The following is a 72,089-nucleotide window of genomic DNA, read 5'->3' on the forward strand; positions in this document are numbered from 1 at the left end:
AAGAGAAAGATGGACTAAAGGATTCCACCCAAGGCCTGATACCGCCAAAGTTGTGACGTTTTGCTACGGGAAAGGCGAAACCTGCCAATGCAGGGAAATTCATTTCCGGCCCTTTAACAGCAACCTTAACGTAGCAGCGCCCGCATACCTGTGAAGAAAAGTTAACCTGCAAAACCTGTGAAGAAAAGTCAACCTGCAAAATAAGACATTAACTGAGGGTGGGTAGGGTGGGAGAAGCTCTGGAGCCAAGTGTGGATTCCTAGGTAAGATCCTCCCTCTATTGTGTGGGCAGGTAATCCCTCCCCTACCTGGCCTGGTCTCCTTGGCAACGCTTCCCCCAGGTGGGATTGGACAACTGACTGAGGTAGGTGGAGACCTCCTGGTATCCCACCTGAGGGAAGGCAAAGCCAAGCCTATGCTGATGGAGCCACCCTAACCCTAACCCTAACCCCGTTTTATGCGGGGGGCGGTCATTACAGTCACATGCTTGTCCAAACATGGGTCTACAGTCTCTACTAAGAACTTTCAAGCAACTGTATTTTCCTCCCTTTCCAGAGCTTAGCACTCAGCCTTCTGTATCTCAGTTAAGCCATGTCTTGCAGCTCCTATGAGAGATTTCCACTTTTACCTTTTCCTGCAACTTTGCTCTCTCTCCCTTTGAAGCCGAGAAGAGTCACTCCAACGCTCTATTCAACTTAGCAGTGTTCACAGTGGACTCTGAAACACAGTCATCTTGCTTCATATAAAATGGAGTCTCTCCTTCACTAGGTACCTCCCATGAAACTGTTCGTCAATCACATGAGAACTACTAGAGAACTCTCTAGAATTCAATTAACAACCAATCAAATTTAAACACACAGTAATGCATGCAAGCATTTTCAGTTTCAGTGAATACTTAACAGTCCCTGTAAAATATTGTTGCATGCCGTTCCAATCTCCGGGAGGTGTGAGGTTCCAGGGGTTCTAGCAGCTTACCCAGGTTCGGTTTCCTTGAATGAGGAATTTGGAAGCCCAGGCTGTGTACTCCCCGGCCCTCCTCCACTCTGACGAGCTACCAATACCGTCTTTCCCCAAAAGTAAGACATCCCCCCAAAATAAGACCTTCCAGTTTTGCCTCTCGCTGTAATATAAGGCATCCCCCCAAAATAAGACCTCCCCGATAATAAGGCCTCCCCCAAACATAAGGCCTCCCCGGAATATAAGGCCCCCAAAGCTACCCTAAGGTGTCTGACTCCTCTGAACCATAGCGGCGGGCGCCACCGCACAGCTCACTGATTGGCCGCAGCGCAGCCGGAGCTGTTCAGGCAGTGCGAGGTCTCTTTAAATCAGAGAGCCCGCGCCACCGCCAGGACAAGCTGCCGCCTGCTGCTCGCTCTGCCCTGACGGAGTCTGGCTGACTCACAATTAGACAATAAATGTGTACCGTATTCTTCTTCGTGGAAAAATAAGACATCCCCTGAAAATAAGACCTAGCGCATCTTTGGGAGCAAAAATGTCTTATTTTTGGGGAAACGGGGTAAAAGACACCACACTAGCAGACATCTGGTGTATTTACACACACACATGAGCCTAAAATCGAGGGGCTCGCAGTCTTAACATCCCAAGAGGGTCTTGTTTCTCCATAGCCACAGCCTTGGATTACAACAGAAATCAGGCGTGGCTCTGTCTCTCTGCTGCCCAGCCTGCAGCCTCCCAGCTTCTTGCTTCTCACTCACACACAGCTCTGCCTTTCTCATTCTAACCCCCAGCGAGTTGAGGGATGGAGGTTTAGTTCTGCAGCCTCTTGGGCCCAAATGAGGCCTTGCAGTCTGTCGCTCCATAGAAAGCAGGTGCAGCCAGCAGATTTAAGGACTAAGCCGCTTTGCGATGGCCACAAGCCCTTTAGGGCAGGGTGTAAATTCTTAGTAAACACACAAGCAATACCGGCAAACAGGATTAAAGACCTGATGGCCATCTTCAAATACCTAAAGGGCTGTCACGTGAAAGATGGAACAAGCTTGTTTTCTTCTGCTCCAGAGGCTAGGATCTAAACCAATGGCTTCAAGTTACAAGGAATGAGATTTCAACAAATTATCAGGAAGAACTTTATGACAGTAAATCGGGTCCTCCCTTAAAGAGGGCACGTATTGCGGTGAGACCTGGAAGTCGACACCCTGTGTTGTGGGTGGGTACGATTGGTCAGCCACAACACCCGATTGGTAGGTCCCTCAAAGCTGGGTGCAATCTGGCCAATGGGACGCAGTCCAAATGGTTCAAGGGACCTATTTATACCCATGCACGTGACCCAGAGCTTCCTCTTTCGTCGCATGCATTCAGAACACCTGCCCACCTCTCCCTACTTTTAGGGCTTTGTGCTTGACCTTGCTATGCTGTAGTCTGTCATCTGTCGTTGGGACAGGGGCACGTCAGGAATTTTCCCCACTTGGCTGATTGGCTGTTGCCATTTGGGTTTCGCCTGCCGCGTAGCAAATCGTCACAACTTGTAAGGTTGCGGATAGGCTCTGGTTCAGGTGATAGGGGCGGGAGAACGCTCTCGCCATCCCTATGTGAAGGGTATTCCGTTAAAGGACTCCAGGGACTCGATGGTTTGGTCAACCCCTGGGAGGGAGTTGTACCCGTGCCTGAGTCCAGGGGGACATTTGGGTGGCGGAGATAGCCTGTTCCCAGCTTTCCGCTTATCCAGGTGTTCACCCTTGGCTGACCTATGCTGGAACCCTGGTCAGCGCTACCTACATGGCAGGGAGCTAGTTGAACCAGAACCTATACAACCAGTCACTTTCTGTAATCAATAAAGTTGTGGCCTAAATTCTGCCAAAAACCAAAATTTGAGTCAAGTGTGAATTTATTTAGGGGGGGAGGTTTCTGGGTCTGAACACACAAGAGCTGTTTGGCAGTGGAACAGACTCCCTCAGGAGGTGGTGGACTCTTTTCCTTGGATGCTTTTAAGCAGAGGTTGGGTGGCCATCTGCCACGGATGTTGTACCTGAAATTTCTGCATTGCAGGGGGTTGGACTAGATGACCCTCAGGGTCCCTTCCAATTTTACAATTCCATGATCTCTTAACTCACAGATATTTCTTGACCAGCAGGAATCATGCTGCTTAATTCCACACAGGATTCTGGGGAAAGAGAGCAACATCAGGACCAGGATTAAAAGCATGGTCCCTCTCTCAAGTCAACACACTATAACTACCCATACATAAATCATGTACAAGGCTAATGATTCATACTTATTGGAGCCCTGATATCGCTCTCCTAGATACTATGTGAGGACAGCTGAGAGGCCCAATCTGTGCAGTGCAGGCCACAGCCTTTGCAGAGGCATGTATGTACCAGTAGCCCAGGGTGCTATGTGGTGGTCCAGTCCTTCAAAGGGACCTTGTGTGAAATGGTAAGTTCCTAGCAATTCTGGGAAGAAGCCACTTTGAGTTCTAGAGTATCTGTGCAGAAACTCAAGCCTTGATTTTAAGAGGGAAGGATTTGTGCATGGATAGATCCTTACTTTGTTTTCATGTCAGTAACATTAAAGCTATGAATGTACACCACCATGTATCACTGAAACCAGCAATTTATGCTAAGCAAATATGCACTCAAGCTTGTTGAAGCACAAAATGTATTTCTTCTGCCCTCAAATGCTGTGATTACTGGGAGAACATGCAAGCAAACAGCCTGATTTAACAAACCGTAGGGCTTGAGGTTTAGCTGATTTGGTTAACCAAAGCATGTCAATTACACTGTAGAAACCAGCATCTAAAAGGCAGCAGAAGCAGACATTTCTTCCCTATTTTGTGACTCACACACCCTTTGCCATGTGGAAGCATGCGTATTTACTTACTTACTTACTTACTTACTTACTTACTTACTTACTTTCTTGCTTAGTTACTTACTTACTTACTCCCTTTGGAGTATCGGGCAAAGCCAGTGAACCACATGGGAATCTACTGGTGTGGCTAATTCTCCTCAAAGGCTGAAACATTTTACTTTGTAAAGCAAAGAGTGTGTCCATAGTTACTGTCATTGTTCAAGTTTGTGACAAAGAACGTGTGTACAGACAGACAGACAGACAGACACAGGCAGACACACACACACACACACACACACACACACACACACACTTGTGTTACTGACCAAATCCATTCTCCCTACTAATCTCCTGAGTACCAGGAGAGGATTAAGGATCCTGCCACAATACAAATATTGCAAGCAAGACAACATCACAGCATACACTCCAACATTTCTCTGATGAAAACAGAAATGTCCTATTCCATAACAACAACAACGCTATTATTTATACCATGCCTACCCGACTGGGTTGCCACAGCCACTTTGGGTGGCTTCCAACATATATAAAACATAATAAAACATTAAAAAAAATTTTAAAAAAACTTCCCCATGTAGGGCTGCCTTCAGATATCTTCTAAAGGTTGTATAGTTACTTACTGTATGTCCTTGGCTCAGGGGTCACATAACTCCATACCCTCCAACATTTCTCCGATGAAAATAGGGATGTCCTAAGGCAAGCATCCCCAAACTCAGCCCTCCAGGTGTTTTGGGACTACAACTCCCATCATCCCTGGCCACTGGTCCTGTTAGCTAGGGATGATGGGAGTTGTAGTGCCAAAACATCTGGAGGGCTGAGTTTGGGGATGCCTGTCCTAAGGAAAAGCAGGACATTCCAGGATCAAATCAAAAACTGAGACAGCTTCTGTAAATCTGGGACTGTCCCAGGAAAATAGGGACACTTGGAGGGTCTGTCACAGCATAGATCTGCCTTGACGTTATTTTGCAGCATCAGGTCCAGCAAGTAGGACTCTCATGCAACCTAGAAAGTGAATCAATCACAAGCAGAAGTGAACAAGGTGACTTGTCGTCAACACCCTCTCCACCCTTAGAACAGTTCTGGTTGCATCACCTTGAAAAGAATATTGTAGAGTTGGAAAGGGTTAGGGTTGGGGTTTTGTGTTCTGTGTAAAGTTTCTGACACTTTGCTCCTGTAGGTTGCAGTGATGACCACCAATTTGGGGAAGGTTCTCAGACAGGGTGGAAGGAGAAAGAACTTGCCCATGTGAAGACCACCTGGTGGAAACCCTTACACATATGGTTCTCGATTTTAAACTATATCCTGTTCTCTGTCAGCAATTTCTAGATCAACTCTGTATCCCCAATTGGAAACCAGAGTTGCAGATCATACATTTTCTATTACTGGGGAATGATCAGGAGCTCATCAAGTTAGTGGCTAAATATTTCTATTTGGTTTTTTGTCATCGAAATATGCTGCAGACATCTCATCTCCCTGGAGACCAAGAGATGTGACGATAGACTGCTCTGCCTCCTTTCTTTTAGCAAATCTTTTGTGCCACTGGGGAAGTGGTAATTCTGTATTGATTTGTTTTGGATGTTGTACAGTGATGCCAATAAAAGGTTTGATGATACTGGATAGTTTTAAAGGAGGATTTATGGAATTTAAGGTGATCAGTGGCTACTCGCCAGGATGGCTGTGCTCTGACTCTGCAGTCTGAAGCAGTAATGCTGGAAACTGCAAAAGGGAGAGGGCTCTTGTGCCAGGTCTTGCCTGAGGGTTTCCTGAGAGCCAGTGTGGTGTAGTGGTTAAGAGCGGTGGACTCGTAATCTGGTGAACCGGGTTTGATTCCCCGCTCCTCCACATGCAGCTGCTGGGTGACCTTGGGCCAGTCACACTTCTTTGAAGTCTCTCAGCCCCACTCACCTCACAGAGGGTTTGTTGTGGGGGAGGAAGGGAAAAGGAGATTGTTAGCGGCTTTGAGATTCCTTAGGGTAGTGATAAAGCGGGATATCAAATCCAAACTCTTCTTCTTCTTCGTTCCAGTCATCTGGGTGGCCACTGCAAAAACAGGATGCTGTGCTAGATGGGCTATTGGCCTGATTCTGCAGGCTTTTCTTATGTTCTAATGCAAACCATGTGCAACTTGCTAATACTTCAATGTTTGGGTTTTGTGACATCCTACTTGTAGCTGAACGGTTTCATGTCGAGGTCCCCAGGCCACCCCAAATAACTCAGACAACACACAGAAGTTTTGTTTAAGGTTTTTGGCATAATTTTGGCCACAACTTTATTAAAATACAAAAAAATGTGAGTGGTTGCTTAGGCATTGGTTGCAACTATCTGCCCCCCAGTGGGGGACAGACTGACATTTCACAAGCCTACAAAAGTCAGGAAAGGAGAATACATTTGGGGGTAGTGACGGAGCAGGGAACCTGCCCTCAGCCATCCCCAAATGCCACCAGGGTCTCTTGCGTAGCCCTAGCCCCTGGACAGGGTTCGGACAAAAGCAATAGTGAGCCCCTGTATTCCTTTAACGGAATCCCTTGCAGCAGCAGCATTAGAGGGGCAGGCACAGCCAATCCATGCCCCTCAACCAACCAAACCATAAACCAATGCCTAACCGCAACCTTACAAGTTGTGACGATTTGCTACACAGTAGGCAAAAACCAAATGCCTCAGCCAATCAGCCAGATGGACAAAATTCCTACCGGGCCCCTGCCCCAAGAGCAGACGACCCCATGACAGGCATAGCAAGGTCAAAGCAAACAACCCTAAATATAGGGAGGGGGGACGGGCAATCCGATGCACAGAGCGAAAAGAGGAAGCTCTACACCTCGTGCAAGGAGTTTTAACATTTCTGGCTGTCAATCATCAAATGGCAACATTAACATCTTCCCAACAACAAGGGAAGCCCAATCACAACAGTGGCCATTGATCAATTAGCCCGCCCCACAACTTTGGAGTGTCTTGTCAGCCCCACCACAACATGAAGGAGAACATGCTTTGTTGTTTTCTTTTTAAGCAGCCTAATTGTAAGCGTATTCTAATTAAATGAAAATTTCAGTTTCGAGCAATGGTAAAAAAAATGCATATTTGAAAGTAACTCTCGTGTTTGCTTCCAGCAGCATTAAGAAAATGAAAGATAGGATGCAGGAGCAGCTTAGATTTTGCCAGATTTATTAAGCTCTTGAGTTCCAAGTTTCTTTGCTAAATATAGAAGCTCTGGTTTTTCGTGCGGATTTTCCATTTGGCAAAACAAAGGCTTCCATCTCCGTTTGGCAAACGAAAACGCCGGTTCAGCAATTTAACACAGGCCTAGCTTATACATGCAGCAGAATGAATGGGGAACTAGGCTCGCATTGAAATGAATGGATTATTCCACTTCAGGCTGTAAAACAGGCCATTCCCTATGTTACTGACGTGAGCTGCTCAAGCGTGATTTAGTAGAAAGGCAGGATATAAGTTTAATAAATAGATAGTCATGTACACAAAAGGGATCACTAACCTGCTGAAAGAGCATCCAAGGGGTGTTGTTTAGTCGTTTAGTCGTGTCCGACTCTTCGTGACCCCATGGACCAGAGCACGCCAGGCACTCCTGTCTTCCACTGCCTCCTGCAGTTTGGTCAAACTCATGTTCGTAGCTTCGAGAACACTGTCCAACCATCTCGTCCTTTGTCATCCCCTTCTCTTCTCATGAGGTGGCCAAAGTATTGGAGCCTCAGCTTCAGGATCTGTCCTTCCAGTGAGCACTCAGGGCTGAGTTCCTTCAGAATGGATAGGTTTGATCTTCTTGCAGTCCATGGGACTCTCAAGAGTCTCCTCCAGCACTCCAAGGGGCGTTACAATCCTTGAAAAGGCATTTGCGATCCCCAAGTGCCAACAGCAAGTGTCCTATGCTTCAGTGTTGCTCAGGGACCCTGGCTTACCCCAGCGAATGCCTGAGATGATGCACTGATCCCTGAAACCTTTGCATTGCTGCATCTGTTGCAAGTGGCTTGGGCAAGAACAGTATGGACAGAAATCAGCTTCCCTACAAAAAAACAAATCTGATTTCACATCCATCTGAGTTGTCCCAGAAGCACACCATGGTTAATGGTTTCAAAAGCAGTTGACAGATCAGGGAGAACCAGCAGGGTCACACTCACCATGCATAACAGTTTATAACAAAATTGTTATAAAGCTGTGACAAAGTAATGCACAATACCAATAGTCAGGGCTTTTTTTTCCAGCCCAAACTCAGTTCCGGCACCTCTCAGGTGAGCACCGTTGCCATTACAGTGGTACCTTGGGTTAAGTACTTAATTCGTTCTGGAGGTCCGTACTTAACATGAAACTGTTCTCAACCTGAAACACCACTTTAGCTCATGGGGCCTCCTGCTGCCACCGCTGCGCCGGAGCACGATTTCTGTTCTCATCCTGAAGCAAAGTTCTTAACCTGAAGCACTATTTCTGTTTTGGGTTTTTTCCATATAATTTTTATTAACAAACCAATCATATCACATTAATTCCAAATTACAAAGCCAGATTTTTAATTTTTTCCACTACTCCTGGGTTTTTCCACTATTTCTGGGTTAGCGGAGTCTAACCTGAAGTGTATGTAACCTGAAGGTAACCCGAGGTACCACTGTATAAGATAACAGCAAGGGTGTTCATGGTGAATTCAGGCACCTCTTTTTCTAGAACAGGGGCCAGCAAACTTTTTCAGCAGGGGCCTGGTCCACTGTTCCTCAGACCTTGTGGGGGAGCCGGACTAATTGGGGGGAAATGAACGGATTTCTATGCCCCACAAATAACCAAGAGAGGCATTTTAAATCCAGAGATGCATTGTAAAAACACACTGATTCCCGGACCATCCACGGGTCGGATTTAGAAGGCGACTGGGCCGTATCTGGCCCCCGGGCCTTAGTTTGCCTACCCATGTTCTAGAAAAATAGCACTGCCAGTAGTTAAAATCAAAACAGATTAAAAGTACCCTAAGCAGGGGCCAGGAGCAGGCATGTGGAGGGCCAGAGGAGCATAGCCCCAGGCACATGTTTTTTAGGGGGCACAAGCCAGGCACCCCCATCCAGGGATCCTGCTCTGCCACCGTGCCCCCGGCCCCCTTGCTGAATGGCCGCTCAGCCAGCGTTGGGGTGGGATGTGCCTGCCATGGGCTGCATTGGCTGGCTGGGCTCCCCTGTAGTGGGCAGGTGGGCAGGCAGTGCAGCGCGGCCCCGTGAACCCTCACAAACACCTTGTGAATGCTGCACCTGGGGCAGCGAGGGTTGGGCTGACATGCCAACAAAGGATGAACCGCCACTGGCAGGGGTGGATTTAGGGCTGTGAGAGCGAAGCGCACACACTGGGCGCTGAGCTGAGGGAGTGCCATCTTTAAGCCTGGTAAGCAAGGCCCAGGATTTGCGGAAGGAGACGTAAGGCTCTGGCAAGGTCCTAGAGATCTCCCACCTCCTTCCCAAAGCCAGGTGCCTCCTTACCTGGGAAGGCAGCATGAGGACAGGGGGGCATCAAATTTTGGGCTCCTGCAGGACTCCATGGTACAGTGGAAATGGTGTGGCAGCGGGAGGCCCCATTAGCTAAAGTGGTACCTCAGGTTAAGAACAGTTTCAGGTTAAGAACGGACCTCCAGAACGAATTAAGTTCTTAACCCGAGGTACCACTGTACCCAAGTCTGCCACTGCCCTAATAAGTGTTGGAAATGTAAAAAACGAACTCTTTGAAAGTGCCCAATAGTAAAGCAACATTGGGAAAAGATTAAAAGGAGAGTGAAAGCCATTTTCAAGTGTGCAATCCCGTTAAAGCCTCTTTTTCCTTTTTTAAATAGTATAAACCATTACGTCAGTCGATCACATAGCTCACATACGATAATAGTGTCCAGAGTTTCGTATACAAAAAAATTGAGATTATTATTTTTTTAACCTCACACCACAGCAGTCACTGCCTTGCAGCCTCCTTATAGTAGCGCACAGTAAACTTCTGGGAAACCCTTGAGATCTTCAGTTTGTTGCTTTTGAGATAAAATAGGTTGTAAAATACACAGCAGTGAGTGAAGGAAAGTCTCTGTGCCTGGAGTGGATTGCTTGAACATATACAGGGAATTTTGCCCTTCTGGCCAGGAGCAGCTGGCAGAAATGCTTGAGGAAAGCAACTCCTATGACTAATCCTGGGAGAAGATCAGGTAACTGAGCAAATGGAAAGAATTGAAGTGTCTTTCATAGTTATATCATCGGTTTCTCCTGCATTTGGGTTTGAGGCCAAATCACCTGAGGGGGAAAAGCAGGGAATATGAAGCGTTTAACTTCTATACAAATTGACTTGTGCAGAAATTGGATATGGTATTCCTGTTGCTGTTACTCTTCACATTCCCCCCCCCCCCAAATAAAAACACAGTTTGGAACATCAAGTCTTTGGAAGGCATTCTGCAATCCTTGGGGAACTCTGATGTAAACAATGATAATGAGCAAATGACCAAAATATGCATTTATAGCTCAAAATTGCGAAAGAGTTGCCCAGTTATTTCATGTGTTTTTACTTTATACCAAACATTTTGTAATTGGTTTGGAAAGTGCCTATGTAGCTTTCCTCCCAATGCCAATAGAATAAATCTGGGAGGGGAAATTTTATCAGGATCACAGTAGAGGGAAGAGTTGAATCCCCTCCCCCCCAATCCTACACAGTCCTGATTTTGCTGAAGCTGCAAGCAGCAGCTGAGAAATGTATGTTCCTTATTAAACCATGTGTGCTAGTGACATAAAGCATATTTAACATCCTATTGAGTTTAGCCCTTTGAACATTCACATGGTATATATACAGTATTCCCTGGTCAAGCACTTTCTTCTCTGTTTTTTAGTAGCCTCTATAAACAGATAGTTAACGCCTTCTCCACAAGTTCTGAAAGGTGAATCAGTGCTTTTGAAATACGAATATGAGGTATTGAATTGCCAGCTAAAAGCGAAATGATTTTGCTTGCAATGAAAGCAAAAATAATGCTAATACTACAATCATTTGTTTTAGAGGGCTCAAAGCATATTTTCGTTGGGCCAATAAAGGTATTGCCCTACCAGGGTCTTTTGAAACAGTGTGCATCTTATGTGTGCTAACAGATGGTTTTAATTGAAAATTATAAAAATGGGGTCAGAACTAGCAGTGCATTCTGGAGAGCTTTATTGGTCCAAGCAGGAAAAGTGAGTGAGTTGCTGCAATTCTGTTGGAAATAAAAATAATATTTTAAAATGCTTTTAAAAGGACAAAAACACGGGAACTCCTGAGAAATAGTTTGGCCTCGAAATTACCATAATTCTTCAGAAATGAGTAGTCAAATAATGTCAATTCCAATGAAAATGTGATGCCGCGGCAACAACAACAACCTCCCCCCATCCTCCCAGGAACCTCTCCACTGGGGACAGAGAGCTTTCTGGTGAAGGGATAGCAAAAGGCAGCTGCTGTCTCCGCCTTCAAGCAGCCAAATTCTAGTAGCTTGCTTGACTTGCTCCTGGACAGCAGACACATATTTTCAACTTCACATCATGTGCTTCTCTGCAGATGCCCAATCCAGCAGCTAAAGATTTCCGACCGCCACCACTCTCTCTGTCCTCCCCCTCACCAGCAAGCACTCTTCTCAGTTGATGCCTTTCATCAAGCCCAACTATTGAAGGTCTCCTGTTACTAGTGCCATCATTGCCATCTTCTGCGCCCAGGAAGGGTTGACACCTGCCTCCCCCACTGTAAGGCAGGTAAGCCCCCCCCCCACGAACCTAGCAAGTGATTCTAGCCACCTTTCATTCTACCAAGGCCCTGGCCCAACAGCATCAGTCATGGGGCAGGCAGTCTGCCATGCAGGTAGACCACAATCCATGCCACTAGGGCGGTGGCACCACTGCAACACCCACAAGTGACTGCTAGGACTCCAATGGGAGGGCACAAAGCATTCCACCACAACATCGAGACCATTGGCCTGGAGAGGAGTAGAAGCCTTGGAACCATGAACCAATCGTGCATCCAGTCCCTGGAAAAGGTATCCCACCAGCATCCTCCTCACGCCAAAGTAGGGATGGGTGGTGCTGTGATAGGAATTCTGAGGTCTTAGATATATATGAAATGTTCATAAATGTGCCAACCAAGCACTTACATAGATCAGCACAGGAAGACCGACCTGAAATCATTTTTGATTCCCAGGCTGACCGGGTGTTTTCTCTGCAAGGAGGGAGGGGGCTCAGGGAGCCTTCCCATTGTCTCAGGAATTGAGTAATCAGCATTTTAATGGGTGACAGACTATCAGGAAAGGCAATCAGATAACCTGGCGGACAGGAAAAACAACAACACCTTTTCTGTAATGTAGGTATGATATTTGTGGGGGGTGGTCTTGGGTTACCCCCCTTCTGTGATGTATGTATGATGTATGGAGGGGTGGTCTTGAGCTCCAGGGCAGGGAATTTAAAATGTCTATATAAGGCCTTGCGCACCATTGTTCTGGGTTCCTCCTCCTTTCCTGCGTGTGAGGGGAGCACCCTGTTGCAACAGATCAATAAAAATCAGGCTTACTAGCTGCTTTGCTTCTCAGTATTCTCTGGTTGGCCTCTGTTATTTTCTCCTACCAATAAGGAACTTACGGTACGTAAGGACTCTATATGGGCTTTTGGATACCCCATAAGGGGAAAAGGGCAGATTTTTGTTTACAACAATGCCTCCGTTGACAAAAGTAACCACACCTACTTCTAGGACCCATGGTGATGGTCTTGTGCTCTGGAATGGCAGGGGCAGGGGTCACGGGAAGGAGCATTACTAGCTTCTCTGGTAGCAGCACAGCTTGCTCCCTGTGAACCTCAGCCACAGGAACTTCATCAGCCCAGGCCAGATTCCCACCGTCATCTTCTGCAGTGACTTGGCAGAGTAGAGGTAGAGGCAGGGAGGAAGGAAAGATGGTCAGAGAAGCACCCCTGTCCTGCACCACTAGGAAGAGCCACCTGTTACGTTATCTAATCCCATGCCACACACTGCCTCTTGGGGCACAATTGAAAGAAATATCTATTTGTCTGGTCCCCATGGAATGAAGTGCATGCTGGAATGGGCAAGCTCCCATTGGTTAGATTTGCCCCTGCCCTCATCCACCATTAAACAAACATTCCCCATGGAAATACTTAGGCTAGAATAAATCACAGACTCTTAGTGAAGATTTTACTCACAGTTTCCAGACACTACCACAAGCAAGTCTCCATCTACTGCCGATAAAATTAAGATGGAAAAAATGTTCCAAATGACTTTTAAAAGAAAAGCACTTTGTTTCCTTACGAAAAGGATCTTGAAAGATTGTTCTAAAAAGAATGAAGGGAGACTGAGAAAGGGAGAGCAGAGCCAGACGACAGCCTGCTAATCCACTTACGACCTGAGCTATGGGCTCAGACTACCTCTTTCATCCACAAGTGTGAGTCAGTAACTGTATATTACAGCAGGCCAGTTGTGCCAGAGTAGGCTGCCACCCACCACACCTTCCCAGTCCCCTGTCATGCCCCTAACCCAAAACTGAACTACGTTACCAATAGATTCTGAAGGAAGGTGAAGTTTGTTTGTTTTAACGGTGAGAGCCTAGCAGGGTGCTAGACAAAAAACCTGATCACTCATTCCGTAGATTCAGAATTTTCAACTTTTGCCGAGTATGCCTTGTGGGGGGAACTGTTTCAAGAATTCTCTAGAAAAGTGAGTTAATATCTTGCCACGCTTAACACACTAGATTTGTGTGCGGTTCAGATGCAGGTGTTTGGAAGTTTCCCAATCCTCAGTGTATTTATTTCCCAGGAAGACAAATTGAAGAGCTTTGGCTTCTTTGTCAAGGCAATGGCAGGATTTCCCTTGAGATATTATCTGATATTCTCAGAAGTTGTTCCCTGCAGAGAATTTTACTGCAGGTCCCACTCCCACCCTTGGCCACTGTTTGAAGAAGTTGCATGCAACTAAATTCCAAAGTATTAACTGCTTGGTTTGGAACAGAAATGTTTTATTTAGGTTAGTTCTTTCCCCAAATGACTCCTTTACGTTCATTCAGAGAGATTTGCAGACTGTCAGTTGTTCCATGTGTAGCACTACTGCAAAGCAAATTAACACAATGGTTAGATGTGAGGCTCTCCATGGGAAGTAGAACTGGGGATAAATATATCATTTCCAAGAAACACGTTGTGCTGGCCTCATTCGAATTGCCTAATATCCCTTCTGGGCCTAGACATTTTGCTGTCTCTTTTTCTGCTTGTTCGCCCTGGTTTGATTCCTTTTCAAATGATCTTCAGTAGTCAGTTTTGTTCTCTCGGTGTCTCCTTTTGAGCAGGTCAAGCCATATTGAATAGGGCCCAGCAATGTTAACACTGCAGGCTAGATCCTAACATGAAATACTGAGTTGAAAGGCAAAACCAAACGGATTAAACAGTACTGTACAAAAATAAGTTAAAGTTAGACATATGTCTGAGACAGATGTAAAATACTGGCTAGTTAGCATATTAGTTAAACACAGACTGCTGAAGCTGTCAAATGGGAGTTATAGTATGGTATCTCTGGCAAATCTTCAATACGTCAGCGGGTTTGAAGGGAATGGAGGAATAATGTGCTGTAGAAATACATAATATTTCCACATTTCTGTCTCACACGCACACTCTGTCAAACTCTAAGCAAAGCCAAGGGCAACATGAACACCCAATTAGACCCTGTTTCTTGGGTCAATGGTTTTTCAAAGTCCTGTTCTTCCTTTCCTATTTTCCAGAACTTTTGGGGCCTATATGCAGTACCCACCATCTTCCTTCTTCACTGGCAACAGTGGGGTGTTTCACTGTGATTGGCATTGTTTCAAAATTCCATGTTGAATCAATCGCTTCAAATGCACCCACACTCCTTCAGCTGCCTGTCGTGGGATGGGGTATTGGTTTTTATCTTCCGCCCATAGTCCAGGGTCAACATCATGAAGCAGGCTAACAGGGAGGATTCCCTCCTCTTCTTTTACCATCATCAAGCATCAATGGTCTCTCAGGGGTATTTCTAAAGAAAACTCTCCTGCTGGTCCAGTTGTCATCATTACTTCCCCCATTGGTTGGAAGGAAATCTGGGCTTGTAATTTTGTTAACAAGTCTCGGCCCAATAAGGAATGGGACACTCTGGTATATACAAAAATTTGTCTAGGCAGCAGGTAACAGACTGCAAAAACGGGGCCTTTTGTGATTTACCTGTGGCTCCAATTATATTAACCACTTGGTTTGTGGGTTTTGTTACAGGCACAGGTAAGACTGAGTGGGCAGCTCCCTTGTTCACCTTCTCCTACCTGTAATAAGGTAGCTGGGTTAAGGGCTGTGGTAACCTGAAACTTCAGGCGTGAATGTAATAACAGCATCTGGCACTTCCTCTTGGAGTTACACAGCTGGTGTCCTGTCCAAACGTGAATTTATCTGCCTTTGTGAGTAGGGTGGCCACTGCCACAATCGCTCTCATACAGGGGGGGGGGCAACCTCTGTTCTGTTGGGGTTAGCTTCTCTGACAAGTATGCGACGGGTTGCTGCCAATTTTTCAGTTTCTGGCATAAGACTCCCTTGGCTACCCCCCCCTGGTCTTCATCTGTGAACAGGGTAAAAGGCTTCTTGGGGTTTGGATGCCAAGCACTGGGGCTTGTTGTAATGTCACTTTGAGATCCTGAAAAGCCTGCTGCTGTTTCCTGCCCCATATAAAAGGATCCTTCTCTATTCCCCTAGTTGACTCATGCAGGGGCCAAGCAATGCTTCTGTAGTTAGTAGTGAGTCCAGGGGATATTGTTCATCATCATAAGTGGGATTATAGGTTTAAAAAAAAAAATCCCTCCAAATAATTTTACAATCTTTGCTGGATTCTCCTCAAAAGAGGGGTTCTGATTTCTTCAATTACAAACATCTGCACTTGAAAAGGGTATATGCTGTCTGTGGTGCTTTCGTTTGTCCAGCTGGGACAGGGGCTGGTGGATCATAAACCCTCTGAAGGGGCATTTCTCCAGTTGCCTGATCCTTCCTGGTTTTCTCATACTGTCTGTGAGACATAACTCTCTTCGCCGCCTGTCCCCACTTACGTTGCCATCTCTTCCTCTTTTCAGGGGTGCAGCATTCTGCTGCCTCAACTAACAAGGGGCTTACATCCAACTTCTCCCTCAAATGGCTTTGCAAACTCCTTTAGTCTCTTTTTCTGTCTTTCTGTCCACATTTTCTTTCCTTGATTCATATCATCTAGTGTCTTCCTAAACTCTTCCTCTTCTTCTGTCTCACTATCCTCCTTCGCAGGTCCTCCTCCCCCTACACCAGCACCTCCCTGTGCTTCTTGATCTTGGCCTGGGGGGGGTGGGTTGGAGGGGCTGTTGGTGGAGTGTAAGGTGGTGGCTTAATCACTCCCCTCTTCTCATCTTCTGGGTCTTCTAACACCAGAGGCTTCACTGTACAAATCCTGTTCTGTGTGTTGCTGTCACAGCAAGACTTTAGCCATGGTAGATTCTTTTTTTACATTGGTCTTCCATGTAGAAATATAGGGGATCTGGTCTGGGTGGACATTTAATATATTTTGCCACAGGGGGTTGATTTGCCACAGGGGGTTGATTAATTGCAAATCAAAGCCACGCAGTTCCCTGGGTTGGCAAGTCCACCTCACATAAAGTTCTGAGTCTCTGTTTTTCAATTTGAATCCCCAAATCATCACTCTTCGTGGCTGTTTTCCAGTTATTTAAAAAGCATTCCAGAGGAATACATTGGCTTGCTCCAGACCCTATTTTTTCAGATACTACCGCTCCTAACTGGGTTTTCAAAATTCTCTCACACTCCACATGCTACATTTTGTCAGAAAATGCACAACCCTACAATCGCTCGGCCAAGGGGACACTAAGCCTTAGCCCTCATTCAACAATTCATCCACTGGAGTATCTGACACACAACATGTTAACAAAACACTCAATTCCCTCTTCCCCATTCCCTTTCCCAAACCTTACCAATTCCTTTCCTGGTGGCATTCTTACTGCACGGGCACTGTACTGCCAACTACCAGGTGAGGCTGATCAGGCCTCTGGCCCTTTCCCTCGGGCCCCTAGCCCTTTCCCTCGGGCCCCTAGCCCTTTCCTTCGGGCTTACCTTTTCCGCTGCGGACCTGTCCCCTCGGCGCCGTTCTGTCCTCTTATTCTCCCTCAACCAGATGTCTCCACTCCAGGACGGTGTGGCAATTTCCCCCTACAAACTGGCAGGGTGTGCACTGGAAATGCGAACGCCGATCGGAGCTGTTCACCTTGGTTGAGCCTGGCCCTCCGGTCCGTATTTGGAGAGGGGGCTTATCCCGGACGAGCCCCCAGAGAGATGAAGCCTTATTTACCTAGGGATCCATTAGCCACGCCATCCCCTGGACCTCGGAGGGAACAAAAGTACCAGGAAAGCAAAATCTTCTTTGGAGAAAAAGAGTTTATTGAGATCTGAGCACAGAGTCAAGGTCTGTACTCAGAGACAGCCTGCTGGATAGTTCCTAAAATATACTGGCTGTAAAGCAAGACACTTCAGCGGACTTTCTTATAGCCCCAGACTTCCCCAATCGGCTAGTAAATATTGCTTGCTAAACACAATTTTATTGCTTGCTAAACATTCCTGTCTTTCTGCTAAGCCAAGCACTCCCTCCCACCTCCTTGTACACGTGTCTTCTTTTGCTAGCTTAAGCATTCCCTTTCTCTTCTTATTCTTGCATTACTTAAAAGCAGAAGTAAAGCAGGAAACATCTTGCTAGTGGTTTTTCGGTTAACAGCAGTTTCTGGCTGGGCAGGAAGCGACCTTCTGACCTGTAGCTAGCATCAGCAGTTTCAAGTAGCTGGTTTAGGCTTTTGCAAGCAACTGCAATTTTTGGGCTGTTTTTTAACCACCCTAGCAGAGTGCAGGAATATACTATGTGTAGATAATATTTGAGAGCAACAGAATACAAAGCACAGAAAATATTGAAAGAAACCTTTCCCATCTCCCTTTAAGTCTTTAAGTTATTTTTATACAGGTATATGGGAGATTGGAGATATGAAAGATCCTTCTTCATTGCCTGTAGATGGTAAAACTACTTCTCAAGAAACCCCCCTGGATTTGGAAAATCTAAGTAATTACAGGCCAATCTCCCCTTATTGGGCAAGGTTCTTGAGCAGGTGATTGTGGACTAGATCTAGGTGCTGCTAGAGGAAACTGATTTTCTAAATCAATTTCCACTGGGGTTTAGGCCTGGTTCGGGCACAGAAATTGCTTTGGTTGCCCTGTATGATGGCGAAATATGTCAGAATCGCTTTAGGTGGTATGAAGATGTCTCCAAGATGCTTTATTTACATCATGGGTGTCCAAGTATATGAGTAACTTCCCATTTTTCTTTTCTGTAATTACAAGACTGCTCACTCAGTCCAAGGGACTGAAACCCTAGATATCATTCCTGCACTTTCCAACTGACTCAAGGTGCACTTTATTGAGTATTGCAAAAGGAACCTTTTGACACTCATTTCTAACAGGAACTACTGCTGGTAAGGTCCATCAGGCTCAGCAAGACAAACAAAATGTCAGAGTATATAGCAAATAGCTGCTCCTATACTCTCACAAGCTACCCCGTCCAATATAGGAAGGGTTGAAAAGCTTGTTGTGAGTCGAGGACCCAACACCTGCTTAGGGATAAATAAGACACAAGGACACATGTATTTTAGGTAATGGGTTAATAAGGTCACAACTTTATTGGTTACAGCATGTGAGTGGTATTGGCTTAGGCATTGGATCTAACAATCTATACATGACTCCACCCCGCTCAGCGGGGAGGGAGTCATTCGAGGGTTAACAACCAGTGGAAGGAGCTTGTTGATGCAAATACAACTGGAAGCGCCCCCTGACGTCACCGGGGGTCGTGCCATGGCCCTAGCCACCAGCAGGGCATTGGACAGGATCCACAACTGCCGGATCCCTTTAACGAAATACCCAACAAGGGGAGGGGTCAGTGATGGCCTCAACTTGCCCTCCGACACACCACACATATTCCAATGCCTAACCGCCAATACCCGAAAAGTTGTGATGGTTTTGCTACGAGATAGGCAAAAAACCAAGAGGCTGGTGCCAATTTGCCAAATGGAAGAAAATTCCTACTAGGCCCCCTGGGCAACCAAGGCAACCGACCAAAGTCCATAGCAAGGTCAAAAGCAAAGATATGACCTAAAGGGAAGGTGGGCGTGTGATCTGACAAATCCAGGAAGCAGAATGGGGCTTGGTGCTGCCACAGCCGCTTAAATGCAGCTAAACCCCACCCCCAAGCCAGCCCTACTGGCTGGCTAAAGGGCACAGTGCGGCAGCTGGGATAACTGACGCAGGGGGCCGAATACGCCCCCCTGCCAAAGCGGGAACCGGCTCCCACTCACAACCCCTCCGCTCTGGTAGGTCTTATAAAAAACAGTAGCCTGGCTGTTTTCTGTTGTTACCGGAAAAAATCCGAGGGCTCCCTTGGACAAAAACAAAGACACCAACCAGGATAACTTGGAGCAAAACAGCAGCCTGTAGGCTTGGCCTTTATTGAACTGTTGCAACAGGGTGTTCCCCTCACTTGCAGAAGAGAGGAAAGACCCAAAAAGATGGTGTGCAAGGCCTTATAAAAACTTTTGAAATTCCCATCCTCTAGGTCAAGCCCACCCCCAGAAACATCATGCATACATTACAGAAAGGAGGGGTTGAGGGAGGAGTTGTGGTGGTAACCTGAGTGTCTTGTCACCTGGCTGGTTCCTCCTTTCCCCCTCCCCATGAGTCACTTCCAGGAGACAAAGGGGAGTTTGCAGTTTCCTGTCCCCCCCCCCCCAGGGAAGATCTGATCATTGTCCTTTGTTTCAGTCCATGCTGAATCCACTCCCATATGCAAGTTCTTTGTGATCTTGATTGTCTTCTGTCTGGGATCATCAGGGTTGGCATAGCAACTGGGCAGGGCTCCTGTGGATGTGCTGGGATGGTGAAGGGATTATGGCTGACCAGAACCAAGCCACCCCCCTTTGATAGTCCTTGTCATATGGAGTAAAATAAAAATGGAACAGTGCAAATCCGATGTATGGTTGATTTTTTTCTATGAATTTATAACAGAAATGTGGCGTATGTAGTGTGAGTGTGTGTGTGTGTGTGTGTGTGTGTGTGTGTGAAGTTTGTACAAACAGAATGATTGGGGTGGGGGGGCTCCTGCTACACTGTAGAACACAGATTTAAGAACAATGGTTCCCAATGACAGTATCTGAGGTCCAGCATAAGCCACAAGGGTTACAGCATTCTTAGTTAATTCTTTCCCACCAGATAATTATCAAAGGGTTTAACAGGCAAAATATTCCCCTCTGCTCCTGTATTCAGACAGAATTTCACTGGAAGTCTCTGGAAGGTTAAACCAGCACACTGTCCAAGCCCTTGGCTTTCAGGCTGCTAAGCGGTACTATGAGCTAATTCCCAGTAAGCTCCTGTTGAAATCAAGCTCTTGATCTTGAGTTGACATTCTTGTTTTTGCTAGAATCTAATGGCTTTAATTGCCTTACCCTGGTATAATGGTTTTTCAAGGCACATTTATGCCAAGTCTTCATGAATGTTAGTTTTACACTGCATCACAGTGGGGGCACATATCCTCTCTGGTTTGATCATATCTATATTTAGGTTGTGACTTCTCAGATCCCAGAGTCCATGCAGGAAACCCCTAATTACTGGATGTGGCTCCTTGCCAGATATTAAAGAAGATGTCATGGTGTTCAGTTGAACTCTTGCTACTTCTGTTATGTTGCACTTTTCAATTGTTCCAGAGAAAAATCAGGGTCCCTTGGGAGCTTTTCCTCCTTCGCACTGAAATAATCTTATCCTCTGTGTATCATTGACTGCAGGGCCAAATCAACCATTACTAGCTCTGAGTCTGAGTTCAGTAGCAAACTGTTCAGTAACATCTGCATGAGGCTGCATACGATTTCAAAAGAAATATTGCTCAAGCACTAGATTATTGCAAGGAGCGTAGCCTATACTAAATCCTGCAAGGACCTCTGTGATATCTTTCCAGCCATCAACAACAGGAAAAACAAAGGTATTGTCCCCAACACAGCTCAACAAAATGTTTACCTGCCATTCTTAGGTGCCTTATCAACTCCAGTATCAGTGAGATATAGCTGAAAAGCTTACTCCCAACATTTCCAATTTTCAACTAAATTTCATTGTAAAAGTAGCAGAGGCAAAGGCTGTAATATCTACTAAAAATGTTGGGGGGGGGGTACATCAATAATCAAATAATAGATCTTATTCTAACTGCCCCTGCTAAAACCTTGCAGTTTTTGCTCTCACCTGATCATCTTGATCTGCTAAAAGAAAGGACACAGTAGCAATGGTTGAACCACCCAGCATGGACAATCATGGAAGGTTAATCACCTCATTCCTCAGATCTTTATAAAGAGTGCAGGCCAGAAGCACACGAGCCACTGACTCAATACTGCCATTTCCACAGGGACATAACCGTTTTTCTAGTGAATTTCTTTGAAATTGACCCTCAAGTACAGCCAAAGGCAGTATATTCAATCTTGTGAAAGTGAAAGTGTGTCTGTATTTTGGAATTGTTAAATTCTGCAAATAGGGTGCCAAAGTGTCAAAATGACTAGGTGGCCTGGCTTCCAGTCACGTGTTATATCTTTTCCCTCAGCTGATATTTTTGTCCATGTTATGTACTGAGTTGAATAGGATCCAAACTGCAGCAGTCTGATTGGTCCTAGAACAATAGGATCCAAATTGCAGCAGTCTGATTGGTCCTAGAACAATAGGATTCAGAATGCAGCAGTATGATTGGTTGGCAGGAACCACCCAATCATGCTCCAGATATAAGTGAATCCACAATCTGATTGGCTTGCAGTAGAATTCCAGAATTAACCAATCATGTGCAGCCCATTGTGTAAATAATGTATATAAAGCAGATACTTTGAGGGGACTTTCATTCATTCCTCCTCACCACTATGAGCTGAATAAAGAGCATGAAATCACTTTGCGACTCTGAGTATATTTCAGTCCAATATAGTAATTCTTTCAGAGATCCCTTCATAGAGCATATTTATGAGATTTTCTCATTCTTTCTTTCCATATTTCCCCACTACTACATGGGTTCAGAAAAACAATTTTTTTGTCCTTAATCATGTCACTCTTTTTCTACAGCTGCAACATACATGGAAGTCTTTACAAAGTGTAGTTGGAAGGCTCATTGGTCAATATAACTCCAAAATATTTTTTATCTACACAGATATGCTATTTTTTATTATTGATGCTGTTTGGCAAGATTAGACGTTTACCGCCAGCTTGGGGAGAAGGGCAATTATGGTCTGGCCTCAGCCTCAGTTCATTTTGGATTCCCCACTCACCCCACGCCATGCTTTAGGTGTGGTCTGCCCAAAGGTAAGTGCATAAAATCTTGCTATGGAAGCCTTCGGCCGCTGTATTCAGGACAAAGGAGGAATTTGCCTTCAGAAAAATTTGGCTTCTCTGGGGTTTTGCCTACCTCATAGCAATTGTCACAACTTGATGGTGGATAAGACATTGGGTTGGATCCTCAATGTAGATGGACAGGAGGTCAGGAGCACCCACCACCACAAGGAATCAGAGTATCCTATTAAAAGGATCCAGGGGAGAACGCCCAGATGGTGATCTCAGTGGGATGCCCCAATTTGATGTACGTCAAAGGGTGATCCTTAACCTTGGTTAACCCTGCCAAATAATCAGCCAGCAGACGGGCTGGTTGATTCAAGATACATACCCAACGTTTGTACCAAAACCTACTGACATCTGTAATCAATAAAGTTGTGGCCTGTGGTTGTCCTGTGTTTATTACTAATTCACCATGCCTTGGCCCTACCGCCCATAGCTTCACTGTGCCTGGAGCCGCAATCTTCTTCAAAATGCAACTTATTCAAATCTTGTAAATTCCAGGACTATCTCTTAAAATGAGATCTGGCTTGCAGCGAGTATGAACGGTAGTTTTACCATAAAACTGTAAACATGGTTGCACTGTCCAGCTGATTCTCCCAAGCCTATTATATAATCCCTTACATCACTCCCATGTCTCCAGGTTTCATTTTTCACTGCAGTTTCTTGTATGCAATTTGGACAGTGTCCTTAGAATCCCTGTAATGCAGCTGGAGGTTCAGCTGGTGGGGCCTGACTAAAACAGTTGCTCAGCAGTGAAAACAATTTCTCTGTAGATTGGGGTGCATGTAGCCCTGAGGATTTTTAAACCCATCTATTCAAATACCACCACCTACAGGATCAGACTCATGTATGAAATGAGTTCAAAAGCTAGATGAACCTTGGAATATCGTAACAATTCAGCTGAATCCAGAATCAAACTGGGCTCATTCTGCACGATTTGGATCTGGTCCAAAGCAAGTCATCACACCTCCGGATCAGTCCTGAGCAGGTTCCATGAATCTGAATCTATTCAGAGTGCTTTGGACTGATCCAAAGCTCAAAACACTCTCTAAGGAAGCCAGGAAGGCTGTCTCCAGAAATAGCCCTCTGGGGCCCCCTCCCCAGTTGACCAGCAGTGCTATTAGAAGTGTGAGCAGACTCCCAGCAGGGCTGGGAGGAAAGAAAGACAGAGAGTGTGACTGAAAGTTGCAGGAAGGGGGGAAAGGAAAGAAGGAAGGAAGGAGGCAGAAGGAAAAGCAGTGAGTGGAGAGAGGGGGGCATTAAGGCACACAGACTGACAGACTGATGGAGGAGGTAGAGGGAGAGGGGATGCAGAGCAGAACAGACTTGACCCTGCTGGTTATGGAGGAAGTCACTAGCAGAGTGTGAAAGGTGACGAAAAGCAAACTTTTGAGCTTCTGGTCCATGGTCTCTCCTGGCTTCAGAGGCGCTGATACTTCTTCTCGCCGAAGGTGCAAGGGAGCTTCTGAAGACAGCATCCTGTAATTTGGCAGGATCCACTCCATTAAACAGCACCTTGTAGATGACATGATACTGATGATGTGTCAGTCATCATCTCTGCTACCATGTAGGCTCAATAATGAGCCCTTCTCTGGGTTCGTGACACTTGTGCTGTGCCTAGAAAGCATGCGTCTGAATATTTTCCTGCTTGGCCCACGCTTTCTAGGTATGGGTTCGAGTGGTTTTCCCTTGCCCAGCTCTTTTCCAAGGGAAAACCTGAATTGCAGTTCCCTTCAACTGAATGCTAAAGAGTGGTTTTCCCCAGGGGAAAACAGTGGGACAAGGGGAAGTGTGGATAAACTGGTGTGTTGCTAGAATTCATATCTTCTACAGTAACTTTCTCTCCCTGCTTCCATCACTGTCCCTCTATTTCCTGGAAAACCAGTTGGCTGAGCCGGATCTGCATCATGTGAGAGGCGCTTGGGAGAAATCATGTCACCTAAGTAGCCCACAAGCCATCTAGGACATCAGCTCCCATAGGAGCATCAGGAATCCTTCTGATTCTATTAGCCTTCTGTGGAGAACTCGCTGAAGTCATCGACACACACAAAGAAGTAGCTTTTGCTCTAGCATGGCAGATTACTATTGTTAACTGTAGTTACATAAAAACCTGCATTCAGCTAATAATTGTCCGTGTGTTTTAAGCCAAACCTCCCTCTGTTGCAGTTGCCTGTATATTAATCAAATTCCAAGCATGATGAGATAATCAACTTCACTTCCAATGTATTGGTGCAATCCAGCTGCTTTTCTTCAACTCATACACTTGAGATCTGGAGCTGGCACTCCTGCAGAAATCATTATATATGGTGTACCCTTTGCTGGCAAATGATCCTACCCATTCATTCGAGGTCTAAAATTTGCACCCCAGACCATGAGGACATTCCATCCTAACAGCCTATGGAGTAGAATGAGGACATCTCCCTCAATAAAAATGATCCTCCTCTCCTCTTCATGGCACTCTGTTAGAATTAAAACGTTTCCACTCTTCCATGCCAGATGACATAATCTGAAGGGACTGAGATTCTATAGCCCAAAAAAGTAGACTAACATGTTTGTAGTTTGTTTGTTTCTTAATGAATTCTTTTTTTCTGGCAACGTAAATCAGTGGGACTCCGGAAGATGTCGCTTGTGCATGCACTGCATGGAAAAGGTAAAAGGTAAAGGACCCCTGGACAGTTAAGTCCAGTCAAAGATGACTATGGGGTGCAGCACTCACCTCCGCTTTCAGGCTGAGGGAGCTGGCGTTTGTCTTTAGACAGCTTTCTGGGTCAAGAACTGGAGGAGGGAGAAGAGGTACTGAGATGTATTTATTCCATTTAAATAACTCATCTTAGGGCCACATTTGTAGGCCTGTTATTAATGGGGTTGACTGAACTGCTTTCTCAGCATTCCAATGAGAACAAGGTTCTGGATTTCCTTTGAGAGGAATGGCAGAATATAAATTTAATAAACAAATAAGATGACAAGTTTGCAATCAATTAATGGATTGACTTGAAACTTGGCAGTGTAGGAAAAGAAGCTTTGTGGGTGGTATATGCCACACATGGGTTAGAAAATATTGTCAAAATTGCTTCTTTGGAATGAGTTTAACATTTGATGAGAGACTTGGGCATGTTGACAGGTGCAGGGAGAAAAAGATTATGGGAAAGTTATCCATTTCGTACCATGCATTTTGGGAAATGGGTAGTAGTTAAAGGGGGAAAGCTAGTATTTACTTTTGCCCATCAGTTGTGTAACTCGTCAGAAGCTTTTATTTAAAAGGGATTTATTTATTTTTCTGGTGAACGTTAGTCAATGGACATGCTTATTCTGCTGTTGCTAAGCAATGGTTTCCAGGCAACGATCTGATAGACCAGGCCTCAGCCTCATAATTTAGGTAGACCCAGAGATTAGAAGTTAGGCCTGAAAGGAGACAGAAAGGAAAAAAACCCACAGCAGATGAATAAAAATAGTTTTTTATTCAGTAGGTGGATTTGTGACAGGAAGCTTCTGAAGGCACAGAAGAGCCTTCAGAAGCAAGCATCAGGGGAAGGGGAATTTTGGGGGTGGCTGTGTGTGCTTTAACCTGTTGAATTTCCTCTTTTTCATTGTGGCCATTAAAGGCTAGGCTTGCCAACTGACTTGAAAGGCTTGCTCCTATGCATTTAACAATTATGCAACCTGCAGAAATCAGCTGGGGTGATTATAGTGAAGGACATTCTTTATGAACCTCTTATCTGATAAGATCCTCGGAGCAACAGAGATGCTTGAAAAGAGTCAAAATGACAGCAGGAAAAATCCCTTTTACCTTTTCCTTGCAGTGCATGCACAAGCGACATTCCAACGAGAGGCCCATTTGCACTGTAACATTTAAGCAACAAACCCTATCCTTCTGGCTGGTGTAGAAAAACCTCCCCCCTTTGGGATAATAATAGAACAATATTGTAATATGCCCCTTCACTAGGGCATGGGAACCCCTTGCTAATGCCGCCCGATCAACCCATAAAAGTTGGCAATCCTATGAAATACACATCAGCCTGCTTGGGGGGGGGGGAATTGCAACCTTTATTTTTAACCTTATTTGACTTGCTTAGCCACTTAATAGGCATTCTGAGTTGAATGTGAATGTGTGTGCTTCTAAATCATATGATTTCTTCTTTTTCAAGTATTTTTCCCCCTTTATTTCTGCATTGAATTTCAAACCCTACAGTTGGCAGGCGGTGGTGATACCAGTTTGGCATTGACTCTTGTCAGAGCCTTTCAGTGCTGGTTCCCTGGTTGTAGAATGCCCTCCCTTCTGAGGTATGTTTGTCTCCCCTATTATTTAACTATAAAGAAGGAATTTTAAAACATTTACCAAGTTTACCACGGCTGAAAGATACTGTTCCTGGCAACCTTGAAATCATTGGCTGAGAGAATGTGATTTTTCAAACTTAATAAACAAATTAGGGCCACATTTGTGGGCCTGTTGTATAATGTTTTTAATTATATTTTTATTGATGTGTTGGCCGCCCTGATATCTTTTGGGCAGAATGGTGGCTACAAAAGAAAGAAAGAAAGAAAGAAAGAAAGAAAGAAAGAAAGAAAGAAAGAAAGAAAGAAAGAAAGAAATTTCAGTTTCCAAGGCATAGCCTTCTCAAAACGTAATAAAATTCAATCAACTAACAAAAAATATTCCTGCTTAGCATGCTGTATTGAGGGTTTTCCATGTTCACTTTAGCATAAGTCATGTCCTTGGACTCAGCTACATTTGTAAAGATAAAACGCTTTATATGCGTTATAACACTGTGACACCAGATGACGTTGTGGGGTCTCGTTTTTCGCCAACAGGATTTCCCTATATGAAGTTTACAACGCATTTAACGGATGTAAAACATAGATAAATGTAAAACATAGATAAAAATATCAGGGCACAGTTCAGAGTGCAAATGTCTCTTGAAATAAACAGATGACAAATTTCATTCCCCAAACTCCAAACTGAAAAAATGAATTTTCATCCAATTTAGATATATGCACAGCCAAGAAGAGAGAAGAATGAAACATGTAGTGGTGGAAACGCCATCTCTTGTATAACATCCAGTTCAGCCTTTGACCAGCTTCTAAATAAAGCCAAATGACTAGTACTAGCAATGTTGTTGATACCCAGCGTTGGACATCAAAAAGACATGAGGGTGGAGATGGAATACATCTGGAGCTTGTGCATGATTCCTGGACGGACATATGTGAGTAATATATTTCCACATCTGTTCCTCAGCAAATAAAATGCTAGAGAGCATGGAAACGCTGTCAGCCCTTTAAAAATTCATGGGTCTATTTTCTGTCTGGAAGAGGATGCAGTTCACACAATTGCAGGCTTAGTATTTCTATGCCAGTTCGTTTATATTTGCTAGTGTTTCATAGATGCATTTTTAATAGTTACTGACACTCTGTGCATCTATTTAATAATGCATTTACAACTACCGGTTGATTACATTCTGTAGCCTAGGGTAGGCAATGGAATTAAAATGGTTTTAAAATGCAGTAAAACTGCTGTTATAACTTTGAATGAACCTTTTTATGAGTCTCATAACTATGTATTCCTGGGTCTGTTGTATCTCACCATCTTCCTCCCCCCCCCCCATTTATCACTCAACATTTATAATCCTATTCTATGTATCTCACAATCTTCCTGGTTACCAAAAGAAATAAAATCAATCCAGATTGTTGAGAATGAGTATGTCTTCCTTTGGGCTTCTTAGTGCCTTAAGGTGGCATGTTAATTTCTCCCATTATTGCAGAGTTCCAAAGCTTGCAGACCCTCCAAGTGTCCCTACTTCCCAAGAGACAGTCCCGGATTTACAAAGGCCATCCTGGTTTCTGATTTGATCCCAGAATGTCCCACCTTTCCTTGTGTTGTTGTTGTTTAGTCATGTCCGACTCTTCGTAACCCCATGGACCAGAGCACGCCAGGCACTCCTGTCTTCCACTGCCTCCTGCAGTTGAGTCAAACTCATGCTGGTAGCTTCAAGAACAGTATCCAACCATCTCGTCCTCTGTCATAGAATCATAGAGTTGGAAGTGAGCACAAGGGCCATCGAGTCCAACCCCCTGCCAAGCAGGAAACACCATCAGAGCACACCTGACATATGGTTGTCAAGCCTCTGCTTAAAGACCTCCAAAGCAGGAGACTCCACCACACTCCTTGGCAGCAAATTCCACTGTCGAACAGCTCTTACTGTCAGGACGTATGTTTAGGTGGAATTTCCACCTAATGTTTAGGTGGAATCTTCTTTCTTGTAGTTTGGATCCATTGCTCCGTGTCGTCTCCTTCTCCTTGTGCCATCCATCTTTCCCAACACCAGGGTCTTTTCCAGGGAGTCTTCTCTTCTCATGAGGTGGCCAAAGTACTGGAGCCTCAGCTTCACGATCTGTCCTTCCAGTGAGCACTCAGGGCTGATTTCCTTAAGAATGGATAGGTTTGATCTTCTTGCAGTCCATGGGACTCTCAAGAGTCTCCTTCAGCACCATAGTTCAAAAGCATCAATTCTTTGGCGATCAGCCTTCTTTATGGTCTTTTCCTTAGGATGCCCCTATTTTCATCAAAGAAATGTCGGAGGGTATGAGGTTGGCAGACCTGTTCTGAATATTCCGTCTTGAAGCATTTTTCCTCAAAAGGCATTTGGGAGCAGGGCTTAACTGGTGCCACTAACAGCAATTAAGGTTTCCACACGTCTGGAATTTCCTGGACATATCTGTAATCCTGCAGTCGGAAGTAGAGTCCGGGAAAAGCAGAAAGAAAGAAAAAGCTCCACAGCCACAATCCCTCTCAGAATTCCCCATCCTGAGGGTCTGTTTATAAGAGCAGCTGAAGTTGTAAAGATTTTCATTTTCTTTGAAAAAACAAAAATAGCTTACTGGCATTGAAAAACAACATGTTGGAGAGAAGCCTATATAGATCTTCTCTCCCAAATTAAGCTAATAGTTCCATACAATTTTACCAATAGGAATAGATTTTTTAAAATGTTTTATTCCCTATTTTCCATTTTTTGTCCATTAAGTTTGGTTTTGTAGTCAAGTATTTTTATTTATATAGCCAACAAAATTCTTCCTTGAAAAGATTGCTTGGTGCTAATTAAAAGAATTTTCTCAGTGAGCAATGTTGTGAAAGTAAGCAGAACAATTTGATATGACTCATGGTTTTGGTGGGAAGGACTGATTGGGCTCTCCACTATTTCAGATGTGTGAATGGCTATGAATAGCATTAGAGGAAGTCTGGATGGGTAGCTGTATTACTCTATTGTAGCAAACACATGAAAAAATAGTCTCATGGCACATTTAAGGCTAACAAAGGGCTTATGGTGAAACAGAAAAGGTAGTCTCAAACATTGGGGGTCTTTAATCATTTAATACATTGGGGGCCATTTGGATAAACAAACAAACAAACAGTTCTGTCCAGAAAAATGAGAGGGGATAAGTTCATCTCTTCCTTAAAAACTTGGGACCAGTTTACCTATGAGATTCTTCTCTCTGTAAGCATAGTAAATATTTATGGCATCCTTTTGCACACATGACACTTTTATGGCTGTTTAGTTGCCCCAAGAGCCTTGAACTGCTGCTGTCGTTATTTATGTGGAAAACAGGTATGATTGCTCTTTCTACATGGAAAAAGTCTCCGTTATGCATGCTTTTTTTCTCTGCAGATGGAATATTTTCAGACCTCACTTTGACAATTTTATGCATTTGCAGGATAAAATGCCCATAACACTTTCTTGCAAATAGAAGAGAGCCATATTTTTGCTGAGAATGATTTTTCAGCAACAAAAATTGCCACGATTAGTCTATTGCCAATATAATCAGACACATCTTCCTACAGCCAGGAAAGTTATCATTACCAGCATCTCTCCTTCCCAAAACAGTGAATGAATTGTCAAGTGGCTTCAGAAATTACTCTGCATAAATCTAAAGGGCTGCTACTAAACAAAGTGTGTCTGACACATTGTGGAAAGATACCTGCAGCAGGTAGTTATTAAAAAGCAGAAACAGCAATAAAAAGTCAAGACTATAAAAATTTTGTAGGCAACTTATCAGCGGTTTGACATGGATAGATGAAGTGAAATACCCAAGAGTTACAAAGGAGCATAAGATATATTACTGAAGTGAGAATTCAGAAGGAAGCTGGGTTATAGAGCATTAACAAAATTGGGGAGGGGGGTTGACATCATCTGTTTAATATGGTGGCTTAGCCCAGGGCTTGTCATTCAACTGCTAGCCAATGGCCATGATAATTACTATATACCAAAATACAAACTTAATAGTAAAGGTAAAGGTACCCCTGACCGTTAGATCCAGTCACAGACAACTCTGGAGTTGCGTGCTCATCTCTCTCTATAGGCCAAGGGAGCCGGTGTTTGTCTGCAGACAGCTTCTGAGTCATGTGGCCAGCGTGACTAAGCTGCTTCTGGCGAACCAAAGCAGTGCACGGAAACACCGTTTTCCTTCCCGCTGGAGCGGTACCTATTTATCTACTTGAACTTTGACATGCTTTCAGACTGCTAGGTGGGCAGGAGCTGGGACCGAGCAAGGGAACTCACCCCATCGCGGGGATTCGAACCGAAAACCTTCTGATCAGCAGGCCCTAGGTTCTGTGGTTTAGACCACAGTGCCAGCCGTGTCCCAAATAGTAGCAAACATCAAATGATATAAGGAAGAGGGGAAAATCAGAACCATCAGTTAACTCAACTTCAGATTAAACCTCCAAATCTCCGAAACCATTTGTAGCAGTATAATCCAACTCTCTAGTCTGTTTTATGGCTGCTTCAGCTGTTGTACAGCCGAAAGAGCCAGCGTTATGTGTCACAAAACCATTAGTGTCACTCAAGAGAAGTTGAACGATTTCTGCCAGGGCGATCCTGCTGCCATATGTCAACAAGGGTTTCAGAAATCTCTCCAAATACATAAATGAACAAGTTTGTTCTATAATTTGCTGATCTGAACTCCATTTATACATTGGGCTGTGTCTGACAAAACTCACAATCATAGTTTTGGAATTATAGATAGACTTTCCGGTTTGCAGATACACTAAATGGATCAAAAATATTTTTAAGCCCCAAGCGGGGAAGAGATATAAGTACCAAATCATCTGCGTACATCAAGATAATATTTCTGTTCCTGATTAGTGAGGAATGAGAGTTTAATAAAGGTAACTGTGGTAGCTAATAAGCATCCTTGTTTCACTCCTCACAGTGTTTCAAAGGTTTCTCCCATACCACCTTATAAACCAACTCTAACCCTCATTTCTATATTACTGTATAATTTTTGTATTACCAAAAGTCTGTGGCCAATGCTGGAGTTTTGTAGTTTCGCCCACAATCTATGTTGATTCATATGGTCAAAAGCCATGGAGAGATCAATAGTGCCATAGTCTCTTCTAAATCCTGCTCGTTCTTCATGAATAATGTCATTAGTTTGCATCCAGTCTAATAAAGAGAATACCGGGCATATAGCTTCAAAGAAATATCTAGCAGACTAATTGGCTGGTAGTTTTGTGGGTCATTCCTATCCTCTTTCTCATAAATCAGAAGGATGATACTCATTTTCCACTGAGGCAGCGTGTCTTACACTGTTTATTGTGGTAAACAAGCCAGCCAGAATTGGCATCCACCATGGTGAATATTCTTTGTAAAGCTCTGGAGGAAACAGGTCTTCCTTGGGAGCTTATGGGATTTCAGGCAAGAGATAAGAGTCTTTTATTTTATTGCCAAGAGACTGGATGCTCCTCGGGTAAATTTGAGAAATCCTGACACCCTCCCAACTCATGCCTAGACTGGTGCCTAGATTAGCCACCAAATATATTAGAGAAATAATCTAGAGGCAGGAATTGAAGCTTCCAGCACTGATCTCACTTCTTTTAAAGGAGTTCCCAGAATTTGTCTTCCTTCTGTTATATTACTACAAGAACTGAATCATGCCACTGGGTTTTAATGTATTCATCTTAAGCAATCTTTTATATTCCATCTTAATTTTAATTACTTTTTCTGCAGATTCCTTAGTTGGTTTCTAAACGCGATTACTTTCCTAACCAGATATTTCTTAGTCACTTTGCATTCAGCATGAAACCAGTATTGGCATTTTGACTATTTGTGGGCAAAATGGAGCAGGGCCTGAGCTGTGAAAGAATTTGCTGGAAAACATTTACATGGTTCCGATATTTATCCAAAAACAATTGGCACAAACTAGTCAGAAAAAATGCCGCATAGTTTCTTTTGAATGTCACTACTCAGTATGAAAGTCCATTTCAATCTATTCACACATAGCAATTCTCCAGTCAAGTTTACCATTTCATTTAGTAATGCATATTCAATTAGTGGACATGGGGACATGTTGGGAAATGATAATTTTCCATTCTTTCTAACACTTCAAAAGTATTAGCTAGCAGAAATAATGATGAGGCTATTATCTGGTCAATAGCGCTACCTCCACATTTGTTCAGTTATGTATGATGTCCATTAGAAAAGTCTACATGGCTGCCATGAAGAATATAAAAAGTTACACCCTCCAACATTTCTCCGGTGAAAATAGGGGTGACCTATTCAATAACAACAACAACAAACAACAACAACAATAATATCCTACCCATTCGCCTGAGTTGTCCCAGCCACTCTGGGTGGCTTCCGACATATATAAAACACAGTAAAACATTAAACATTTAAAAACTTTCATACACAGGGCTGCCTTCAGATGTCTTCTAAAGGTTGTACAGTGGTACCTCGGGATGCGAACGCAACCCGCGTCTGCGCGTCTCGCAATTCGCCACTTCCGTGCGTGCGCATGACATCATTCTGACCGTCTGCGCATGCGTGCAGGGCGAAACCCAGAAGTAACGCGCTCCGTTACTTCCAGGTTGCTATGGAGCGCAACCCGAAAATACTTAACTTGAAGCATAGTTATCCCAAGGTATGACTGTATAGTTACTTATCTCCTTGACTCAGGGTTCACATAACTCCGAACCCTCCAACATTTCTTTGATGAAAATAGGGGCATCCTAAGGGAAAGTGGGACATTCCAGGATCAAATCAGAAACTGGGACGGCTTCTGTAAATCCGGGACTGCCCCTGGGAAATAGCGACACTTGGAGGGTCTGCAAATTCTGTTGCTATGCTTCTGAAAGAATTGTCAGAGCCTCACAATCATTTTGTTAATACCCCAATTGAGGAGGAAAAGGTCATGTTAAAATATAGCAAATCCCCAGGACTTCATGAGCTTGTGGTGGAGTTTTACAGGACTTTGAAAGAGTTGTTACTGTCTCCACCTCTGCGCTCTGTTTAAAAGCATTTTTGATGGAGAAGCTCGGCCAGGCATTTGGTTGGAGGCAAAGATCACAGCAGTTTTAAAGCCTAGCAAGAGGCCAAAAGGGAAAAAAATGATTCCCACCAGCCTTGTTAAACCTGGATGCCAATAATTTTTACTCCAGGCCTTGCCTCTCATATTGAAAGAATAATTGGCTACCATTTAGGTGGGCTTCATTACACAGAGGTAGATCACTGACTCCATCAGAATAAAAAAATTCCTTCCAGTAGCACCTTAAAGACCAACTAAGTTAGTTCTTGGTATGAGCTTTCATGTGCATGCACACTTCTTCAGATACACTGAAACAGAAGTTGCCAGATCCTTCTATATAGTGAGAAGGTGGGGAGGGGTATTACTCAGAAGGGTGGTGGGAATGGGAGATTGGCAGATAGCTGAGATGAGCCTGTTGACGACTCTTAACGACTGTAATAGGTCTTACAGGAAAAGGCAAGGGGTGAGAAGGTGAGAAATGACCAACACGGCTACCTATCTGTAACTGGATCCATCAGAATAATATTGAATCCTATTCATTTTAGCAAGATAAATCAGAGACCTTTGGGTGTGGTGACCCTGGATGCTCACAAGGCCTTCAGTTACCTGAATTGGCACTTTTTGCTACATGTTCTAGAAGTCATGAACTTTAGGCAATGATTCTTAGCAGCCATAAAAGTTCTTTACAAGCCTTCCACAGCTGCGATCAGAGTCCACTCTAGACAGTTTAAAATGAACAGAAGGTCAAAACAGGGGCGTCTTCTGCCCCCTCTTCTTTTTGCACTTTGCTTGGAACCATTGGCAGAAGCTATCCACAAAAACAATGCAACAACTGGAGTCAAGATATGAGCAGGAGAGTAAAATCAGCCAATCTGCTGATGATAAAGAACTTATGACTCCAGATCTAATTGCCCAATCATAGCAATTCCTGTAGCGATGGTAGAAATTGGGGAATATGGCAGAGTAGCCCCAAAACTTAAAATGGCAGCAACTGAATTTATAACCAGTAGAGAGAGTTTAAACCTTGAAAAGGAACTAAACTCGCCATATTAGGTCAGATTAATGCAATCAAAATGATTCTGCTTCCCAAGTTAAGCCTTTACAGTACTTTCATGTTTTACATGTTGTCCCCACCAAGACATGGGCTTAGTGGCAGGGTATTTTAATGAAATCCATCCATCTGAAAACAAGACTCAGACCGAATAGGGGTTTGTTGGGGAGGGGGGGGAATGAAATACAACAAAAAGAACGGAGTGAGCCTGATTTACTTCAATATTACAAGGCCTTTCATCTTCATAATGTAACAGCATATCTTTATGAGACAGATAATAGACCTTGGCTTTCTTTGGAAGTAGCTACAACAAAACCAAATGTTTCATTCTGGGGTCTTCCCTTACAAGGGAATTTTGACAGTATTTCAAACCCTTTTACACAGGCCACATTATTGGTTTGGAAACTGTGGAGATACAAACTTAGGAAAGAAACCTTACCTCTAGTCCCATTACTGCTACATTTGTAGTTTTGTCGTAATGTGAAATTGGTGCATTATAAAGCTTGGAAGGAAAGGAGTCTTTTTCATCTTAGATTTTTATGAATACAAAGCGTCTGTAACCTGAGATACCGCTGTACAGGCAACTGTTAATGCTAGATAAAAGACAAATTATAGGACATGCCCATTAATTGGATATTTATACCGCATGCTTTATCTTAGTACTAATCCAGCTAATAAGGGAAATGTTACAAGGAATATGATACACTTTGAACACTTTAATAGGTGAATATAAACACACTGAAAAGAATAGTGTCATATTTACATTAATAGATACATCAGTAACATCTAAAGTGATCTTGGGGTGCAAATAGCGATGAGCATTGGAACAAAATATGGGACAAGCAGCCAATTAAATCTATTTTTGCAATAGTGAGGGAAAGCTCACTGAAGTAGATTTAGCACTGGCATATAGCTCCCTTAAGGCTGGTTCCCATTATGGGAAATAGAAGTTATTATTATTGGTGGAATTGCTCAAAGGTAGCAAATTAGCCAGGCAGTGACACCTTCCCCAGTGTTAGCACTATGGAACATGTAGGGAGAAGAAAATGCATCACTACTACGCTTGAAAGGCCTTGGATCCCCTTTATGCTAGCTGCTGCTAGAATTCAAGATGGCAGAGGAACTGACTTATTGGAAGGTGGGAGAGACATTAACTTAGGAAGTCATGGCAGAAAAACTGGCATTTAAGGAAAAATGAGGAAAGAGTATATTGAAACCAATGGATTATCAGCTGCATTTCTCAAACTTTGAGACCGTGATTAGTACATATGCGCAAAAATAAAAAAAATATCATTTCAATGCTGTTAATACTCAGATCTCAGTGGCAGTTTCTACAGGTGACCTCTAGGGAGGGGTGAAGGGAAGGAGCAGGGAATTTGTTGATCTCTGGTTTACTGATATTTGATAGGAATTGTTACGTTTATTAATCCTGAATGTGTATTGTATTAATTACCTATATTACACACCATGGGCATAGCTGTACAGTGGTACCTCGAGTTACATACGCTTCAGGTTACATACTCTTCAGGTTACAGACTCCGCTAACCCAGAAATAGTACCTCAGGTTAAGAACTTTGCTTCAGGATGAGAACAGAAATCGTGCTCTGGAGGAGTTGCGGTGGCAGGAGGCCCCATTAGCTAAAGCGGTGCTTCAGGTTAAGAACGGACCTCCGGAACAAATAAAGTACTTAACCCGAGGTACCACTGTATATGGCTTGTAGAAAAGCCAATAAAATAATTTTTAAGGAAATAAATATCCTTTAATTAAAAATAAATAAACCTTATTTGCATTGGCCAGAACAGACTATTATGTCACATGCAGGACTGCTGCATTTGTTCAGTTGTTCTTAGGGAAGTGGAAGTAACTTACAATTTCAGATAATAACACATGTCAAAGACTTGTTTTAATGGCATCACGTAATCATGTTTTTATAGGGATTGCTGTATTCTTTGTGAGTGTATTTTGCTGCCTTTATTGTCTGGTTGACTAAAACAATAACATTTGGATTTTAGATTTGGAAAACATTGAGATGGACCTTTAAAACAATGCCTTTGGGGCTGTTATTGACTCAAGCCACATTATCCTCTTTCTGCAAGCATGAGCGCAGACATCTCTTTCCTTTCTAAACAAGATAGGTTTTTCAAAATCTGTAGCAGGTGCCAATTAAAGCTATGCAAACAAGGAAAGCTTCAAAAAGACAATAAAAAGCCCACATATTTATGTATTTAACATCCTTTCTTTTAAATGGAATTTTAAATTATCAGAATCCTAGCAGAATTCCCATATGCAAGGGTTCACATGAGACCAATAGCCACGGTTTCCTTTAATGACATAGAACAGAAAACATATTCAAGCCTGTAGTTCCATAATATAGTTGTGGCGTTTGCCTCCTAGGTGGGTCATAAGGAAAGGGTTAAATGAGTGTGATGTGATTGGCCAGAGGGTATGCAAGGGAGGAGTAAAAGTTAGAGTGGGAGGTTTTGAAAGTCAATTGAGGTTGGGAGTTGGAGAAGGAAGAGGGAGGATAAGTCTGTGGGTTGGTTGAGTTGTGTTGTGAGAGAGTGAGAGTAACTGTTAGGTGGAGTCAGATAGATAGTTGGGATAATCAGTTCGAAGTTGTTAGGAACGTATAGGTCAGTAAAGAAACTAAGATTAAGAAACTGACAAGAAAAATTAACTGAAACCTTAAACTTGTTCATGCTTATAAAAATAAACTTGATTATTTGTTAATGTTATCTATCTGGACTCCGTGTGTACCCGAGAGAAACGGGTTGGTGGCAGCGAAGAGGCAATCACAGTGGTGGCACAGGGATCAATAGACGGTCAAACGTCTGGGGACCCTGTGTGATTGCCACAATAGTCTATTATTTTTTTACTGTCTCTCTCTTCTCCCCCATTGGTCAGTCAGTGGGCCAAGATCTAAAACTCCATCACCCTTTAGTTTGCTGACAAGACCAAATGCTATTCTCTACTTTCTATTGTCTCAGGTGGTAAAAGTGATGACCCTTGGTGAGATGGATTTGGAAGTCTTCAGCTACTGGTCCTTATTATAGGACCTCTAGTTCCACAAACAGAAGCAATGTACACATATAGAAGTGTATATGAAAATTGCTATGCAGATTTTATTTTAAATTACAGCTAAAATTACAAATCAGTAGAAGGACCAATCATGTTTTAGTAGTGGGGAAGAACTCGGAATTTTTGTCAGACAGTTTTTTTTGTTAGCTGTAGCAGATAAAAAGTGCATTGGTGTCTAACCTACCCCATTTTCTTAGCTTGGCTCAGTTCTGCTGCACTGAAGAACTCCTGACATTCAGTCTGTGATTGACTTGCTTGGTCCTCAGAAAAGTAATTGAAAGGGTTATTCCTGCAGCTGTTTTAGCTCTTTGGTAATATTCTCCAGCTGTTGCAAATAGAGCTTGAAGGAAGAAATGATATATGTGGACTCCCTGGCTACAAGGGGTTTGAGGGGATGCAAATCACACTGATTACATCTGAAATTCAATTTATGGTGCCTATCTCTTTAAAAGCAAAGCCAGAGGTCTTCATTTGCTTACTAGCATGTATGAATATATCTGCTCGCTATTAAATAAAGACCGAAATGCTCATAAATGGTTTCACCTTTCTCAAACTTCTGTTATGGCAATTTACATGGTAACAGAGGACCCTGCTGTGCTTCACAGGACAAGTATCTTCATTGAAATATGTCCTTGTCTGCTAGTAGAGCAGGAGAGACTTACTTCCAAAGGTATTTTTCCAAATGAATTTCCCATCAACATTACTAAGCATCAACCTTTCCTTTTCACATCATTCAGATACTGTGTTCAGTGGGTTGCTTTTCATGACTTCCAAACCCAACACTTACTCTATATGTGATTACTCCTGTTCCAGGTTATTTTGTGGGGTGAGATGGAGATAGCATTCCAAACTAAAAAAACAACAACAAAAAACTAAAAAAAAAACCATGGCAGCGTCTCCCAGAAATATGTTCAGTAGTATTGAAAATCCCCATATACTTATTTTAATGACAATCTGCTTTGAACAGATTGTGTATGTGTTTGTACTAAAAATAAAATATTCTGGTACTTCCAATTTCCTGTATATTAATTAATTACAAATATGCCAGACTTTGCCTTTCTTACATTAAGTGAAGAGTATATAATGAAGAATATTACAATATATCATCATATATAAATAAACAGCTGCCTTGTTTGTTGTTTTATGTATAAAAATATTTATATACTGCTATTTTTAAAAAAATCAGCAAATAATACAATAATACTACAATTATACAGTGCAAAAAAATAAAGATTGAAAATATGTTGGACATCTGCGGATATGAAGGCTTGCCCTGAATCGATTTGTAGAGCTTTGTGGCAATGTATATGAAATATACTCAGAGTCGCAAAGTGATTTCATGCTCTTTATTCAGCTCATAGTGGTGAGGAGGAATGAATGAAGGTCCCCTCAAAGTATCTGCTTTATATACATTATTTACACAATGGGCTGCACATGATTGGCTAATTCTGGAATTCTACTGTAAGCCAATCAGGTTGTGGATTCACTTATATCTGGAGCATGATTGGGTGGTTCCTGCCAACCAATCATACTGCTGCATTGTTCTAGGACCAATCAGACTTCTGCATTCTGAATCCTATTGTTCTAGGACCAATCAGACTGCTGCAGTTTGGATCCTATTCAACTCGGTACATAACAGTATAGCTCAAAACAGACTCAGAATGCCAGACAGAGTATCTCTGAAATACAGTGGTGCCCCGCAAGACGAATGCCTTGCAAGACGGAAAACTCGCTAGACGAAAGAGTTTTCCGTTTTGGAGGTGCTTCACAAAACGAATCTCCTATGGGCTTGCTTCGCAAGACGAAAATGTCTTGCGAGTTCCTGCGGGGTTCCCCCCCCTTTTTCTAAGCCGCTTATCAGCTGATCCAATAAGCCAATAAGCCGCTAAAAGCCGCTAAAAGCCACTAATAGCGCTAATAGCGCTAATCCGCTAATCCGTCAATGGGCTTGCTTCGCAAGACGAAAAAACTGCTAGACGAAGAGAATCACAGAACGGATTCTTTTCGTCTTGCGAGGCACCACTCTATTGCAGTTATTAACCACAACACCATATAGTATAGACTAAGACAGTCTCATATAACTAGCATGCTTGAGTCTAATTAATGCATGAAAGGGTTAATGCCATAGAGTAAAGCTGTCCTGCCAGGCTTAGTCTATGCTACTTTCCGTTACCTTGGGGGGAAAGAGGTAACGTGGACTTCAGTGTGCAAGGAGCTCTTTGCTGCTTCCTCCAGCTGCATGGCTTTAATCAGCCTCTTTTGTGCCCATGCGAAAGCCTTTGACTGTGTCGACCACAGCAAACTATGGCAAGTTCTTAAAGAAATGGGAGTGCCTGATCACTTCATCTGTCTCCTGAGAAATCTCTATGTGGGACAAGAAGCTATAGTTAGAACTGGATATGGAACAACTGATTGGTTCAAAATTGGGAAAAGAGTACGGCAAGGCTGTATATTGTCTCCCTGCTTATTTAACTTATATGCAGAATTCATCATGCGAAAGGCTGGGCTGGATGAATGCCAAGCCGGAATTAAGATTGCTGGAAGAAATATCAACAACCTCAGATATGCAGATGGCACAACCTTGATGGCAGAAAGTGAGGAGGAATTAAAGAACCTTTCAATGAGGGTGAAAGAGGAGAGCGCAAAATATGGTCTGAAGTTCAACATCAAAAAACCGAAGATCATGGCCACTGGGCCCATCACCTCCTGGCAAATAGAAGGGGAAGAAATGGAGGCAGTGAGAGATTTTACTTTCTTGGGCTCCATGATCACTGCAGATGGTGACAGCAGTCACAAAATTAAAAGACACCTGCTTCTTGGGAGAAAAGCAATGACCAACCTAGACAGCATCTTAAAAAGCAGAGACATCACCTTGCCAACAAAGGTCCGTATAGTTCAAGCCATGGTTTTCCCAGTAGTGATGTACGGAAGTGAGAGCTGGACCATAAAGAAGGCTGATCGCTGAAGAATTGATGCTTTTGAATTATGGTGCTGGAGGAGACTCTTGAGAGTCCTGTGGACTGCACGAAGATCAAACCTATCCATTCTGAAGGAAATCAGCCCTGAGTGCTCACTGGAAGGACAGATCCTGAAGCTGAGGCTCCAATACTTTGGCCACCTCATGAGAAGAGAAGACTCCCTGGAAAAGACCCTGATGTTGGGAAAGATGGAGGGCACAAGGAGAAGGGGGTGACAGAGGACGAGATGGTTGAACAGTGTTCTCGAAGCTACCAGCATGAGTCTGACCAAACTGCGGGAGGCAGTGGAAGACAGGAGTGCCTGGCGTGCTCTGGTCAATGGGGTCACGAAGAGCCGGACACGACTAAATGACTAAACAACAACAAAAGCGCCCATGCCTTTGGGAACAGTAGTAGCCTTGAGATGCTCCCTTGACACTCACATATCTTCTGCTATCCCACACTGACTTTCCCCATGTTTATGAGGTGAAAAGAGCAATTCCATTTTTCTCCCTTGAAAATACACAGAGCTAAAGGAGGAACTTAAAAGAGTGACACTCTTTTCTCACGTCATCATTCTGTTCTATGTGCTTGTCAAGGTTCAGGTTCATTCTGCGGGATCCAACTTTTAACCAGATCCTGTGGAAAAGTGAGTGTGTGTGCTGGAACGTCCATCCTATGGGAGGATCCAAAGGGAGGGAGAAAAGTGACCGGAGAGGGAGACGCCCATGGCACCTGCTCAAAAATTCAAATCTGCCCTTCCATGTTCCTAAAAAGGATCGTGACCCCTGCTGTAAATGAATTATAAAACTATAGAATTGACCCTTGCTCTGGGCATCTGTGGCTCAGAGTTGTTATTGCAGCAAGCAGCAAGATGGCTTTTCAAACTTTATTTAAAGATCATGTACTTATTAGCAATGGGGAGGAAAATTGCTAACACATCAAATGTTTAAGCCATTAGCTATTCTTCTGGATGAAGTCTGTCTCTGTTTTTTTTTGTGTGTGTGTGGAGAGTTTGCTTGGCAAGTAGAATTGCTAGACACTTCCATCCCATGCAAAAAGACGATTTTCCAGCCATGGTTTGAACACAGTCCAATAGTTTTTATATCATAATTTTGTCACTTTTTTTGGCAGATTCCCAAATTGAGTGTTGGATACCACCTTGTAGGGTCTCTTCTAGAGAGAGGAAATAAAAAAGGCAAATCCCAGCCACATATACAGGTTTCTGGTGCTACTACCATTCCAGGAGAAAAGGCATTTCAAAAGTGATGTTGTTAGCTTTGAAGAACCTGTAAGGGAAAATGAGAATGCAAGATAAGATTCAACTTTACAAAGAAATGTTCTCTGCTCAATTACGAGAAGGAGATGGTCAAAAAAAGCCCATGGAATACTTGCTAAATTTGATGGATAGACTTAGTGCTGCTGGATGCTCTCCTGATAATAAACAAAAAAATAAAAATTGGAATCTTTACCAAAAGAATATTCTCCATTTATTTCAGGCATTTGTGCAAAGTTAAACCCAGAGTTGAAAATAGTTCTGGCAGATTTTAAAATGAATAGACATGTGCTCTGTACTGATCAAAGCTCTACTGGATCAAATTATGCAGCCAAAGAAAGACAAAGGGAAAGGAAATTTGTATGTGGGCCACCTAAAGGCCAGTTAGGAAAGGGAGCTGAACCTTAATTGTGGTCAGAAAGGACATTTTAAAAGAAACTTTTCAGCCAATGGGCAAGGAAGCAAGAAAGGCAGAAAAAGAATGGTTCTAACGCTTCCAAGCCCTTTCCATTGTAAAGGTGTCTCTGCAAGATGAAATAATTCAGGATCTAATTTTTGGATCCTAGACAATGGGGCCAATTCCCATGTGACATCCAATATTAGATATCTCCAAAAATCTCATCACAAATGAAAGTGGAAACATGCTCTCAGAGGATGGAAACTCTGTGGCCATTAACAGGTGTGGAGAAGGAATTTAGATTTCTAATACAGAGCGTCATGTGAGTAGCCAGGATTTTTGTTAGAGGGGGCAGGGCATTGTTGGGGGCAAAGAATCTATGTGATTGGTCAGTCAGTTAGTTAAGTATTTCTATTGTTTTACTTGATCTAGGGGGGCAGCTACGCTCATGCAGAGCATAGATGTAGGGGGACAAAAGTAAGAGGTGTCATGTATGTTCCGGAATTAGATGCAGATGCCATACCCTCCAACATTTCTCCGATGAAAACAGGGACGTCCTAAGGAAAAGCAGGACATTCTGGGATCAAATCAGAAACTGGGATGGCTTCTATAAATCCAGGACTGTTCCTGGAAAATAGGGACACTTGGAGGGTCTGAGATGTATTGAACATTTCTACATTAACCAAAAAGGGCTTTGATATGGATTTTTGTGATAACTTGTACACAATAACCATGGATGGAAATCTTTGAACCTTCGAAAAACAGGGTGTTTTTTTTAATTTGACTGTGCAAGAGAACAGGCAAACATCATGAAGTGCTGTGTAAGTACATACTGTCTTGAGTTATAGCAAGCCGACTCGGTCATCGCAATGCGAACACCACATTTGATCTGAAAGGGATAAGGATATTGCAAAAGGCGTAAAAATGAAAGTGTGCAATAGTGGCAAAGGCAGTGTATGATTTGCACAAAGGGAAGAAGTGCAAAGCCCTCATTCCCAAAGTGTAATGTACTCAAGGAAGCGACTGGACCTACTACACACTGACCTGTGCGAACCCATTCAGACACCTTCCAAGCCAAGAAATTGCTACTCATTAACTTTTATAGATAAATACAGTGGTACCCCGCAAGACGAACGCCTCGCGAGACGAAAAACTCGCAAAACGAAAGGTTTTTTCGTTTTCGAGTTGCCTCGCAAGGCGAATTTCCCTATGGGCTTGCTTCGCAAAACGAAGCTTGCCCCGGGGACAGCGGGTCTTCTCTTTTGAAGCAAGGGGCGGCTGGGAGATCGCTTCTCCCCACCGCCCCTTGCTTCAAAAGAGGTCCGGGGGCAGTGGGAAGCACTCCCGCTGCCCCCGGACCTCTTTTGAAGCAAGCGGCTGCGCTTCTCCCCGCAGCCGCTTGCTTCAAAAGAGGTCCCGGCCGCCAGCATTTTAAGATCGCCCGGACAGCGGAGAAGTCCTCCGCTGTCCCAGGGTTTTTTAAAATGCTGGGGGTGAGAAGAAAAGCCCTTGTCCCCCCCCCCAGCCTTCAGAAGAGGTCCGGGGACAGACTGTCCCCGGACCTGGTCTGAAGGCGGTTTCCCTAGGAACGCATTAATTGATTTTCAATGCATTCCTATGGGAAACCGTGCATCGCAAGATGAAAAAACCGCAAGACGAAGAGACTTGCGGAACGAATTAATTTCGTCTTGCGAGGCACCACTGTATTCCAGATACTGTGTGGGCTACCTAGTGAAGGAGAAAGGCCACATCTGTCCAACTGGTTAAAAGAATACTGTTGCAAAAGTCAGATACCTGCCCGTCTCTCTGCTGAGTGGTGGCAAAGACTCATACTGTGGTCCTTTGAAGAACTGAGATGGTGGAAACTGTTGTGGCTTTAAGAAATATGGTTTACTCACCTGTTTACACCTTCAGTCTGCAGGGAGGGAGTCCAGATCTTACAGCAAAGGTCATTTCAAGAGGGGTTTGTTCCCACAGCAGTGCAGCAATCCAGTTCACGGCAACTCCTAATCCTGCTGTTCCTAAACACTCAGCCTCCTTTATCCAGTCAGGAGTTTCCCTGAGTTCATCAACACTTAGACTGAGTAGGATTAAGGACTGGTACACACTTAGGGCATTTGCATCGGCTAATTAACTCATGCTAATTGCTGATGCTCAGAAGTAGGTACACACATTCCAATACTCATGGGTCTTGATTACATTCTCAAAGTCCGGCACACAGTCTTTACACATAAACACTAATTAAACATCTCAAACCCCTTTCTAGGACTGTCTTATAACGTGTTCCAATTATAACATACAAGTTCTAATTAAATCCTAATATTTACTATACCTAAATGTTTAGCACCACAGATCTATTACAATCTGTTACCACCGTGAGCAACAAATTTGACATTTGGTATTAATGAGAGGAAAGTCTCTATTGAAAACAGATCCAGGAATAAAAAATTGAGTTACGAAGATGACTGTGTGAATCGTTTTTCAGTTATTCTTGAGACTCCAGTGTACGACCTAAATCAAACACCTGTCCGAGCAGAAGACCCAGTTGGCTCCTGTCTGCTAGCAGCTGGGAGAACGCCGTGTTAATAGGTTGAACCAAAACCTGATGGAACAAAAATACTTGGTGATTGAATTATATTCATTTTAATATATCCGAGGGACGTCAGTAAGGGAATGATCAGACATGTTTCCACAACCCAGACTGCCCTGGTAATGAAATTATATTCTTAGAAAGCTATCTTAAGTCATTGAGCCTCAGCAAATAGGACATGGAAGAAAGGAAACTAAATCTCCTTCTGAAATCAAAAGCATATGTTTGCTGAGCAGTTTGCCATCACTAAACCCGCTAGCCATATGCTTAGTGTGAGAGATGTGGGCAAGACATAATTAACCACAAGGAAGACTTGCTAATGACTTCCACCAAAACATATGGGGGGAGGTGAGAAAACAAAAATTTCTCCCCCTTTTTTGGACAACATATTGTCATTATTATCTAAGAATTATCACCCTTGTGTAGATTACATCTCCACAACTGAAGTAAACTGTGCATAGTGGGCTTGACCATAAAGAAGGCTAATTGCCAAAGAATTGATGCTTTTGAATTATGGTGCTGGAGGAGACTCTTGAGAGTCCCATGGACTGCACGAAGATCAAACCTATCCATTCTGAAGGAAATCAGCCCTGAGTGCTCACTGGAAGGACAGATCCTGAAGCTGAGGCTCCAATACTTTGGCCACCTCATGAGAAGAGAAGACTCCCTGGAAAAGACCCTGATGTTGGGAAAGATGGAGGGCACAAGGAGAAGGGGGTGACAGAGGACGAGATGGTTGGACAGTGTTCTCGAAGCTACCAACTTGAGTTTGACCAAGCTGGGGGAGGCAGTGGAAGACAGGAGTGCCTGGCGTGCTCTGGTCCATGGGGTCACGAAGAGTCAGACACGACAAATGACTAAACAACAACAAACTGTAGAATTGTTTGGGATCCTGAGGGTCATCAATGCAGGAATCTCAGCTAAAGCATACATGACAGATGGCCATTCATTGAACGTCTGCTTAGAAACCTCCAATGAAGCAGAGTCCACCACCTTCTGAGGGGGTCCATTCCACTTTTGAACGGATCTTACAGTCAGAAAGTTCTTCCTTGTGTTTAGTTGGGATCCAGAAGAGCTGTTTGACAATGGAACGAACCCCCTCAGAAGGTGGTGGACTCTCCTACTTTGGAGGTGGGAATTGAATGATGGCAGCAGACCCTGCTTTATATTCTACATGTTGTTGGCATTCATCTGTCTCAAGAGACAATGGAGTATGTCTCTGCAGGTGAAGTCACACTGTTGCATTAGCATCACTGAAATGTCCTCTCTGGGGCTCAAGTCTGAGCAGTGTGTATGGAGGTCCTGGGCTTCCCAGATGACAAGACCCCCACCCCATCCTTTTGGCCTTGCTGATGTGGTCCAAAGGAGAGCAGAGCAATACGTTTGGCACCAGCTTGGTTGCAGGGGTTACCAGAAGGAGACATACAAGATGCCATCCAATAGCCTTGGAAACTCTGCTCTAGATTTGTGTAGGGTTTACTCCTTAGACCAGGGGTCAGCAAACTTTTTCAGCACTGTCCCTCAGAGCTTGTGGGGGGCGGACTATATTTTGAGGGGGAAATGAACAAATTCCTATGCCCCACAAATAACCCAGAGATGAATTTTAAATAAAAGGAAACATTCTACTCATGTAAAAACACCAGGCAGGCTCCACAAATAACCCAGAGATGCATTTTAAATAAAAGGAAACATTCTACTCATGTAAAAACATGCTGATTCCCGGACCATCCTCAGGCTGGATTTAGAAGGCAATTGGGCCGGATTCAGCCCCTTAGTTTGCCTACCCATGCCTTAGACTGTCCTTCTCCCAAATATATCCCACAAACCAACAGAGGTTTAGGACCAGACTTTTCATTCTTCTAGATGGGCTGCCTTCCCAGGTTAACAAGCTCCATTTCCCCCTCACTTTCCTCTACAGCACTTATTTCATGTATTGAGGGTATCCTATTTGATACAGTCATCTGCACAGGGCTATTGTCAAATCCCATGGAGAAGTGAAATAGGTTAAGGACTACCTAGCATGGCCTTTTTCAACCTTGGGTCCCCAGATATTGTTGGACTACAACTCCCATCATCCGTAGCTATCAAGAGAGGTGAGCAGGGATGATGGGGGGTTCTAGTCCAACCCAACGTTGGACCCAAAGTTGAGAAAGGCTGAGCTATGCTAGTTGTACTCACTAAACAGCTGCCATCTCACATTTGGAATTTTTGTGTAATGGGGAGAAAAGTTGTTCCTCCACTGTTCATTAGCAATCCACGAAGAAATATTACTCATTTCCTATGGAGAGCCAGATATGTCTGGAAATTTCTGCCAGGAAAGGGTACTTCACATGCAAAAACTGCTTCAAAGTGCTGGATGCTCAGCTACTTTCTCACCATAGAGGTCTTTACTGCACCATGTGGCCTGGAAGCACAACTTAGAGCTGCAGTGTATTGGATTGGCTGTGCTTTGCCAGTGAGCTCATTTCAACTGCGCAAACTATTTGTGTCTTGTGTGTTTCAAAAGGCTATGAAGTCACATGCAGAGCATTTCCCTAAGATTAAAGAAGGACTTACTGCCCCCAGATGTTCTGCACAATCTCTGAAGAGGCATCATGGAAACATTGGAGCTGCAAACTGGGAAGGAATCCAGGCTTCAGCCCTTCGTAAAGGCAGATCAGCTGACTGGGAACAGTTTTCTTTCTGGGTTTTTGGCATCAAACTGTTATAGCCTTCTGGTTTCGCAGTAAACTGAATGCCACTACTACTGTCAATACTATTGCTGCTCCTGCTGATATTTTTGTAGGTATAAACCATACAACCACCATGTGCAACAGCAGTGGAACATTCAGGGGAGAAGACCATAAAAAGACAGCAATACCAGTATCCGTGCCCTAGCAAGGGGAATCATGTGTTAATAACAGTCTGAATGTGAAATCCTAAGCATGTTTGTATATAAATGTTTTAAATTAATTAGATTTACTGAGAAGTAATTCCAACTGTCTTTAACAAAACTTAATCTCAGGCAAGGTGCATAGTACTGCAGCCTCAAATAGGGAACTCCAAGTTACCAACTTTATTGCAGATATTAATATTGTGCAGTTTGAAGCAACAAGGTGGAGAAAAACTAACTCCTTTTGGAATAAAAACATTGCCAAGGCCCATAAGTTTGCTTCAAAGCTTTTCTTGCAGAATTTTCTTCAAAACAGAACAGAAACATCAAATAGACATCAAAATAACTCCATACAATATATTGTGCAAGTTTAACACAGGTTCATTTTCTTAGAAATAAAAGATAATTCCAAACAGACCTAGAAGCAGAGGTCTCTGTCTTCCTACAGCCTCCATTTTGCCTGTGTGCTCCATTATCACATCTTACTCTCACAGAGCCTGAGAGCAAAGACTCAGCCACCGCCCTTCCAAGATGGCAAATTTGCAACCAAATACCTTTGTCACTTGATCTAAGGTTAAACACTCACATGTTAGCTAGCAGAAAGCAACAATAGTTTTTCAACCCAACAAGATGCTCAGAGACCACTTTGTATAGCCCCATGGAAAATCCCCATGTTAAAGCCTTCACTAATACACATTTAGGCATTCCCCATTTCAGTGTCAATTAAACAGACAGTGTCTAGGATCCTTCTAGGGACTTAGGGCAGCCTCCGCTCCGTGTTTTTCAATTTTCTCAACTGAATTTGCAGAAAGCCCTTTGCACCTCTGTTTTCGAACATTTCGGAAGTCGACTGGTCTTCCGGAACAGATTACGTTTGAGAACCAAGGTACCACTGTACTTGGATCTTAAACCATTTAGGGCTTTATATGCTAGTACTGACTCCTTGAACTGGGCCCAGTAACTCACTGGCAGAGAGTGAATGACCACCAACATAAAAGGTAAAGGTACCCCTGACGATTAGGTTCAGTCGTGGACGACTCTGAGGTTGCGCACTCATCTTGCTCTATAGGCTGAAGGAGCCAGCGTTTGTCCGCAGACAGCTTCCAGGTCATGTGGCCAGCATGACAAAGCCGCTTCTGAAGAACCAGAGCAGCGCACAGAAATGCCATTTACCTTCCCGCCGGAGCGGTACCTATTTATCAACTTGCACTGCATGCTTTCGAACTGCTAGGTTGGCAGGAGCAGGGACCGAGCAACGGGAGCTCACCCCATCGTGGGGATTCGAACCGCCGACCTCCTGATCGGCAAGCCCTAGGCTCTGTGGTTTAACCCACAGAGCCACTCGCGTCCCTACCACCAACTTAGAAGGCTTTAAAAAGAGGATCTGACCAGTTCATGAAGGATAATGACTTGGCTGTGCTTTTTCTCCACAATCAGAGGCAGTATGACTCTGAATACCAGTTGATAGGAAGTCTAAGAGCTGATAGTGCTCATACAATCGTGTCCTGCTCATAGCAGAGGCGGTTTTAGGGCAGCACAACCAGTTTCCCCACACTGGGCACCAAGTGAAGAGAGCACCCAGTAAGTACTTGCTTGGCTACAAGAAGGATGCATGAGTGCTCTGTCAAGGTCCTAGAATCATTCCACCTGGCCAATACACTGGTTGAAGGACAGCGATTGGAGTAAAATTGGAGGGGAAGTTATGAAGTGCTTTCAGCTGGTTGGTTGTGGGTGCCAGTCTGGAAGAAAGTGCTTTATCTAAATTGCGGCAAATAACGATATCCTGATTGGCTAGGTGTTTCCAGTCACAAGGAAACAAGGCTTTTGGGAGGATCAGTGGATCTCTTGTCACCCTTAACAACCTGGGACCAGGGTACTTTCTTTTTATAAATACGAAGTGGTAAATAAATCACTATTATAAAATGGGGAAATCCTTGAAAAGGGAAGTGGACTTGAAACGAAGCCGAATTTTGTCTCGATTATTAAAAACATGGGATAAATATAAAACAAAATTGAGCTCTGATATTTCACATATAGCATCTGTGGTATTGCATCATAGGTTTTCTGTGAGAAATCAGGATATGGATTTTATTAGCAGGCAGAGAAATAGGATTTCATGGTTTGGAAAACTAAATGAAGACGAGCTTTTATTTGTGACATTTCTCTGACTACAGCTGGATGGCAATCACCATGGTTTCAATACTTTCAAATTAGGAGTTTCCTGTTGGAGTTAATGGGGCCAAGGAGGAAGCTTCTGCAGGAGACAGCTTGGAGGAAGGTTATGAATGGGATACCAAAAAAACTATTTGGCGGACGTGAGGGGGGGAAAGATTAGTTAGCATATTGAGATTTATTTGTCTATTCAATTTCTACACTGTCCTTCATCCGAGGATCACAGAGAGGTTTACAGTATAGATAGGAACAGGTGTGGTGGGTGCTGAACGCATGGATTCTTACAGAACTATACAAGTCTGGTAAATCAGGATGCAGTTTTCGTACAAATATTTTAGCACAAAGCCTCAGCATATTCAGACCCATGAAGAAAAACATCAAAGCTGGTTTATCATATTAAAAAAAATTAAAATCTCAACAGTATCTGTGTCTCTTATCTGTAGATGCATCAAAACATCAAAACAACATCAAAATGCTGGTTTTGACCTATAAAGCCTTAAAACGGCTCTGGACCTCAATACCTCAAGGACCACCTCTTTCCATATGAATCTACCCAGACCCTGATATCATCTTTTGAGGCCTTTCTTTGTGAGCCTTCTCCTCAAGAGGTACGGAGGGTGGCAACACGAGAATGGTCAGGAGTGCCTGATGTGCTCTGGTCCATTGGGTCACAAAGAGTCGGACATGACTAAACGACTAAATAACAACAACAACAACAACAACAACAACAACAACAACGACAACGACAACAACAACAAAACATATGTAACATGTGCTTGGAGAACATAACTCAGTGCACCTCAGACATAACTGGATGTGTAATAGGTAAAGGACCCCAGGACGATTAAGTCCGGTCAAAGGCAACTATGAGGGTGTGGCACTCATCTTGCTTCAGGCCGAGGGAGCCGACGTTTGTCCACAGACAGCTTTCTGGGTCATGTGGCCAGCATGACTAAACCGCTTCTGGTGCAACGGGACACCGTGACGGAAGCCAGAGCGTATGGAAATGCCATTTACCTTTCTGACACAGTGGTACCTATTTATCTACTTGCACTGGCGTGCTTTTGAACTGCTAGGCTGGCAGGAGCTGGGACAGAGCAACATCAGGGATTCGAACTGCCGACCTTCTGATCGGCAAGCCCAAGGGGCTCAGTGGTTTAGACCACAGCGCCACTCCCATCCTACAGCATTGCTGATCTTGTTTAACATTACTGAAGAAGAAAAGAACAAGAATTTAAACCGTTAGTCTCTATCCTAATACTTACCACACAAAAAATCCTATGTCCAACACTCCAGCCAACAAGTCCAATACTATAACCATTTCACACAGGACACCTAAGAAGTAGTACGTAGTAATTATTACTATGTGATACTTTGTCATTTGTTTATTCATTTTTCTTTTCACCCCACTGTTTGTTCTTCAAACAATTGTAATTGTACTGAATGTTCAAGGGAAAGTTTTTAAATGAAGGGAGAGTTGACCACAGGCGCCACCCGGTGGCTTGACATATGGTTATGCAAGAAATTGGGTAGCAAAAGAAAAAGACTACAATGTAAATAATTAGGAAAGACAGGCCATTTAAAAAGAAAGCAAAACAAATATAGCTTTGTGTCGATGCAAGAGGACAGCAATTGAATGGAAGAAGCCCACTTTAATGAAAACATGTCGGGAGAGAAATTGAAACCTTGCTAATGGTGTTCAGGCAGCCTGCGCTACTATTGCACAAAACTAGGTAGATTTTGATTCAATGGAATATCTGGAGTTTGTAAAAGGAGTGCTACAAATACAACTGTATTTTGACATTCAGTGATAGATGAATCTATTTAAATTGAGTGCTAAACTTGAACTCTGGACTATTAAGGGATTAAGTATGTCACACTTTAAAGCCAGGAAAACATGGATCACTATAAACTCAACTACAAATGAGTCATACAGAACTCAGGTTTAGCTTCAAAGGCTTTAGAAATAGTTGTTGCTTGATTGCCAGATAACAAGGTTTCACATTCTCTTTCCTTTGGAATGCCAAATCTGCATGGGCCAACAAAATTATCTGAAAGGGCAAATTCCTTTCTTCTCACTCAGTTCTTCTTCATAATGCTGTTGGATGCTCAAAAAAACCAGCCCCCAGAGCTGAGTGGTGCTTTGTCTAAGTCTTGAGACAGTGTTGTCACAGCATTATCTCTTGACCTTATCTACTTGTTTTAGGCATGATTCACAATAATGTGGTCACCATCACCTCTTCAGTCTAGCCAGACCTGAACTAAAATTAGTCTGAAAAACAAAAATCAAATATAAAAATCCATAAATATTTTGAAGAACACTCAAGCAGAGGCTGCACCACAGATGGGACAGTCCCAATGGCGGAGCTTCATGCTCCAGCACCCGGGGGGGCGGAGAGCAGGCGGGGGCGGGGCTGGCGCGCGTCCCGGGGGTGTGGCGCGCCACACGCAGGGACATAGCACTGCCCCCGGGGGGTAGCCGCGATGACACCCCACCGGGATCTCGCTGCCGGAGGCAGTGCGCTCCCCCCCCACTCCTCTTCCTCTGCCAGTGGGCAGGCCATAACAAATTGTTGTTGCTGCTGTTCCATTTATGTATGCCTTAATTGCAAAGAGTGGCTTCTAAGTGGATTACAAGTATAGAACCATAAATAAAATACACAATAAAGCTTTCCTCTTTCAAATCTTGCTTCAGTCGAACTGTGCTAGCATTTTAACCAGGAGATCTGAATTGCCTTATTCAATATCCCTTTTTGTGCAGGGAAGCATCCATGTACTTTGAGTTGCTTTCCCTCTAATTCAGTGGCTGCACAAGCTGTATTTGCAATGGCTACATGCGATGTCACACACAGAGAGACAGGCACCATACCTGCCAACATTTCGCCGATTAAAATAGGGACGTCCTAAGGAAAAGTGGGAAATTCCAGGATCAAATCAGAAACTGGGGTGGTTTCTGTAAATCTGAGATTGGCCCTGAAAAATAGGGACACTTGGAGGGTCTGAGATACACGCAATCTCTGGTTTTCTTTCATTAAGGAAAGGCACTGCTTTGTTCTGGGGGGACGCAGAGGGACACATACCCCTAAACATTTTGTGAATCTAAGTTTGGCCTCGTTGAGGGGCAGTATTTCAATATGAGTACGAAAATGAGAATACAGTCATACCTCAGGTTACAGATGCTTTGGGTTGTGCGATTTCGGGTTGCGCACCGTGCTGAACCCACAAGTACTGGAACAGGTTACTTCTGGGTTTCGGTGCTCGCACATCCGCAGAAGCGCTATATCGTGCTTTGCGTATCCGCAGAAGCACCAAATTGCAACCCGCGCATGCGCAGATGTGACACTGCGGGTTGCGAACACTGCGGGACGCAAATGTGCCTCCCGCATGGATCACGTTCGCAACCCGAGCATCCACATTTTTTTAGTAAAAAAGGATTGAGGAAAGGTAAAAATGGATGAGCTCTCAAAAACAGTATGAAGATTCCTTCAGATCCCTCCCCATCTGTTGAAAAAATGTTCAATAGGAGCTATGTGAATTAGTCTTGCCCCCACAATAGCTGACACACTTGGGGACCACACTACTTGCTCATTCCACTGGCATTGGAAAGGGGTACACATGGAACATCTTCTCTACATGAGGAAGGGGGCCTATTTATGCCAAGTTCCACCCTCACATAGAGGTCCCATGTAGAGTTCCATCACACACCAGCCCAAAGTGCAGAGGCCATTGCTACTGCACACATTCTGCATTCTTTCAAGTGGAGAGGGGGGTGTCACCTGAACATCCTCAAGGTACCTAGGCAGCAGAGGGCAGTGGCGTAGCGTGGGTTGTCAGCACCCGGGGCAAGGCAAGTAATTTGCGCCCACTAACCCGTGGATTTGCGCCCCCTAACCCTAACCCCCAGATGTTGCACCCGGTGCGGCCGCCCCCCCTGCACCCCCCACGCTACGCCACTGGCAGAGGGGCCTCTGTCCAAGCTTGAATGCAGATCATTGGCACCCATGGTCATTGCATTTGGTGAAGAAAATCTCCGTTCACAAGTAGTCTGGCTTTAGGGGCAAGTGGTTCTGTCACAGCTGAAGCATTTCCTGGTGCAAGATCATCTGGCTGGTTGATTGATCACTGCTCAGTCTGAACAGATAACTACAGCATCTGGAAAGTCCATAAAACGCCTAGTGCCAGACCTTGGAAGACAGGCAGGGCTTCTGAAAACATTCCAGTGGAGGATCATAGAACAGATGCAAGTTCAGAAAAGTTCAGCCAGTGTGTGTCTTGCAGACCAGCCGACATCTTAGCAGTCGCTAGCAGGCCTATTGCACAGATTAGGCTAGGCTTACACGTGGCTCTGTTATATCATGCAGAGAGTCAGAGCCAAATATATGTAAGGAGCACACCAGATGTTCAAGAACCTGCCACCCTCTGGAAGACCATAGCTAGCAAAGTAGACATGATGAGACATACAGGTCTGCTCCAGTTCAACCCATGTCTGCTATGAGGAATGTTTGAAAAAACAGAATGTAAAAGCTTCCCCCCCCCCTTCATTTTTGGAACCTACATTTTAGCTGTGCTATTTCTGCTTCATAGTTAAATTCTGAGTTGCTTGAAATGTCTGGTGCTCTGGTTCTTCTGACATGGCATTATTCATTGGCAAAGAAGAAAAACGGGGAGAAGCAGAAATGAGCTCATATTGAAATAATACAGGAAGGTGCAGACGGTCAAAGTAAGATTCTTATGGCCGACCCATTAGTTTCAAAACAGAAAGTGTAATGTGATCTTTTCCCACTTAAGATGTCGCTCTTGATTCTCATCATCTGGATTGATCAGGGGCCTTAAAAAAAAAAAAGCACTTTGTGTCAAGAAGCAAGCAACTTGTGTTGGACATAAGCCATGTCAAATCCATCAGTCTGCTATGTATATCCTACAGCTTAACGGTATAAAAACTGAAGCTTAGTGATCATTCGAAACATAAGTTACAAATCCGCTGATTGGACTTTTCCTTCCTGCCATTTTCACAATCCTTGAAGACGTTGCGATCTCCAAAAAACAGTTTTTATTGGATTTTATACCGAAATTATATAAGCAGTGTCAAACTGCCACAAACTTGAGGCACAAATCCATGTTGTCATACTGGGGAAATTGTGGCATGTGTCTCATTGGGAGAAAAGACTTGAGAATTTACCTTCCGTTGGATTCATTTTTCTGCAATTTTCACATGGTCAATTTCCCCTTCTGTTTCCATTTCTCTGTTTTGAAGAGGAGCTAGTGGGCACTGCAAATTGTATAGATTTCTCCCGTGGACTCCCACTAGACGAAGTGTGTTGAACGCAGTAAACTACCATTTACTTTGCTGTTTCTAGAAAGCATGCAAATTGCTTTTTGCATATGTTTTTTCACAACAGTCTAAAAGACATTAAAATATAGGCATTTTAGGATATGCAGTTTCACAATACTTTATTTTCTTCTTGTTTAATTACAGTGGTATCTTGGTTCCCAAATGGCTTGGTTATTGAACAAATCGGCTCCCGAACACCACAAACCTAGAAGTAAACATTCTGGTTTGTCAACGTTTTTCAGAAGCTGAACGTCCAAAGTGACTTTCTCAGCTTCCGATTGAGTGCAGGAAGCTCCTGCAGCCAATTGGAAGCTGTGCCTTGGTTTTCAAATGGTTTCAGGAGTTGAACAGACTCCTGGAATGGATTAAGTTCAAAAACCAAGGTTACCATTGTATATGAAAGCTTTAGTTAATACTGTTGCATCGCCACCCCAATCCATAGCTGTCAACCGTCCCTTATTTGGGGGGAAACTCCCTTTTCCCAGCGCCGTGTCCCGCTGCTGTCCCTTATTGATGATGTCCCTTAAATTTCCCTGGTTTCATGCTCACCCGGCTCGGAAGGGAAGCAGCGGCTCGGGGTCCTCCACCTCAAGAGAGCAAGAGAGAGAGTGTGCACAAGCTGCCGCGTCTCCGTCTCTCCCTTTCCCCCCTCAGGGGCGCATTGTGAAAGATGGGTGGCGGTGGGCAGGCAGGCAGCCCCTCTCTTGCAAGGCTTCCGCCACGCTGCCAGGAGAAACCGGAGGCGGCAGCGGCCTGAGGGAGGAGGAAGAGGAGGGGATGGGGAGGGACGCAGAAGGGTGGCGCTTCATCGGCCGCCACCGCAGCGCAACCGCCTCATGCCGGGCTCGCAGGTGGCATGGGTGAGAGTCTCTCTCCTCCCTCTTGGGTGGGGAAGGGCCGATGGAACTCATAAGCTAAGCAAAATCCCTTATTTTCAAGGCTGCTGGTCCCTTATTTTCAAATCTGTAAGTTGACAGCTATGCTCCAATCTCCAAGCAATCCAAGAGTCCAGGGATTCCAGGTGCTTACCTAGGGTTCATGCTTTCTTTTGGAAACGAGGCAGAGGATCATATTTATACAACCTCAGCCTGTGATTGAGGGGTTCTTGTTTCCCCCATAGCCACAGCCTGGGATTCAAGCAGAAAAACATTAAGCTCTCTCCCTGCCTTTTCCAGCCTGCAACCTCTCTACCCCCCAGGTCACATCACAGCCAACCCTCAACTCTAAAACACTGGCTTTTGTCCTTCTAACTATCTAAGAGCAAGAGAAAGGGCCCCAGCCATTTTCTGTCTAGCACAGAGCCCCCTCTCCTTGGCTTTCTTAATGGCCCATCACTTTTGCTATGTTCTCTTAATGGCCCAGGCAATTACCTCATCAGTAAAATAGCATAGCTTATATTTTAGCACTTGCTAAATCCAGGGATTCAGTGTCTGGCACCCAGTTTAACACTTCAAGCCTTGATAAAATTCTTACTGGATCCAGGAATTATACATATCTGGCATCCCAGAACTCATAGCAACCAGTTTTTCTGTTTTTCTGTTTTTTCTGTGGTTCCCACAGAACCTACAATGGAGGTGTCATTAGAGGCTTATAGATGCCAGTCTCAGAACAATGCACATCTAAATGATTATTTTGCAGTCCATTTCTGTTCAAATTTTCCTCTGAGAGAGGTGGAAACCTTTCTCATGTGTCATGTTTGTGCCAGAAGGAAGGACTAGGGGAGAACCATTTGAGGTTCTTTAATTTCATTTTGGACTGCAAGTCAAAGGAATTATTATTATTATTATTATTATTATTATTATTATTATTATTATTATTAATTCAGCTTATACACCGCCCTATACCCGGAGGTCTCAGGGCAGTTCACAACAAGACCACAACATATACAATCAAATCCAAAGCAGTAACCCAATAATGTTAACTTATATATTTTAATCAATTAATATATTGATTAAGCTTGGTCAGATTTGCATATGTGTAAAGAGAATTTCTGATGCAAAACTCACTTTGTTTTTAAACATAGCACACATTAACAAGGAATGAGAAAGATGCAGAATACATCTTAGGACAGTGCTTAATAATTTGCTTATAAAAAACTCTCCTGTCTGATGGTGCCTTTTTAGTTAGTTTTAATTTATTAATATAGGTGGTGAATTACGGTAAATAGGTAAAGGTAAAGGGACCCCTGAACATTAAGTCCAGTTGTGGCCGACTCTGGGGTTGCGGTGCTCATCTCGCTTTATTGGCCGAGGTAGCCGGCGTACAGCTTCCGGGTCATGTGGCCAGCATGACTAAGCCGCTTCTGGCGAACCAGAGCAGGGCACGGAAACGCCATTTACCTTCCCGCCGGAGCGGTACCTATTTATCTACTTGCACTTTGACGTGCTTTTGAACTGCTAGGTTGACAGGAGCAGGGACAGAGCAACGGGAGCTCACCCCGTCGTGGGGATTCGAACCACCGACCTTCTGATCAGCAAGTCCTGAGCTCTGTGGTTTAACCCACAGCGCCACCCGCGTCCCGGTGAATTAAATACTGCAGCCCTAATTTTATTATACAATTTAGCACTGATCACATTAGACTGTTTTTATTTGGGCCAGGGTTGGCTAACTCGTGGCTGTAGGCTTTGCTAAGCTTCAGAAAGCAGTCTGCCAGATAGTGGCAGAGCTTCATGCTCCAGCACCGGGGGCAGAGAGCAGGCGGGGGCGTGGTTGGCGCGCATGGGGGGGCATGGTGCGCATCCCTGGGGGCATGGTGTGCTGTCTGCAGGGTCGTGGCTCGTGTCCTGGGAGCATGGCGCATCACCTGTGGGGGCATGGCGCCCAGTGCGTGGGGGGCAGCCACAATGGCACCCCACCAGGATCATGGAGCCAGGGGTGGTGCGCTCCCCCCACCCCCTTCCTCCGCCAGTCCCTGAAACTCTCAATGTTACTCAGCTACCCAAAATGGGTGGGGGCAATGCTTAGCATAATATTTATTAAGGTAGCATTTGCTCTGATAGGCTTTCTAAGTGTAAGGGGGGTGTTATGTATTGAATTTCTCACCCCGGCCACCAGGAGTATCATGTATATAGTTTTCACTCAGGTCCACATCAGTTATTTTAGGCGGGAAACCCTGGGTTGTTGTTGCTACAGTGTTGATAGCCGGCTGCCTATAAAAGCAGGCCGGCTGAGCTGTTTGCTGTTCAGTTCTGTTCCAGCTTACAAATAAAGAGCTGCTTTGGAGAAATTGCTGTGTCGTCTGCTATGTCTACCCACTATTTAACAGGGGGCGTTTCTTGGGGAGGTTTAGTTTAACTCCTCTCCAAAAGCAGTACCCCTCAGTTTCTTTCTGCTCAAGTTGTAAACTGTTTTGCTGTGTTTATTCAGTAAATATTTTATCTCTTGGTCTGCTTTGTTCAAGTGCCTCTGCTAACAACAAGAAGCAGAAGCCCTCTGTTCTTTGGCGAGTGATCTCTGAAAAGCCAGAAGAGCCCTTGATCTCCTGACTGGGAGATAAAATCCCCCTGACTCTGAAAGGATCTACAGTTCATCTCTAATGAGTGAGCAGAAGGCTCTTTTATCTCTGATCTCAGGGTTAAGCACTACAGCTCAGCGATTAATGTTGAGCCCCTTGGGAGATGCTCACCATCCCTCAATCAGAGGGCTCTTTTACTCGGCTCACATTGACTTACACTATCTACCCAACCATAGAATATTTACTTACAGCCTGTCCATCATGCATAAGGTGACTCCATTGCTCTGCAACATTGGCCACCCATTTTTCACATTGCCTTATTCCCTTTGCATTCCATAAAAAGTGGTACCTTGGTTCTCGAACTTGATCTGTTCTGGGAGCCCATTTGACTCCCAAAACCATTCGAAAACCAAGGCAGGGCTTCTGATTGGCTGCAGGAGCTTCCTGCACTCAAGCGGAAGCCACATCGGATGTTCGGCTTCTGAAAAATGTTCGCAAACTGGAACACTTACTTCCTGGTTTGTGGCATTTGGGAGCCGATTTGTTCGACAGCTAAGCCATTCGAGAACCAAGGTACCACTGTATTGGCTGCTTGTTGCCTCTGCCTCCCCTACCCAAACCAATCCTGACTGAAAATCTATCTTATAATTTATTACTTATACCCTGTCCATCTGGCTGGGCCTCTCCAGCCACTCTGGGCAGCTTCCAACAGGATATTAAAAACACAATAAAAGATCAAACATTAAAAATCTTTTCCCCGACCCTGCACCCGCCACACAAAACCCTGTTGTAGTCCTGCCCCCTTGCTGGTACTAACCATAACAGAGTAAAAACTCATGCTTAAGCATCACTTTTATCCAACTTCACATCCTGACTTTCTCCAAAGACCGCTTAATGCCCACTGACTCAGGCCAGAATAAAGAAAGATGTTTGTTTGTTTTTAAAAAAATAATATTTATTAAAAGTTTAAGAATTAAAGAAAGAAGTAAAAAAGAAAAAGAAAAAATAAACAATACAAATCAATACATTACAATACATATAAAAAAGCAAAAGACACAATACATCAAAACAAAAACAAAAGCAAAAACAGTTACACATCCAATATTTCCATATCTTTATCTTTCATTAACTTGTTTCATCGACCTCCTCACACCTCCCTTTTTGTGTTCTAGTTATTAATTATTTCAGCAAATCCTTTCCATCTTTCACTGTTTTCTGTCATTTAATTATCTTAATTTGTTTTAACCTTATCTTACCATTAAAACCCTAAAACTTATTTATACTTAACTCCTTATAACATTTCTACTAAAGCCGTATAATTTCATTCCAACATTTTTCTAACACTCATTAATTTTGCAACATTTCTCTAAATAAATTTTTTAAAACTTTTTTCCCAATCTTCTTCCACCGTCTCTTCTCCCTGGTCTCGGATTCTGTCAGTCCTTTCTATCAATACCATATAGTCCATCAACCTGGTGACCTTCTGTCCGAGGCTCTTAACTCTCTTCCATGTCCCTTCTGCAGATCTTCTTCATATTTATACATGCACTTTACTTTATCTTCTGCTGATCTTGTTCTTAATTTCCTTCCTTTGGCACTGAGGAGTAGATCTCGGGGAAACTCCAACCTAACAATGTCTTTATTCCTTCTCGACAGGTCAGCCCATTCTCCATAGTCAGAACTAAAGTCCAAAAGATATTTCAGAGCGCCAATCTCCCCCTGACCCAAATCCAGATCCCAAAGGCCAGAGCATCCCTGCATAAGAGGATCTCCAAGCAGGGCTCCATCCCACCAAATCTGGCTTTCTCTAGATTCGATCATAAAGGACAACAGCTTATGTTCATCAAATTGCCTCTATGAGGCCGGGGCTCTCTCCACTTGAATTACTTGAGGTTCAACAACAACTTTCTCCTTCGTCTTCTCCACAGCTTGCCGTGTCAAAACAGATTCCTGAGTCAATTCCTGAGTAATTTCTGTATAGGTATTCACTTTTTCTCCCAACTCAGTCATTTTTTGTCCCAAACTGTCAATTTTAATAATCATCACATCTGTCTTCTCACGAAGCTGTTCCAATAAAGCACTTGTCTTGCAAAATGCAATCACTAAGGCTTCTTCTGTCAACATTCTTGTCCAAGGTCAGTCTCTGATTCTCACAATCTTTAATCTCTGCAGCTGGAAAATTCCCCAGCTCCACTCCTGCAACAGTTTCAAAAGCTCCCTCTAGGGGAAACAATTTCTATTTGTATCCATCCTTTTAAACGCAGATCCAGCGACAGTTAGTTTCGATTTTCAGTTACTTTTTTGCTCCTTTTTAAGTGCAAAAGGAAACAATGGAAACAATATATTTCTCTTATTTAACTATCTGTCAACATACGTTTTATTCACAGTCAATGAACTTTCCTAAAACGTCAATCTTACTGGCAGCCCGTTCCCAGGTTCGAAACGGTGGTGATTTATCTTTCTTCACTCTCTCTCCTGCAGGCTTAAACGATCTAAAATTTCCCCCCTCTTCTCCTGCTTCCAAGGGGGGTTTAGTAATTTTAACTGATGGAGATTTAATCCTTTACAAAAGACTTTCCAGGCTTTAGCTTGCAACGTCTTTGCTTCAATCTATTTACAAAAGAGGAAGGAGGACTTCCTGTTTGAAACCTTCCCGTTTCGATGCCAAATTAATAAGTTTAGAGATCCAATTTTTCGTTCTACTCACGGGTAGTTGTTTAGAGTCCAATTGTCCACAGGAAAAAGTCAGCGCTCTCCGGCAACAGCAATGCGGCTTCACTCTGTGAAAGAAGCAGTCAATTCGAAGCACCGCGCCGCTCACCCCACGTCGCTCCGGATCCCCGAAACCGGGTTTCCCCGCGAGTAGGGGAGGCGCAAAAGGTGCCAGCCGAATACCACGTCCACAGGCTTCTCCCGCCTGTGGTTTTTAGTGGGTCTCCGCCTTGCCGTGGCGGTCCAGACCCTGATTTCCACGGAGCGGATTCCTCCCGATCAGAGGAAATCCGCCATTGCCGGAGGCGCTAACCCGGAAGTTCCAAAGAAAGATGTTTGGCTCCTCTGGCAAAGGATGACCCAGGACTGGGAAGTGGATTCAGCCTGCTTGCACAATTGGCAAGTTGTGAGTAGGTTGGGGGACGGGCCACTCCCAGGGGACGAAACTGGCTGGGCCTGCTGGCTTCGCTTGGGTCTGCTCCCTGAGGATTAAAAGGGGCATCGTGGCTGCTCTTATCAGCCACTTTGTCACCACTCCTGCCATCTGGTTTCCACCATCCTCATAGCAGTCATCACAACTTTGGTAGTTGATTAGGCATAGTCTTGGATGGTGGGATGGTTGTGACCTCTGCTTACCTCTCCAGAAAATGGGGTATCCTGTTAAAGGGGGAGGTGCTTTTGTCTGGGCACCCAGGTGGGGTGGAGCCACAGCACTCCCCAAGGGCAATCCAGAGGGGGAGCTACTTTTTGACGTAGGTCAAGAACCTTCTGGTTGACCCCATCTTAAGTACTTCCAGCAGGTGGGTTGGAAGGGGTTGGGCCTACCCAATGCCTATGCCAAACCTCTTACATCTGTAGTCAAGTTTGTGGCCTGATTTGACCCAAAAGTAGAACTTGTGTCTCATTATTTATGGTTTAAGATGGTCCGTTGGGCAGGGCATGCAATAGGAATAAAGTAAAGAGACAAGAGGAGAGAAGGTTGTGTGTTAAGTGTTTGTGCATAAGAGTCTGGGTGGTTGTGTCCACTTTGGCCATTCGGATTTTCGATTTATCCATACCCACCTCTGGCACGCTGTCCTTTGTGGACTGGCCATGTGGTAATGTGACTTTGAGTCCAAAAGAGTTTAACAACTACTTCTTCTTCTTCTTCTTCTTCTTCTTCTTCTTCTTCTTCTTCTTCTTCTTCTTCTTCTTCTATTTATACACCGCCCGTCTGGCTGGGTTTCCCCAGCCACTCTGGGTGGCTCCCAACAGAATATTAAAAACACGATAAAACATTAAGCATTAAAAATTCCCCTTCTTGGATCACTGCCTTGTCGTGGCAAAGGGCTTGAAGAACACTAAGATGCTATGAGCTATGCCGTGCAGGGCCACCCAAGACAGACAGGTCGTAGCTGAGAGTTTAGACTAAATGAGATTCACCTGGAGAAGGAACTGGCAAACTACTCCAGTATTTTGCCAAGAAAACTCCATGGACATAAAAAAGGAGAAGCTTTGAGAAGAAAGTGAGAGTTTCCAAGGCATGCTCTGGTTCATGGGGTCACGAAGAGTCGAACACGAATAAGACGACTAAACAACAAATTAAAAACTTCCCTAATCAGGGCTGCCTTCAGATGTCTTCTAAGTCAGATAGTTGTTTATTTCCTTGACATCTGATGGGAGAGTGTGCCACTGGGTGGGCACCGCTAACAAGAAGGCCCTCTTGCGTGGTCCCTTTAACCTCACTTCTTGCCGTGAGTGAACCGCCAGAAGACCCTCAGCACTGGACCTCAGTGTCCGGGCAGAATAGTGGGGATGGAAACACTCCTTCAGGTATACTGGACCGAGGCCGTTTAGGGCTTTAAAGGTCAGCACCAACACTTTGAATTGTGCTCGGAAACATACTGGGAGCCAATGTACCGGTAGAGCTTTCAGGACCGGTGTTATGTGGTCTCGGCGGCCGCCCCCAGTCACCAGTCTAGCTGCCACATTCTGGATTAGTTGTAGTTTCCGGGTCAACTTCAAAGGTAGCCCCACGTAGAGCTCATTGCAGTAGTCCAAGCTGGAGATAACTAGAGCATGCCCCACTCTGGCAAGACAGTCTACAGTCAGGTAGGGTCTCAGCCTGCGTACCAGATGGAGCTGGTAGACAGTTGCCCTGAACGCAGAATTGACCTGTGCCTCCGTGGACAGCTGTGAGTCCAAAATGACTCCCAGGCTGCGCATCTGGTCCTTCAGAGGCACAATTACCTCATTCAGGACCAGGGAGTCCTCTACACCTGCCTGCCTCCTGTCCCCCCAAAACAGTACTTCCATTTTGTCAGGATTCAACCTCAATCTGTTAGCTGCCATCCATCCTACAACTGCCTTCAGACACTCATACAGGATATTCACCACCTTCACTGGTTCTGATTTAAAAGAGAGGTAGAGCTGGGTGTCATCCACATACTGATGAACACCCAGCCCAAACCCCCTGATGATCTCTGCTTATGAGACTGAGCCTTTTGGGGACTGGAGCTGATGTTCACAGCAAGTTTCTCTGCAATGTACAGATCCCATTAGGCAGAGATTTGAAAGCTAATCTCGACAGGAAAAAGTAACCTAATGTACAAAAATAACACTGGCTTCTGGTTTGGAAAGGTTTGCTTTGGGGGACGGGGATAAGAAAAGTTCAGGGTAGATCCCATTTCATGTTAACTGTGCCAGCTGTGAAACTTGGCAGCGGCACACATGGCAGGCTGCCAGTAGATAGAAAGGCTGTGCTTCAAGCTGGGATGCCCTTCTTAGGATTTCTTCGTGGCCTTCTCGTGAGCAGCAAGATTTCCAGGTAAATTTACTCATAAACACAGCAGCTGTGAATAATCACTGAAGACCGGCTGGTGGAAGACTGGCTGGTAGCCATATCCTCTTAGTACAGAACAGTTGAAGGATGTCCATAGTGTTTCTTACACCTCATACCATTAAAATGAATGAGTACTGGGTAGCTGTGAGTCATGATAATTCCATTTGGTCACTGAGCACACTTTGCTGTCTGCACAAAAGAGGGTGAACAGACTTGGTTCTCTTCATTTTGCCTCTGGGGTTGGCCTAGCCTACTTATTAATGCTTCAAATTTGTACACAGCTTTTAAACATCTGTTCACCAAGTGCCCTAAAAAAGAAACAGAAAACAGTTTTGTAATAACAAATCCAATGCTAGCTATCCTATCCTTTTAACCAGTTGGTTAAAACCAGGAACTGTGAGAAATCCAGGGTTTTTCCAGCCGGAACTTGCCAGAACACAGCTCCAGCACCTCTCAGGGGAGGCACCATTGTTCTAAGACAATGAGGAAGGTGTTCATGGTGAGTTCTGGCACTACTTTTTCTAGAAAAATAGCACCGGATAAATCGCTTCACTTTTCCAACTATCATAGAAAAAGCCCAGAGACACATGGGGTGAGAGGGACCTGCCATAGCTATGATTTTAGATTAGGACTGGTTAAGTGCAACAGAGACCTCATTGGCTAGAGCAGATTGAAAGAAATGTTTGTGGAGCGTTTCTGAATTCCAGAAGAAGTATAAAATGTCTGTGAGTCAGGAAAGAGTGTGTGACTTTGAGATTTGGGGTGGGCTTAGATGTTCTTCTTGGGAGGGCTGTGCCCCAGTAGCCCTAGTGGACCAGTTTCCTTCGCTTCCTGGTCAGGAAATAGCTCTATCCATTCCTTAAGTTGCTACTTTAAGCACCCTCTCATGTTCAGTCATAATTGCTAGTGGTTCGTTCCACCAGTGTAAAGATGCTAGTGACCTTGAAAAATACACCGAGTAGTAGTAGTAAAGTCCAGGGCAGCCTGTACAGCACAGCTTCCTTCTTGAAAGTAGAGATTCAAGAGATGCTATGTCATTTCATAATAATCTGTTCAGTTAGCAATGTAGGTGGATTTTACTGAGGTGCAGAAACAAAAATGTATGGATGAGCAATGCTAGATTCATAGGCATGCATAGGGGGTGTGCTGCCTGTGGCCTCACACACTATTTTTTTTTTAATTAAAAAACCGGGGATCATGGGAAACAAAGAGAGAGAGATGTAAGCAGAATACAAAGGCTGGGAAGGATCTGGAATGGATCTGCAGTTTCTGCCTGCGTCTCTCTGGAAGTTGTGAGGTGATTGGCTCCAGAAGCACCAATAAGGGAGGAGGAGGGATCAAGCAGAACCTGCAGGTCCATTCAGGTCTTTTTCTTCTGCCTTCTTCTGTCTAATGGCTCTGTTTCTGTCTGAGCTCCACTGACCATCTTTTGTGGAGAGACATCTATGAGGATGAGGAGCTGCTTTTGTGGTTCGCAAGCAAGGTGGAGGAGAGGTCATCTCTGCAGGGAAAATCTCCTGTTTTGGACTTCTGGACCACTCTTGTCGTAGTTGTTTTGTTAGTTTTTTGCATCTTCCTTCCCCTTACTTGTTCGCCTTAGCACTCCCACACACACACAAACACAAACACCTTGTCTTCTTGTTTCGTTGAAATAAATAAATAATCCCTGTGTGCACACCCAAATTAAATTTGCTGCTCAAGCCTATGACTTGATTAAAAAAAGCAGCGCCCCTTATCTGCACCCCTCAAGCTGCTCCCAGTGACAGAAATGAAGGCATCTCACTCATAAAAACACAAAGGTTCAGGGGTTCCACGGTAGAAAGTGGGAAATTCATTGTTTGGCTGTATTTGTCATCGTGTCAATGGAGTTGTTTTACTGAGGTTTTTAAGACAATGAGCAACATTTATCTTAAATAAACTTTTATTTTTGACTTCCAGCCCAATGTAGTTTTGTATGTCTGTAGATCTGCTCCATAAATTATAACGCAGTTGTTGCACATATGTTGATTTTTTTTTACAGCAAATTAAAAACATGTGTGACTAAATGTGTAATGTTTAATATGAAAAGTGAACAGATTTGACTTAGCACTTCTCAGCACATGCCAAAACATTCCAATAGTATTAATTCACCAAGCACTTGGCAGTAAGGAAGGGCTTATAATTGAAAAAGGCCACCCTTTAATTTTCAAGTGATAAACCTGCAAACATTGCTTTCAATTGATAACTGCTGGACATTTTTTTTTCTTCCTTAGCTTTTATGCCAGAAACAGGATGCCATTGCATTGATGTGGATAATGGCATAAGAACACACTGAAGCAGACTTTGGTTGGTGACTTGTTGACTGAAATCAGCTTAGAGAATTGGACATTGGACATACTTCCCTCCCTACCCCCCAAGGCCCTCTGCTATGCTTTACTATAAGATAACACTTTTACTACTTTATTGATTTATTTATTTATGTGTTGAAGGGCAGATGGGGCTCATCAGCCTGGGAAGGTGGTCCCTCTAGGAGAAGGAAAATTCTGGTCCTAAACCTCCATTGCCTTGTGGGGTATCTTCGGGAGAAGAAAAGGCTAAGGAGTGGCATACAATGACCGCTCCACGCTTAAAACGGGGGGCGCCCTTTGCGTGGACGCGCGCAGCCCCTAGATCTGGAGCAGCTCCAACAGCATAGGCTTGGTTTGCCTTCCCTCAGGTGGGATACCTGGAGGTCTCCGCCTACCTCAGTCAGTTGTCCAATCCCACCTGGGGGAAGCGTTGCCAAGGAGACCAGGCCAGGTAGGGGAGGGATTACCTGCCCACACAATAGAGGGAGGATCTTACCTGGGAATCCTCACTTGGCTCCAGAGCTTCTCCCACCCTACCCACCCTCAGTTAATGCCTTATTTTGCAGGTTAACTTTTCTTCACAGGTATGCGGGCGCTGCTACGTTAAGGTCGCTGTTAAAGGGCCAGAAAGGAATTTCCCTGCATTGTCAGGTTTCGCCTTTCCCCGTAGCAAAACGTCACAACTTTGGCGGTATCAGGCCTTGGGCGGAATCCTTTAGTCCATCTTCCTCTTTGCGGCGGTGATACCAGGGTTCCCTGTTAAAGGGATTTCTGAAGGGAGGCTTTGACCGTACGCCGAAAGGTCATCATTGCTCTCCCCTGTGGCAGCGGCGTAACGGGGGCGGCTATCTCTGCTTGAACATATGTTCTCCAGAGCCAGCCCATCCCCCCCCCCACACACTGGATAACCCTGATGCTCCCTAGGTCCCCGGCTGGGGACTGGGGAGGGAGAACGCCCAATGCCTGAGCCAAGGTCTACCCACATTTGAAATATAATAAAGTTGTGGCCAATTTAATCCCATAGCACGTTGTCATGAGTCGTTATTTCACATGACGGGGGGGGGGGACCGCGCGGGATCTGGGGACTCCGCCTGTCCCCGCAAAGGATGAACAGGTTAAATCAGTGATGATAGATTGGGCAAGAGATGTGGGACATAACATAATGTTTGAAGACTGGGAAAGACTGAGGAAGAAAGGGGTCAAGTTCACTGCATGTACAGTGTTAAAGGAAAATATAATGAAAATGTTGTATAGATGGTATTTGACTCCTGTAAAATTAGCAAAGATTTACCATAACAGTGATAACTTATGCTGGAAATGTAAAGATAAAGAGGGTACTTTTTATCACATGTGGTGGACCTGCCCCAAGGTGAAAGACTTCTGGGAGAAGATTTATAATGAACTTTAAAAAATGTTGAAATATACATTTAGTAAGAAACCAGAGGCCTTTCTTCTTGGAATAACAGGTTTGGAATTGCCCAAGAAAGATGTTAAATTATTTTTGTATGCCACAACTGCTGCTCAAATTTTATTGGCTAAGAACTGGAAAACACAAGAAGTACCAACAGTGGAAGATTGGCAGATGAAGATGATGGACTTTTCGGAGCTAGCTGACCTGACTGGAAGAGTCCATGACCAGAAGGAGGAAGACTATCAGGAAGAATGGATGAAATTTAAAGACTGTTTAGTTAAATATGTTAAGTTAAATTAACTGGAGAAGCTTGCAAATAACAGATAGGCTTAGGATATAATTAGGTAATGAGATAAATTAATATATTTAATACTGAATTGGAAAGGAAAACATAATGATGTTAAGTGATTAAGTTAATTTTATAAGAATTGCGGTTTTGGAAACCATTAAAATGATATGCACTGAAATTCAACCAGGGGGATACGAGGAAGTTACTTAACAATGTTATTAAGCTTGGTTTAAATACGGTTGAAATTTATAAAAAAATTCCTTCCAGTAGCACCTTAAAGACCAACTAAGTTAGTTTCTTGGTATGAGCTTTCGTGTGCATGCACACTTCTTCAGATACACTGAAACAGAAGTTGCCAGATCCTTCTATATAGTGAGAAGGTGGGGAGGGGTATTACTCAGAAGGGTGGTGGGAATGGGAGATTGGCAGATAGCTGAGATGAGCCTGTTGACGACTCTTAACGACTGCAATAGGTCTTCCAGGAAAAGGCAAGGGGTGAGAAGGTGAAAAATGGCTTAGTCATCTGGTTGAAATTTATGTTTGTTTGTTTGTTTAAAAAATTCTTTGGAAAATCAATTTTAAAAAATGGGGGGGGGGAGTAAACTGTCCACAAATCTGGAGTGGAGTCCCTAAGATGGCTGGATCGTGTCTTGTACGCCTCCTTCCAGCAACTCCTGCAGCCAAGCTGGTGCCAAATGTCTTGCTCTGCTTCCCTCTGGACCACATCATCAAGGCTGAAAGGGAGGTATTGTCATCTGGGCAGCCCAGGACCTCTATACACAATGCCCAGGCTTGTGCCACTTTGAAAGAAATATGGCCTTGGCCCCAGTGGCTAGAAAGTCTTCCTGTCAACATCCCAGTTTGAGACAGTAGCTTTCAGAGAAGTGGCTTGTCAGGGATCAGTTCCAACAGCATTCTTCTGCGCTAAGGAGGATTTGAATGACACACTTCCTTCCCCTGCAACCTTCTGCCCTCTTCCCATGGGATTTTCTATAAACACATGCTTCCCACATATGATGAGCATGAGGCTGACTCCAGATGGCAAGGGTGGGTGGGTGGGAATCACATAAAAGCCATCCATGTCAGGGAACTCTTCCCTGGGGGTTCTGCCAAGACCACATGTGAGCTGGGAGTTTATTCCTGCTAGCAAAGTTATGGGTGCTGGCAGGGGCTTTGTTTTGCTCAGCATAGCCTCATTGGTTGCCACCTGGAAAGTACATAATTGCCAAAGTGTTTATCATCTGGCTTGGAAAACAAACAAGAGAGGAACTCTTGAAGCACACCATGTCCTAAGTTCATCACAAGTTGGCTTTTATAGCAGATCCAGTGGTGTCTTTTTTTGATGGCTACAATTAGTGGCTTAAAACAGCGGACTGGGCTACAAGCTCAAGTGTAGAGACTGGAAGCCAACTTTCATGCACACCTCTGAATGATACATACGTGTGATGAGAAAAGGAAAGAATTCCTTTTCTTCCTATTTCACATGCTGTGATCAGTTACCATTGGAATTTTGGGAGCTTGACCCTTCAGAACATCTGAGATGTGCCAGTTAATAGATTGGGTGGTCCGTAAAAGCAGTATCAGCAGTTAAATTTTTCTGGTACAAAGGGCATAGAAATGAAAACATGTGTATGCAATATTGTGGGTGTCTGAGTGCCCAGATTCCTTCCCCCTGCCCCAATCAGCATGAATCACCCTTATTGCAAATTAGTGTTTCTTGCTTTGCATGACAACATGTCTTTTAAGAGCAATGAGTCTGTGTAATAGGATTATATCACAATATTATATAAGTTTATTGCTTTGGAATCCCATTTATATGGGACATGCACTTCTGATCAGACTGCAGGACTCTCTGTGTGAAGGAAAGCATGAAGCAATCAGATCAGAAAATAAGCTATGCAGGGGCTTCCATTTTTCCATGTTCCATCAGTAGTGAAATGCCAGCGTAAGCTAATTCATTGACTGTCTTCTGATTCAAATTATTTTCCATGGGCAGCATGGACCAGTTTTGGGCGGGCCAGACAGAAAGGATGACTCACGTTTGCAGGAACAGAAGAGTTATAAGCAATGCTCAGCTTTGTTTATTTATAATATGAATATCCCATTGTTCTTTCCTCAGAATCCTCAGAGTGCCAACAGTTAATATGCCACACTTTCAAATAACTAAGATTTAACTTGACTTCTCACTTATTGTACATCATAAGTTAGCCTTTCCATAAGGACAATAAGGTGCCATATATGTGGGTGGGGCTGTGGTCCAAACCACTGAGCCTCTTAGGCTTGCCGATCAGATGATTGGCTGTTCAAATCTGTGTGACGGAGTGAGCTCCCATTGCTCTGTCCCAGCTCCTGCCAACCTAGCAGTTCGAAAGCACACCAGTGCAAGTAGATAAATAGGTACTGCTGCGGCGAGAAGGTAAACAGCATTTCTGTGCACTCTGGCTTCCTTCACGGTGTTCCATTGCACCAGAAGCGGTTTGGTCATGCTGGCCACTTGACCCGGAAAGCTGTCTGTGGACAAATCAGGTCCTCCTTTAAAGAGGGCACGTATTGCGGTGAGACCTGGAAGCCGACACCCTGTGTTGTGGGTGGGTACGATTGGTCAGCCACAACACCTGATTGGTAGGTCCCTCGTAGCTGGGTGCAATCTGGCCAATGGGACACAGTCCAAATGGTTTGAGTGACCTATTTATACCCATGCACGTGACCCAGAGCTTCCTCTTTCGGTGTGAGCATTTGGAACACCCGCCCACCTCTCCCTACTTTTAGGGCTTTGCCCTTAACCTTGCTATGCCGTCGTGTGTCGTCTGTCGTTGGGACAGGGGCACAGCAGGAATTTTCCCCACTTGGTTGATTGGCTGTTGCCAATTTGGTTTCGCCTGCCGCGTAGCAAATCGTCACAACTTGTAAGGTTGCGGATAGGCTCTGGTTCAGGTGATAGGGATGGGAGAACGCTCTTGACATCCCTATGTGAAGGGTATTCCGTTATAGGAATCCAGGGACTCGATGGTTTGGTCAACCCCTGTGATGGGGTTGTGCCCGTGCCTGAGTCCAGAGAGACATTTGGGTGACAGAGATAGCCTGTTCCTGGCTTTCTGCTTATCCAGGTGTTCACCCTTGGCTGACCTATGCTGGAACCCTGGGTCAGCGCTACCTGCATGGCAGGGAGCTAGTTGAACCAGAGCCTATGCAATCAGTCACTTTCTGTGATCATTAAAGTTGTGGCCTAAATTCTGCCAAAAACCAAAACGTGTGAATTTATTTAGGGGGGAGGTTTCTGGGTCTGAACACGCAAACGCCGGCTCCCGTGGCTTGAAAGCAAGATGAGTGCCTGCGACCCCATAGTCGCCTTTGACTGGACTTAACCCTCCAGGGGTTCTTTACCTTTACCTTTTACCTATTTCATAAGCAACTACGGGATAAACACAGGATAGATTGTGGCTAACATTGTGTGTACACTGTTTCCCAACTCAGCAGTGGGAGCGCACTGGATGCCGAGTAGACAAGAGTGTGTGCCCAACCACTGATTCTTGGACAGAAAACATGTAATAGGATCTTCACCATGGTAACAAGCATTGTTGGGTTTTACAGTGCTATATTTTGGCATGTTGCAACACCAGTTAGATTCTACCTCCAGCTGATTGCAGAAAAATAATGACTCAGGAGTGCCTTAGTGTGAAAGCAACCCAGGAGACAAGGACTGCTGTCATAATCCAGAATACAGACCTGAACCAGTTTCTTCATGTGCACTGCCCAGCATCCGATTCAGTGAGACCCAAGAGTTTGGAATGGTGTGTCCAGGCTTAGTATGGACACCAAAGG

At 44.1% G+C, this 72,089-nt stretch overlaps 1 long non-coding RNA gene across 2 annotated transcripts; it reads left to right on the forward strand.

Moving 5' to 3' along the window:
- The first annotated feature begins 24,970 nt into the window (after nucleotides 1-24,970).
- LOC308577054 lies at nucleotides 24,971-27,334 on the forward strand. 2 transcript variants are annotated; one of them, XR_014003392.1, is made up of 3 exons: nucleotides 24,971-25,025; nucleotides 26,422-26,513; nucleotides 27,218-27,334. It is a non-coding gene; the product is annotated as an uncharacterized lncRNA (long non-coding RNA). The 2 variants fall into 2 exon arrangements; XR_014003393.1 differs by lacking the exon at nucleotides 24,971-25,025 and having other exon boundaries at nucleotides 26,197-26,513.
- The last annotated feature ends 44,755 nt before the right edge of the window (nucleotides 27,335-72,089 follow it).

Source organism: Podarcis bocagei, assembly GCF_964188305.1.
Source record: "Podarcis bocagei genome assembly, chromosome: 17".
Taxonomy (NCBI): Eukaryota; Metazoa; Chordata; class Lepidosauria; order Squamata; family Lacertidae; genus Podarcis; species Podarcis bocagei.